Source organism: Copadichromis virginalis, linkage group LG16 (assembly GCF_057382275.1).
Source record: "Copadichromis virginalis isolate Kocher_CV1m ecotype Utaka linkage group LG16, C_Virginalis_male_GT1.1, whole genome shotgun sequence".
In the NCBI taxonomy this organism is placed as follows: Eukaryota; Metazoa; Chordata; class Actinopteri; order Cichliformes; family Cichlidae; genus Copadichromis; species Copadichromis virginalis.
This window is the reverse complement of record NC_140633.1, coordinates 16,441,334-16,513,422: the sequence shown is the minus strand read 5'-3', so window position 1 is coordinate 16,513,422 and position 72,089 is coordinate 16,441,334. Positions and strand designations below refer to the sequence as shown.

The following is a 72,089-nucleotide window of genomic DNA, read 5'->3' as shown; positions in this document are numbered from 1 at the left end:
AAGAGATATGAACAAACCTCTTCCTGTTTCTGTCACTTCTTTCTTACCCCTGTGATTTGTTGAAGATGTTCGGTTATCAGGTTTCAAATATATTTCCTCCATTGCATGCAGATACGAATTATCTCTGAGAGCTCTGCAGCAGAGGACATGTGAAAAGTCAAATTATCACTGGTTTCAGTGGAAGTTACATATTTCATGTGTAGTTTGTGCAGTTATGTCACCACTGAAACTGGACATATTCTCAAGCTGTGTATATATTGTGTATACCGGAAATGTTTACATAACATGCAGGGATTAATTAATTTATGGATTAATAAAGTATGCTGATTCTGATAAAAGCTGTATGCCAGACACTAGAAGTATGTATAGACATATTAATGTAATACTGGATCCCTTTCCAAAATAAATATTAATAATAATAAAGTCTCTTTTTTCTTTTTTTTTTCTTTTTTTTTGCCTTGTCTGCTTAATTGGCTTCTCAATATGATGGAATCTACATAAATACAGAAAATTCTCAGGATTTTGTTTTCAACTGTTATACTCTCAGTTATTTACCTCAGTTGAAGATTTGTCAGCCTTGTGTAATGGACATTTTTAAGACTGTTACTTCTGTGTCAAGCTAACTTTAGTGAGTGAAATGCTCCATATCGTCTTATTCTGGCTCCATGTAATCCTTCAGCTACACAAAAGCCTTTATTACACATTGTTCTGACTGTATTCTAGTTCCTGTTTGTCCTCTTTCCTCTAGAGATTTGTTGTAAATGCAACTTTTTAGAAGCACTATTATATAGATATGTGGCAATATTAGTCTTGCATCTGTTAATAATATGGGCACTCGATGATTTCGGAGCAAGTATGAATGATAGGATATAGTCACATCAGAGAGTTTCTGCAGCAAAGTGACAGACATGTCTGGGACACAAAAAAAATCGTCCCTGGTATTTCTCGTCAAGTACAATCAGTCCTTTGCTCTGTGCTCTCTCCCTATATGTTTCAAATTTTTTTGATTATTGATACTGAAGTTTCTTTTTTATCAGGTTAGTACAGCTATTGTTCAGTTAGGACATCTTAGTTTCACTCCAGCGCAGCATGTGATACTTAAAAGTTACACTTTCGCTATTAGAAGCTGCTCATGATTAAAATAGCCGTTCGTTTACTTGAATTGCTCCATTCTTAAATATGTCTCTTTATCTATTTTCCTACCACATTGATTCTATTTTCCTCTGTCTGTTTCTCATGCTGTTGTTGAAAATGTGATTCCTCTTCCTGCACTTTTTCTCAGCTAATCCTAATAACAGCAGTTTGCTGTCACTGCGAGGGCTTAGTAGTTTGCTGACATTACTGTCGACAGTGCAGCTGCTAACATGTTGCTTCATTTTTACACAGATAAGATAACCTTTATCTCTCTCACAGCTTTTCTAAGAGAAAACTAAAACTAGATGTGAAAAAACATTTTAGTTCCAAATTATTTTGTGACCTTGGAAAGAAAAGAAAAGAAAAAATATTGAGAAGTTCTCGTTAGTTTTAGTATCTGTTATTTTGGTAAAAAACCGTGCCTGATGAAGCATAGAGGGATGTGTTTGAGATTTTTGATATCTACTAGACTGAGTCAAGTACTTGCAAAAAATATGTACCTATGTTACAATTACAGTTACAACTAGAGTACAAATCGGAAACTCTAGAATGTTGTTGTACTCGCATATATTTACAATCCACAATGGATTGAATAAATGGGGCGTTTGCCCAGGTTTTAAGTATGAGATCACTTAGCTGTTTGTTTATTAAGGTGTAAACACATGTAACTTATTTTGTTTATGGGGGTTTTGTATGTAATATGTGAAAGGTAGTGCATGTCAAACAGACTGCGGTAACATACACTTGTGGTTTAAACTACAAAATTTGAAGTGACATTAAAAATGGTTATGGACCTTTCAAGTGTGCATAACCCGCTTCACACCCTGGAGGACGGGGCTGTGGCCCCCCCACACTCCCTAGCAGATCATTACATGGAGAAACCTTTGGAATGCAAGCATGCTGATCCACACAGGTATGCACACATGGGTATTCACAGACGCGGACTAAAGCTTTCTTGGCTGCTGCCTCAAAGCACACTGTGCGCTGTCTATCTTGCGTGCTGCACAATATCGTTTATTATTTAGTAAATATTGATATCTATGACTAGCTAGTTTATTGTGATGGTGCTTTGTTTTCTCTATTATTATGTTGCTCTTTGTTGTTTGCTGTCTCCTCTGTTTGTTTTTTTTGTTTGTTTGTTTTTTTTCTCCATACAGGTGACCCAGGAGTTCTTTTTTTTTTTTTCTCTCTCTTCCCCCCCCTTCTCACCGTCTCTTCTCCCCTTTGGTTTTCTTTCTTTCTCTCCCCCTCTTTCTCTCATTCATTCCCCCTGTCCTATTTATTTAAAAAAAAAAAAAAAAAAAAAAAAGACAAAGGATGAACTGAAGCTCTGCCATCACGTAATGTCGCATACTGCTGTTTCTGATGTCATTTAGAAAAAAAAAAAAAAGTGTGCATAACTTGAGCTCAAAAGAAGGCACGAATTCAATGATAATTTTATAAAGAAGGCCCTCCAGATGTTTTTTTAATTAGTTTTTCAGCACTAAAAAAATGCAAGGGCTCAAAAAGGCTGAAATAAAAACCTCTACATACCCCGTCTTCTGCCGTTTCGCTCAGATACTTCTGCGGTGGTTGAAGAGAGCAGACAAATGAAGAGGCTGGAGATGAACAGCAGATGTGAAGCAGAGACCGCCCACTTTCATCACCGGAAGATCGGTCCGAGGGAGGGCAGCAGCTGAGGAGATTAAGAGACGCTGAGGTCCCCAAGAGCCAAGTCCCATATTATGGGGGCGCATGGTCTGGGGCTTGCTGAGACCCCCACCCCTTATTTTCTTCTATAAAAGAAATTATTGATCACTGCCGGTCTCTCACCAACTCTGCTGGGACGATCTTACTGCTTACTATCTTCTCTCACAATAAGTTGGGTGTAACAGGCAGAGTGAGGACCCAGAGTGCAGGACTGTGAGACAAAACTGAATTAAGAGCACAGCTTTACTTCTCTAATTACAAAACACAAAGGCTTAACTCCTGTGTGGTGTTTAGTTTGATCCAGATACACAGAGACACACAGAAACATGTCCATGCACACACACACACACACACACACACACACACACAATGTTACATTGTTTTCATTCAAGCACAGAGGAGCTTTTTGCTCTCACTCTCCCACACTCTTTACCATCCATCGTGTGCTCAGGACAAGTTAGAAAATAATTTATTCTGATTCTGTGAATCTGAAGATTCACTTTGAATTCCCCAGTGAGAGATTTCCCCTGCTCAGCTACTGATATAATTTGGATGATAGCAGGGCCCACAGAATTTGCAGCAAGCCATGTTTAAGATATCAAGTCATCCTTTCTGCTGCTGATCCAACTCAATTCCGAAATTCATACTGGATATAACCAATCTTTAGGGGTGTAATGGAAAATTTACCTCAAAGTTTTTACCTCATTAAACCTTGTATGCATGCAATACTGCCACTAATGGTTCTTTTACAGCAGCACTCACTATTGCATTATTGTAAATGCAAAATGTGGTTTTATGACATCTGCAAATCACTGCATTCTGTTTTAATTACATTTTGGTTTAAATGGGATATGGATTCATATTTGTGTGAGGCAAGAGTAGTTGAGAATTGCCTTTTAGATGCTGACTGACTGTGTCCCATCTTCTCGCCCCTCTGGTGCTTGGTCCTAACCTCATTAAATGTTGCACAGCTCAAAGACTGCAGACTTGCACATCATTTTGCCATGTTTTTTGCCAATTTCAAAATAAAATAATATTTTCAAAAGTCCAGTTTTATTCCTTTATGGGGGAAAATCCCTTATTACAGGTGGCTAAGTGGAAAAGAAATGTCAAAGAGGCTGTGGTGCCAGGTTTAGGATTTTGTGAAATAAGCCAACATTACATAAAACAACATTGTCAAAGCAAATGCAAAATTCCCTTAAAATTATTTCAAATTATATACACTCTCGCTGCATTCTGTTATTTAGCCATGCTGTTATGGCCAAGACGGAGCATGAGGAGGTGGGTTCTAGTAACGAAGCTCCTGTGGGCCTGGGCTCGCTGAGGAGTGGCTGCCTCAGAGTGGCTGCCTCAGAGTGGCTGCCTCAGAGTGGCTGCCTCAGAGTGGCTGCCTCGGAGTTCAAGGCTAAGAAGAGAGCCAATGACATGAAGAATAAGGTTCAGTGCAGCTATATAAGGAGGAAAACGTGACAAGTGAGAGGGGACATCTTTGTGAGGCGCTGAGGCTCCCAGCCGGTTTTCTGTTGTATGTGTTTTATGATTGCCAATGTTAATAAAGCCCGAACCTCTTTTTTTTTTTTTTTGGCCTGTCCCGTTTGGCTCTTTTGCCATCAGAATTATTGTCTAAAGGCAAAGAAAGATGCCCAACGGATTTACTTTACCAAATTGACCATCCCAGCCTTGCCGTAATGGTCTATTTGATTCACCTTTTATTGTTTACTTTATTTTCACTTGCTGAATACGGGACAGACTTGACTGGGGGAAAGAAGGGGAGAAAGAAAGAGGGAAAGAGAAACAGCTGAGAAGAGGGACGGGGGAGAAGGGCAAAAAACAAAAACCAACAGAATGGGCAGAAAAAAAAATGCATCTATCGATCACCTGGATCACCTGTTGAGAAAGAAAAAAGAAAACAAGCAGAAGAGAACAAGAATAATAGAATAAACAACATCACAGTGATATATGGGAATATGACAGTAAATACTAAATATTAAACATTATTGTGCAGCACATAAGATCAACAGAACACAGTGTGCTTTGAGGTAGGAGCCAAAAAGGGTGTAGTTTGTGGGTGTGATCACCTGTGTGTACACCTGTGAGCATGGACGCGCTTGTTTTTTTTTTGTTTTTGTTTTTTTTTTAAAGGTTCCTTCATGTAATGATCTGCTAGAGGGTGTGGGGGGGCCACAGCCCCGTCCTCCAGGGCATGAAGCAGGTATGGAGGAGATCAAAACTCCAGACATCCAGAGGCCCCCAGAACACAAGAGACCAAGGAAGACCAACAGAGGGGCAGCCGCGCCACTGTCCCAGTAAGAGCTGAGGAGAGTCCCAGATGAGGGCTCACTCAGCAGCCGCGGAGCAGAAGCCAGGGGGCGTTGCAGTGACGCGCCCGTGAGCTCCGCCGGCAGCCAGCCGTGCCTGAGTGACCGAGCCCCAGGCCGAGAGGCCGGGGGCACCCCACCTCCGAAGTGGCCCGAGCGAGCCCCAGGCTCCAGGCCCCGATAAGCGGCCGCCAATGAGTGAGCCGGTGTGTACCTGGACGCCCACCCCCAGACACAAAGAACCACCAACACACCGATGTCTGAGGGAGTCCGCCACTGGCAGGGGAAGTGGTGGTGGGGAGAGATAGGCCTCCAAACCTTGGACGGCCTGAGATGTCCCCAGAGAGGTGGCGCCTGACACCCAACCTGACATATAGACACAGACATACAGGCACACACAGATACAAACATCCATTCCCACCCTCATGCTCTCATATGCACTTACTCCACACTCAACCAACGTGGAGACAGACATAAAGAGACGCTGTACACATGATCACACTCCCCAAGCGTACTCTACGAACCGGGTCTAGGTACCCTTGCCCCTGGAGGGGGGAACTGCACCCAGACCCAGGTGGTGTTACCCTTTTCCCTGCGGTGGGGGGAGGCAGACCGCCCCGACTCCGCAGCAGCAGGGAGGCCCCACACTCCAGACCGCAGTCGGACGGCCAACTCCTCCTCCTAGTCCTAGCCCCCCCGCTCCAGCAGGCCGCAGAGAACGGGGGTGAGAGAAGACTCCAAACCTCCCTCCACCCGCTCATTGTAATGTTGATGCTTGTGTGTTCTAAGGTACATTTAAAACCCAGGAGGGCATGGAGATACCTGCCAGAGAGCAGCAGGTAAGCGCATAGTCCCTCCTGCTAGCCCTCAATGTCTACGTGTATTTAAAATTGAGAGGTGGGCAACCACGCGAGGGGTGAGGTGTACACCCTGATGGTAATTTGGATTCCGTGTAGCGTGCCCACTCCCAAGATCCTATATGTATGTGTAATGAGAGTGTGAATAATGTGAATGTCTAAGTTGTGAGATAAATTGAGGCAGAGGCAGCCAGAAGGGGACAGAGGGGGGGGGGGGGTAGCCTCCTCTGCACCCTGGTGACATACCCCTACTCCAAGGCCCTGCATGTGTGGGTGGTTGTGGTGGAGCGGGAAGAGGGAGGCAGCTGGAGATGGAATCTCCCCCTCCTGCAGAGAGAGTTCCTGAAGAGCGAAAAGCTCCTGCAAGATGTGTCAATCTCTAAAGCCCGAACCTCTGGCACGGACTGGGGCAGTCTCTGGTGTTACTTCCTTACATTCCTTGCCGAACCGGGCGGTAACACATGTTTTAATACCCACTGAACCACACTGAGCTTGGACTAAACTCAATTCAATTCAGTGTTAACAATTATATAATTGATGCCTCTAGAAATCTGTTGAGCAGTTCTTTTGAACCTAAAAACAAGGCAGCAGCATCTTGAAGCCTTTGCTGTCTTTGTTTGGCTAAACACACTAATGGCTCAGCCCACCACTGTATTTATTTCTGGAGAAATGGAGCAGATATTATGTTCCCTGGGAGACTTCTTTATCGGCAGTGCAGACAGCAACCAATTTTTTTCTATTGAAATCTGTAACAAACCAGAAATGTCTAAATGCAGCTATTAATCTTGGCCAGGTCTCCCTTGAAAAAGAGGTTTTTAATCTCAATGGGATCTTCCTGGTTAAATAAAGGTTAATAATAAATAAATAAAATTAATGTGACTGTGTTAGTGTTTTACATTAATGCATACACTGTGCATCTGTCATTCTTCCTTGCAGAAACCTTGTGCAAACCTCCTCCTCCCCATCATCACTTCTACGTCGTCACTCAGGCTTCATTCAAGTCTCCATCTTCATCTCCACACTAGCATCTAGACACAGAGGGATCCTGCCCTAATCCCTGTCAAAGCTGGGATTCCATTCTGCTGTGATGGCCATCAGAGTCTAACCGCCAAAAACCTCAAACTCAACTGTACATCAATAAATCATGTTCACTTCCTTCTAATGACCTCCTTGTGGCATTCCAGCATGTTACAATTAAAAGTCACCCGTTAGCTATTAGTTGCTCATGATCAAAGTCACCATTAATTTTACCTGAATCCTTGAATATCTCCTTTCCTAATTATGTTCCTCCATCTATTTTCTTACTATGTTAATTTCAGCTTACTCTTTTTTCCTCATACTCTTGTTTGGACTGCTGTCCCTCCTCTTGCATTTATCCATGGCTAGTGCTAACAACAGCAGACTCCTGTGACTGCAAGGGCTTGTTACAAGTTGTTGCAGGTACTGCTTGTGATAGTGCAGCAGCAGTAGCCCCGACAGCTAACATGTTAGTTAATTTGACACATTTTGCTTCATTTTGTTTTAGTTGTAGCCCTGGTTTCAATACACAGCTGCCTTAACTGAAAAACAGCTTTCCCACATAGCATTGACTGAAGTTCAGGACAACAGTCCCCTCTAGTGGAAGTGCTTGTGGTTACGGTTTAAGAGGTGCCAGATTATACATGCAACAAACCAGCATGAGCTTTAAAGATTTTCAGTTTCAAAGCAAAGCAGCAGTTCACCAAAATTATTTAAAAGTATACTCTCTTATACTCTATTGTGTTGTGAGTAAATCTTTGCCAGTTAGCGATATACCTTTTACATTGCTTGATTTTATATGGTTAGACAATAGTTGGGCAATTAACAAAAACAGATATGGAGAAATGGGACAGCCTTGTCTTATCACTCTTTGTATGTTAAATCTGGGTGAAGTACCGTTTGTTAATTTAATACTGCTGTTACTGTTATGGTATAAAGTTTTAATCGCTGTAGAGAAGTAAGTGCCAAAACCTTACTTATCTAGAGCTTGAAATATAAATTCATGCTCCACCGCATCGAAGGCTTTGTAGAAGTCTAAAAATAAAATGAAACCATTGCTATTTATTAGGTCAGAATAATCCAGAATATCTAAAACCAATCTGATATTGTTAGTTATATGTCTTTTGGGCATAAAGCCAGATTGTGTTTCATCAATAACTGAGTCAAGAACCATCTTAAGTCTGTTAGCTACAATTAGAGCAAATACTTTATAATCATTATTTAGCAAGCTAATTGGTCTCCAATTATCCGTACCTGGAGTTTGGGCAATTTGGCTATTTTTAATAGCCAAATTGCATTTTTAACTTCTTCTAATGAAATGGGTTGATCACACAATATCGAATCTTCTTGGCTGATAGATTTAACATTCAGCGATTCTAAGAGGTGATCTGTAGCTTCCTGAGAAAATGCAGAGCTATAAAGTTCCTTATAGAAATGACTACAATGTTTAGAGATTAATCTGTAATCCTCTGTTATAACCCCATTTATCATTAATTTGCTAATATTATTTATGCTTGAGTGTTTCTTTTCTAAACTGAAGAAATAATGGGAATTACGCTCACCTTCTTCAAGCCGTTTCGATCTTGATCTGATAAAGGCTCCTTTTGCTTTGTCTGAGTATAAACGATCTAATTTATCTTGTAATTTAGCAAGGCTCAATTTATCCTCTTCAGTTAAAGTGCCAATTTGTTTATTAGATAACTGTTTAATTTGAGAGATTATATTTTCTTCCTCTAACCTTTTGGATTTCACATTAAGGCTGCCAACCTTCCTTAAATATTTGCCAATTTCAAATTTTAATAATTCCTAGTTATTTCCATACTTTCCATACTTTTGGTCTATAGCTCAATCTTCTTGAGCTATAGACCAAAGGTTTGAGATCAATTCTTTAAGATCCTTTTTCACATCATCTTTCTGTAATAATGAGCTGTTGAGTTTCCAATATGTAAATTTAACAACAGACGAATTAGAGAGAGAAGTTAGATTTATTTTAATATATATGGCTTTATGATCTGTTGCTGGAGAAGGCCATGCACCTACATCTATGCTATTGCTGTTAAAACTCTCCGAAACTAACCAAAAGTCTATCCTTTAATGTCTCGAGTTAGAATTGTTGCACCAAGTAAACATTTTGGACTGAGGATATTTGAATCTCCAAATGTCTGTGAGTTTAAGGCGTACCATAACAGCTTTCAATGTAGTATTAATTCTGTTCGAATGTCCTGGAGGAAATTTATCTAATTCAGCATCCATAATACAGTTAAAGTCTCCAAATTTATTTAATCAGCTAGATTTTTTTTTCAATCGTCAAAAATAAATGATAATTTTCTAGTTTCGTGTTAAACCCATATATATTAGTTACAATTAAAACTAAATCATTATATTTTGTGACTTGACATATGTAATGACCTGCAGAATCACATTCTGTATGTAAACCATCCCCATTATATCTGTTTTTTAGGATTGATACCCCTGCTGATCGTTCAGTTCCATGAGATAACCATATAGAATTTCCCCATTGAGATTGCCAAAAACTAACATCATTGATAGTAGAGTGAGATTCTTGTAAAAACAGATTTAAGTCAGATTTAAGTTGCTTTGCATAAAGAAAAGTGGCTTTTAAAGTGGGTTTTAAGTTGTGACGAAGACCCCTAGCATTAATAGAAACAAAGAACACAAAATGACAAAGAAAAGATAATATATGTATTGAAATGTAAATCGAAGTTAAACTTTTTAACCTAACACTGAGATCAGCCCTAGAATATGAAAATGTTCACAGTATACAGTGTATATATATAAATAAACTTTAGACGCCTAATAAAACCGTAACAAAAAAAAAAGTGTTTTATCTATTTAACCATAAGTTTGTTTTTTGCTAACATCAAAGAGCAATTTAGACAGCCAAACATGACATCTACAGATATCAGGCACATTAATATAAAGATCACCTTGTAAACAAACCTGAGAAATTAGGGTCAGGGAATATCAAAGCGTTTACAGTGGGGCAAAAAAGTATTTAGTCAGCCACCGATTGTGCAAGTTCCCCCACCTAAAATGATGACAGAGGTCAGTAATTTGCACCAGAGGTACACTTCAACTGTGAGAGACAGAATGTGAAAAAAAAATCCATGAATCCACATGGTAGGATTTGTAAAGAATTTATTCGTAAATCAGGGTGGAAAATAAGTATTTGGTCAATAACAAAAATACAACTCAATACTTTGTAACATAACCTTTGTTGGCAATAACAGAGGTCAAACGTTTACTATAGGTCTTTACCAGGTTTGCACACACAGTAGCTGGTATTTTGGCCCATTCCTCCATGCAGATCTTCTCGAGAGCAGTGATGTTTTGGGGCTGTCGCCGAGCAACACGGACTTTCAACTCCCGCCACAGATTTTCTATGGGGTTGAGGTCTGGAGACTGGCTAGGCCACTCCAGGACTTTCAAATGCTTCTTACGGAGCCACTCCTTTGTTGCCCAGGCGGTGTGTTTTGGATCATTGTCATGTTGGAAGACCCAGCCTCGTTTCATCTTCAAAGTTCTCACTGATGGAAGGAGGTTTTGGCTCAAAATCTCACGATACATGGCCCCATTCATTCTGTCCTTAACACTCCATCCTCAACCCGAAAAGGCCCCACAAGCTCATCTTTTATGATACCAGCCCAAACCAGTACTTCACCTCCACCTTGCTGGCGTCTGAGTCGGACTGGAGCTCTCTGCCCTTTACCAATCCAGCCACGGGCCCATCCATCTGGCCCATCAAGACTCACTCTCATTTCATCAGTCCATAAAACCTTAGAAAAATCAGTCTTGAGATATTTCTTGGCCCAGTCTTGACGCTTCAGCTTGTGTGTCTTGTTCAGTGGTGGTCGTCTTTCAGCCTTTCTTACCTTGGCCATGTCTCTGAGTATTGCACACCTTGTGCTTTTGGGCACTCCAGTGATGTTGCAGCTCTGAAATATGGCCAAACTGGTGGCAAGTGGCATCTTGGCAGCTGCACGCTTGACTTTTCTCAGTTCATGGGCAGTTATTTTGCGCCTTGGTTTTTCCACACGCTTCTTGCGACCCTGTTGACTATTTTGAATGAAACGCTTGATTGTTCGATGATCACGCTTCAGAAGCTTTGCAATTTTGAGACTGCTGCATCCCTCTGCAAGATATCTCACTATTTTTGACTTTTCTGAGCCTGTCAAGTCCTTCTTTTGACCCATTTTGCCAAAGGAAAGGACGTTGCCTAATAATTCTGCACACCTGATATAGGGTGTTGATGTCATTAGACCACACCCCTTCTCATTACAGAGATGCACATCACCTAATATGCTTAATTGGTAGTAGGCTTTCGAGCCTATACAGCTTGGAGTCAGACAACATGCATGAAGAGGATGATGTGGACAAAATACTCATTTGCCTAATAATTCTGTTGAGACCCCCACCCAAACATTCTCTGGGAAATTTCCACTCAGCTCTCTGTTTTACTTTCACAGTTCAAGTGGGGGAGGGGTCTCCTACCATCTACTCCTAAGTTCATGACACAGTGAGGCCTTTATTATATTAAGGGCAGTATCTCTACAATAGTTCTACATTCTATGTTAACACATTTCTAAACTCATAAAATAAGCTAAACACTCCTACACGAGCTACCCCTGATCGCCCCGTGCATGCTATCTGCGCTAACACACTAGTTCCCACCCATGTAATTGAGCATTGCGTGGCACATCCAACATACAGGGAGTGCAGAATTATTAGGCAAATGAGTATTTTGTCCACATCATCCTCTTCATGCATGTTGTCTTACTCCAAGCTGTATAGGCTCAAAAGCCTACTACCAATTAAGCATATTAGGTGATGTGCAACTCTGTAATGAGAAGGGGTGTGGTCTAATGACATCAACACCCTATATCAGGTGTGCAGAATTATTAGGCAACGTCCTTTCCTTTGGCAAAATGGGTCAAAAGAAGGACTTGACAGGCTCAGAAAAGTCAAAAATAGTGAGATATCTTGCAGAGGGATGCAGCAGTCTCAAAATTGCAAAGCTTCTGAAGCGTGATCATCGAACAATCAAGCGTTTCATTCAAAATAGTCAACAGGGTCGCAAGAAGCATGTGGAAAAACCAAGGCGCAAAATAACTGCCCATGAACTGAGAAAAGTCAAGCGTGCAGCTGCCAAGATGCCACTTGCCACCAGTTTGGCCATATTTCAGAGCTGCAACATCACTGGAGTGCCCAAAAGCACAAGGTGTGCAATACTCAGAGACATGGCCAAGGTAAGAAAGGCTGAAAGACGACCACCACTGAACAAGACACACAAGCTGAAGCGTCAAGACTGGGCCAAGAAATATCTCAAGACTGATTTTTCTAAGGTTTTATGGACTGATGAAATGAGAGTGAGTCTTGATGGGCCAGATGGATGGGCCCGTGGCTGGATTGGTAAAGGGCAGAGAGCTCCAGTCCGACTCAGACGCCAGCAAGGTGGAGGTGGAGTACTGGTTTGGGCTGGTATCATCAAAGATGAGTTTGTGGGGCCTTTTCGGGTTGAGGATGGAGTCAAGCTCAACTCCCAGTCCTACTGCCAGTTTCTGGAAGACACCTTCTTCAAGCAGTGGTACAGGAAGAAGTCTGCATCCTTCAAGAAAAACATGATTTTCATGCAGGACAATGCTCCATCACACGCGTCCAAGTACTCCACAGCGTGGCTGGCAAGAAAGGGTATAAAAGAAGAAAAACTAATGACATGGCCACCTTGTTCACCTGATCTGAACCCCATTGAGAGCCTGTGGTCCATCATCAAATGTGAGATTTACAAGGAGGGAAAACAGTACACCTCTCTGAACAGTGTCTGGGAGGCTGTGGTTGCTGCTGCACGCAATGTTGATGGTGAACAGATCAAAACACTGACAGAATCCATGGATGGCAGGCTTTTGAGTGTCCTTGCAAAGAAAGGTGGCTATATTGGTCGCTGATTTGTTTTTGTTTTGTTTTTGAATGTCAGAAATGTATATTTGTGAATGTGGAGATGTTATATTGGCTTCACTGGTAAAAATAAATAATTGAAATGGGTATATATTTGTTTTTTGTTAAGTTGCCTAATAATTATGCACAGTAATAGTCACCTGCACACACAGATATCCCCCTAAAATAGCTAAAACTAAAAACAAACTAAAAACTACTTCCAAAAACATTCAGCTTTGATATTAATGAGTTTTTTGGGTTCATTGAGAACATGGTTGTTGTTCAATAATAAAATTATTCCTCAAAAATACAACTTGCCTAATGATTCTCCACTCCCTGTAATGAACACAGACATGACTATAAACACTCAACTACAAAGAAATATGAATCAGGGAGGAACTGAGAAACCCTGCAGGAAGTAAAACCAGACTTGAGTCTTGAAACAAATATAAGGATCACAAACTGACAGTTACCACCAGAACAACCATAAAGTCAAAACAGAAACATTCAATAAAACTAATAATAATGATAATAAAAACAATATCACAAGAAAAAAGAACAAAAACAAAAATTCAAACAGTAGAATAAAAATCAAACAGAAACCCAAAACTTAACCACTTATATATGGACAAAAAAACAAAAAATTATATATAGGCCTTTTAGGATAAAACTGAAATACAGAAGTACAATTATTGTAATCAAAGAAAAAACTGCAAAACATTGATGAATAGATCATCTTTCTGAATCAGTTGTTTTCCGAAACTTTTTCACAGATCCATTGATGAGAAGATGAACATGGACGATCAAACCATGTGTTTTTTTCAATTTCGACAGAAACACAGTCCTCATGTCCACCATTATTAGGCTCACCTCTTGCCCAGTACCTACCAGGTCAACGACAGCAACATTATCTTATTATTATTAAGAATTATACAGTGTATATATATTATACACTGTACATTAAGATCACCAAATTTCAAATAACAATAACATTTTTCTTTTCAGGTGGTTTTTAAACAGGCTTGCATAAAGTGTGCAGATGGCAAAACACACCAGCTCTGAACACAAGAATTGTTGTTGTTTTGACTGATATAATAACTTCTTTTGCTCCCACTTGGCCAAAACAAGTCATTAGCACACATCTTTACGCTATTAGCAGTCAACCACCGACATGTAAGCCTTTGTGTTTATATCTGCATGCATCTGTGGGTTTAACAAATTTCCTATGTAAAGGAATAAACTGAACCAAAGTGAAGACTTACGTCAGAATCTGTGGAGTCCCATCTACCCATTTCCATGATCCCTCCTGCTCTTCGTCATTTAAACCAATCCAAACTTCTGCTGTGGTGACCGTAGAGAGGAATTTCTGTTTAATATGAAGAAAAATCTTTTTATTTTACTTTAAAACCACATTTTTAGCCTATGCCAGGGGTCGGCAACCTGCATGCGGCTCTTTAGTCCTTATAGTGCGGCTCCAGGTGGTTTGGAAAAATAAATTAAAAGTATTTAGGTGAAGTGTATTTTATTTATGTTAGTTCTTTTTTTAACTTGTAGTTCTAAATTGGAAATTACTGTGATATTGAAATATAAATATAAAAATATTCTATTATTTTTTTCATCGCTCAAAATAAGCGTCACACTAGCGGAAGCCAGTATACCCGCCGAAACGCTGTGCATTTATTGAGACTTTCAACCCCAGGTAGGCCAATTATGGATCTTTGGATCCACATTATGTCAGCAGCTGTTCTCCACCGTGAACTATGTTAAAAACAAACACCACTCACACCTCACAGATGACAGTTTACAGTCCTGCGTGAAGATGAAAGTGACTTCGTACAGCCCTGATTTGCAGACGCTGTGCACAGAGGTTCAGGAGCAGAAGTCCCATTGTAAACATACCAGGGCAGACCCGACGATGTTTGTACAAACACGCTTTTCAGCATGTCTTTATTGACCACTTTTTACACATGGTTGCTGTACGCATAAGCATAGCATAGCATGTGCTATCTATGCTGTAAGAATAGATAGCACAGACGTCAGTGCAGTGTTGCCAACTTAGCGACTTTGTCACTATATTTAGCGAGTTTTCAGACCCCATTAGCGACTTCTTTTCTAAAAAGCGACTAGCGACAAATCTGGCGACTTTTTCTGGTGTCATTGGAGACTTATTTATGACGACTTTTTGACGTGAAAGGGCACATCAAATGTGAAAGGGCACCTCACCCGTGCTAAAGCACTCACGGGCGGAGGATAGTGCCACCAGAGTGCCTATTTCGGGTCACTTTTGCCGGTCGAAGCCCGGATAAAGGAGCAGGGTTGGAATTGTGACATTAAAAAACAATAATTGCTAAAATAAATTTAATTTGTAGTTCTAAATAAATTCTAAATGGATTTAGGACGTTTTTTGCTCACTTTATGTCTCTTCCATGATGTTATTTCTCTCTCCAACAGCGTAGGTTACAATTATATTAGCATGACCAATTATGCAAATTAGGTGATGATGTCATTTAGCGACTTCTAGCAACTTTTAGGACAGCCAATACCGATTTTCCTTACTGAGGAGTTGGCAGTGGCGGAGCGCGGGGGGGGCTTACTGGGCTTAAGCCCGGGTTGTTTTTTCAGAAGCCCGGGGTCTTTCAGAGTGTAATTTTTTCATAGTTAGGATGCCTGTGGCTGACAACTGTATAAAACCAAAGCTACACACAATATTCGAAACACAATTCTGTGGGAATTTACGACTGTGTGTAAATCCCCCCTAATATTGGTATGATCAGAGCTCAGACACTAAGCGGGCGGGGCAGCTGCTGCCTGCGAGTGCGCCGTTAGAGAAACGCAGCCAGGCAGACAGAGGAGAACTGAAGTTCGACCAGGTACCAAAGCAAATCATTCGTACTGTACAAATAATGTAAATATAACGGTGTATCACGAAAGATTGATATCAAACTGATCACTTGACCAATATTACGTTACTTGCTCTTGGAGTGAATCAACAAATGGTGAAATGAAAAGCCGAACAACAACAATGCTGTTTCTTTAGAGAGTCTTAGCTTACATGTGTGTTTATTTCATATTTTCAGTTGTTACCCTCCACGGCTTAATAAATCGGTTTCAGTAATGTACTGATATACAAGAATGGACATAAGGGGCTTCTTTCAAAGAAAAAACTCAGGTAGTATTTTATATATTATGCTTTGTATGTTGTTCAGTATATTTCTATGCAAAACAAGAGGAACTTCAATACACAGCAATATATTCACAGTTGAAACCAGATATTTACATACACTTTATGGAAAACACAAGAACATTTTTTTACTGTACAAAATCAATTTAGAGTAAACTTGTTTTGTTTTGGATAAATAAATATTGAAATATCTTTTGAATCAGTTAAATGTCAGAATAAAGAGAGACAGAGCTCTCTATTTTTATCACTTTCATCAAATTTAGGAGTACATATACACTAAGTTTATTGTTAATTAATAAGAAAACTCCAGACGTTCCATTCTGAGCTGAAGAAGCTTCTGATAGGTTAGTAGAGTCCATGTGAGTAAATTGGTGGCACACCTGTGGATGATGTGTCTGTGAGCACAAGGAGGGAGAAAAAGGAGAGTGGAAAAGTACGCGTTGTAAGTTCCGTTGCAGCAGCCTTTCAACGCCTCTCTCTGTCTCTCGCAAGCAAAGTTGACCCAGACAACAAAGTAAAGCTAGTTTTTGGCTACGAGCCCGACACAAACCCGACGGATTAGCCAGAGGTCCCTTTACTATGGTTCGGAGCCGCGGACCTTCAGTAATAGTAATAAATCACACAGCAATAGTACATTCATGTAGTTGTAAAAAGCAAGATAATATATTAAGTAATCCAAAGTATTCAGAATACGTTACTCTCATTGAGTAACGTAACGGAATACGTTACAAAATACATTTTGGGGCATGTATTCTGTAATCTGTAGTGGAATATGTCAGGTTTATATTATTGGATTGTCATTTATGCTTAGAAGTATTTACTCATATATGCTTAGAGTTTTATAATCAATTGCATGTTGATAGAGGTCTGATCCTTAGCAGTCTGTAAAGACTCTGTGTGCCTTCCAGAGTGTTCTGGCATACACACTCACATCTTGGGGTCACGAGAAGAGGTCGTACCTTCTTTTATTGTTTTATGGTATAGCAAACACAAGTATATCTGTTTTAGTCTAAGTGCCTTTTGTTTAGATGAACTGCTGGACTACCAGACCAGCAGGTTTAGGGAAGTCGTTTATGGGGTCACATCTTGACCACACACACACACACATCACATGTTCACTGTTGCAGACACACACGACACATGTTCACATGTGAGTGTCTTATCTGTCGCATGATTAATGAGATGTTTGTGTAGCCACTGAATGGCTGCGAGGGAAGGCTGGAGTTTGGAGTTGGCTTAGATCAGATAAGGTGCTTCTCCCCTTGTAGCAAGTTAAAGACAGAAAGCACTGTGGTCTTGCTTTTGTACACAAGTGACTGGTCTGTGAGTCAGCGGGGTTTAATTGTTAGACCCAACATGCAGTTTATTTTATCTAAGTTTCTTTTAAAAATCCAAAGCCAGCAATAATTAAAACTTTGAATTTTCTTTAATGCTTTGACACATTTTTGTGCAACACTGAAGATGCATTTCCTGACAGCTCACACAGCAAAACACTCACTCAAATCTCAATAGCAGTCATTCAAATCTGTAATTGATTTGTCATATGTTTTTTCAACAATCAGTATGTCATTGCCACCAAAATCTATTCATGCTGTCTAAACAAATGTAGTCAAAATGTTAATATATTTTGTCAGTGGACTCATACTTTTACTTAAACATAATTTTTACTAAAACACATAGAATATCAGAACTGGAACTGTGGAAACCAAACATAGTACAATAGTATTCTGTAAGTTACTGGACTTCCTGTCACTCCTGCCCCTTGCCTTGCAAATGCTCTCTCCTGCAATGTATGCTGTATCCACTGCATTTGTTGGCATCATGATGATGAGCCTTTATTTGTCACTACAATGTTACACATACATGTTACCTGCAGTGAAACAGGACTGCAGGCATCTTTACCATATCCTGTTTTCCTTATCCTTGCTACACTGCCACATTTCCTTATTCTTCTTCCGCTTCTTCTATTGACAGGTTGTTTCCCCCTATACAATTTCTGTCTAAACAGATTTCTTTGATACACTCTAGAACATTAAACATGTTTTAAAATGCTCATACACATCATACATAATGATTTTCTTTACTTTATTTTTAATGTTTTAACACTTAAAAAAGGCTGAAATAAAAGGCTATTTACATTAAAAATGGTAGTTTGAATTTATTTACAGCTCAATAACACATACATACATAAACACTGTACCTGTTCTTCAGGGCTGTTAATAACCACCAGATCTGCTCCTCTGTCTCTGCAGTCCATTCTGGCTGCATCCCAGGGAGCAGAGTGTTTAGAGATGAGATAGCAGCTATGGCTGAAGCTCCATCCTACAGGACATGTTTTATCTGGAAGAAATTACAAACAAATAACATTTCAGTTTATGAATGATCTTTTATGAACTGTATAACAATGAATTCTATTTAATTAATTAAAATCCTCCAAAGACTTGATCACAAAGATCTAAACAGTCTATTTACTTGCGTGCCATTATTTATAATATAGTAAAAATAATAGAAAACTTTTAATAAATACAACAATTTAAACAATAAACAATAAAAAACTGTCAGAAACCCCAAACTTAACCACCTTCTGAAGTCTCCACTAAGGTAAAATGAAAAAGCAAATGCAAATTTTTAGCCACAACAAAACACATAATTATGAAATAAAACAGATTCAAATCTAGAATTATAATCATAGATAAAACTGCAAAACATTTATGAATAAATGATCTTAAAGAAACTGTACTGTGGTTTGGTGTATTTTCGCAGATCCATTGATGAGAATATGAACAAGAATAATCATTCCAAAACCTTCCCCATTTATTGATATAAGCACAGTTTTCTTCTCCACCATCATCAGGTTGTGTTGTTGCCCAGTACCTAGCAGGTCAGTGACAACAACATTATTTTATTATTATTGAGGAAAAAATGAGTCTTTGGTGTTTGTGTGAGGAGTTTTGTCAAACAAATTTTCCATCAGCAGCTTTGAGTTTTTATAAACACACTGCACATTAAGATCACCAAATTACAGATAACAATGGAAATAATATATATTTTATTTTACTTTTTTTAGTACATGGTGTTTGTTAGACAGGACTATACAAAGTATAAAGACAAACACATAAGCCCAGATTACACAGACATCTTGACTGATATAATAACTACTGCCTTGGCTCAGTGTGGCAAAAATCAAGTCATTTGCATGCATCTTTAAGCTTTGGGAAGCCGTTTGGCTCAACCAATATGCAAACTGAACAATCTGCATTCATCTGTGGGTTTAACAAATTTTGGAAATATTTTGGAAATTTAATAAAAGTAATGAACTGAACCAAGTGAAGGCTTACTTCAGAGTCAGTGGAGTCCCATCTACCCATTTCCATGTTCCCTCCTGTTCTTTGTCATTTAAACCAATCCAAACTTCTGTGGTGATCGTAGAGAGGAATTTCTGTTTAATATGAAGAAAAATCTTTTTATTTTACTTTAAAACCACAATTTTAGTCTATGCAGTGTTAGAGAATTGTGGATCAATATGGTTGTCATTGTGCAAGATGATTAGATAATTAGCAAGAATGCTCACCTCTGTTTTACACACACACACACACACACACACACACACACACGTTCACACAAAAGTTTCTTTTGTGGTGATCATAGAGAGGAAGGTCTGTTTAATATGAAGAGAAAACATTTCAGTTTTAAACCACAAGTTTTTATTTGCATATTTTACATATAAACTATGAAATTATTTTTATGTCATAGTTCGCATGCGAGAAAAAAACATAATGCGAGCAAATGATGTAATTTCACAGGCGCAGTTAAATTCATTGCTTCTAAATTTAAAGAAACCCATGCGCTTAGAATGTGCATAAAGAAGCCATCGCACACCAAGATTGTCTGCTTTGCATACACTGCTATTTGTTTGTAATTTGAAAAATTGTTTGCCAAATAGTTATCAACAGTTATTCATTTCCTTTGTAGCAGTGGAAATACACATAACTATCACTGGATTACTTTACTGCTGAACAAATCTTTTAAACTGTCCCCTTAATCTGGTGTACAACATAGCTCTTGTGATTTAGAAAAATCACTGTAATAAGAAGAATGCATCATTCCTAAAAGGAAAAAAAAGAACAACATTAAAAAAAGGAAAAAGTGCATAAACTTATTATTATAAAATGTAAATGAATGTAAACTGTGCCTATGATGCTGCCTTTGAGTGCACTTTGATCAGTCAAACACAGCTGTACACATCTGGCTGCAGAGCTTCACTGACTGTGGGTTCAGGCGCCACTGTAATTCATCTAAATAATATTAAAGATTCTCTGAACAGTCAGTCTGTGGACAGGAGAGGAGGATGTTACAGGCTGTCTTTAGTAAGTAGCTCATTTGTCTGATCTGAACTAGTGTCTAATAAAACTTTTATCACTGTTGCTATAATGTTGTGTAAATCTAAAGGGTCTTATCAGAATCAGAATCAGAATACTTTATTGATCCCAGGGGGAAATTATTTTTTGTTACAGTGCTCCATTATAAACCAACATTAAGACAAGACAGACAATACACTAACTAAGAATAGTACAATATATACATATATATATACATATATATATATATACATAAGTCACTCATAAATAAATAGCTGAACAAGAAACATGTGTAGTTGTAGCAGCAAACAGTGTGTTAAGTGGATGCGTTGTACAGGGAGATGGCCACAGGCAGGAATGATTTCCTGTGTCGTTCAGTGGTGCTTTTCGGTAATCTCAGTCTCTCACTGAACGAGCTCCTGTGACTGACCAACATGTCATGGAGTGGGTGGGAGGTGTTATCCAACATTGTCTTTATCTTGGACAGCATCCGCCTCTCCGACACCACCTTGAGGGAGTCCAGCTCCATCCCCACAACATTGCTGGCCTTACGGATTAGTTTATTGAGTCTGTTGGCATCTGCGACCCTCAGCCTGCTCCCCCAGCATGAAACAGCATAGAGGATCGCACTGGCCACAACAGACTCATAGAAAATCCTCAGCATTTTCTGGCAGATGTTGAAGGACCTCAGTCGCCTCAAAAAATAGAGACGACTCTGGCCCTTCCTGTAAAGTGCTGTGGTGTTTTTAGCCCAGTCCAGTTTATTGTCAATGTGTACTCCAAGGTATTTATAGTCCTCCACAATGTCAACACTGACCCCCTGGATTGAAACAGGGGTCAAGTGTTTCCTGGTCTTCCTGAAGTCCACGATCAGTTCCTTGGTCTTTGCCACGTTGAGCTGCAGATGATTCTGCTCACACCACGTGACAAAGGAGTTGACCACAGCCCGGTACTCTGTCTCATCATCCCTGCTGATGCATCCAACCACCGCAGAGTCATCAGAAAACTTCTGAAGATGGCAGGTCTCTGTGCAGTGGCTGAAGTCTGTGGTGTAGAGGGTGAAGAGGAAGGGGGAGAGGACAGTCCCCTGTGGTGCCCCTGTGTTGCTGATCACCTTGTCAGACACACACTGTGGGAGACGTACATATTGTGGTCTTCCTGTCAGGTAATCAACAATCCAGGACACCAGAGAAGCATCCACCTGCATCGCTGCTAGCTTATCACCCAGGAGGGTCGGCCTGATGGTGTTGAAAGCACTGGAAAGGTCAAAAAACATGACCCTCACAGTGCTCGCCGGCTGGTCCAGATGGGTGTAGACATGATTGAGCAGGTAGATGATGGCGTCCTCAGTTCCGAGACGAGGCTGATAAGTGAACTGAAGGGGATCCAGATGTGGTCTTACTATGGGTCGCAGCTGGTCCAGGATGAGCCTTTCCAGGGTCTTCATGATGTGAGAGGTCAGTGCCACGGGCCTGTAATCCTGGGGGCCACTGGGACGTGGCGTCTTTGGTACAGGGACGAGGCATGATGTCTTCCACATCACCGGGACCACATCACAACATATAGCTACTAACTAATCTCACAATTTCTGTTATTAATCAATATTAATTGTGATTAATCGTAATTACTTGATTAATAGCCTGGCTCCAATTACGTTTTTTCAGCTTTATATTTTAAGGTTGTAACAGACATTTATGCAATACAATGAAGTAAATGCAGAATAAACACAAAGAATATATGCTGACATTCAAAGTGAATTTTAATAGTTTTCATCAATCTTTAACACAGTGAAAACTTAAAAAACCTTCAAGGTCATCAACAGTTACTGAACCCAGGCCAAAAGGTTAAAGTGAATACCATAACAGAATACCATAACAATAAAGGGTGCACAAAACTCAGTATTTAAAACAGAAAAAGACACAGCTGAAAACCCAGAATGTTGAACATTTTCACTTAAAAAGGAGCGATTTGGCTTAGTCCTTCTTTGCACTAAGCCAGTTACTGAGGCAGACTATTCTGTTTACATTATCTGATGACAAAGAAGCACGCTTCTTTTGAATGATGTGACCTGAGAGTGAGAATAAGCTCTCACAAGGCACTGTGGTTGCAGGGGTTGACAGGTACTTGTGTGCAATAGGTGCCAGCCTGGAATGTGCTCCTTCTCTCTTTAACCACCACTGTAGTGGACACTCTCCTACGTCAATTTTGGGCTCTGCTTTGTACAGATTCAGACAGCGGTCATTAGCGTCTTCCTCTGTATCTGAATCAGAAGAACCAAGCACACATGCTGGCAAGGTTCAAGTAGTTCTTCCAGCTTTTGCAGTCTGTGAAGCTCCTGGTCAGTCAACATGGTCACCTTGCTGTTTTGCTGAGCCAGGACGGTGGTCAGCACAGATTTGTTTCTCTGGATCCGCTTGATCATCTCTAGGGTGAAGTTCCATCTTGTTGGAACGTCCTGAACAAGCGGTTCTGTTTGATGTCCATGTGCAGCTTGCTGTGCCTTTAATTCCTGAGCGTTTGCTGGACTATGCTTAAAATGTCCAACAATCTTGTGAAATTTGGCCAGAGCCCTTTCAAATGTGCTGTCATTAAGAGAAACTGTAACCATTCTTTTGCAGAATGTGGGCCATGCAGGGCTGTGTTCAAATGGAAGTAGTCTGGCGGCTGCAACCATGTTACGAGCACTGTCGGTGCCAAGCGTGGTTAGTCCTGATTGTCCCTGATTTTCCAACACTCAGAAAATGGTCAGCACACACCTCAGCATAATGCCTCTCTTCAGTTTTACTCACTGTTAGTGCAAACGATTGTAAAGTCCAATCGTAATCAATAAAATGTGCTGTGAGCCCCAAGTAATTATTGTTGTTCACCGAAGTCCAGTGGTCTCCAGTGCGAGCGACATTCCTTACTTGCACAAGCTTACTGGACTGCTGAGCCCTCTGGTCCTCATACAAAGCATGCAGTCTCGACACAGTGGTTCCTCTCAAGAGCGGATTGTAACATACATCTCCTGATGCAGCGCGAATGACTTCTCTCAGTCCATCATCTTCTACTATGCTAACTGGTCGGGAGTTTTTAGCTATCCAAATTTCCAAGGAATTGGTTAATTTTTCTCTACCATTTTTTGTTTTTCGTCCACGAGCACCATACTCCTGAAGCGTAGATTGGCGAGGTCCCGTAGAGGCGGATTCAGTTGGGTGTTTTGCTCTCAGGTGATACGCCAGTGATGAACTGCTTCTGTGGTACTTGAATTTAGCTTTGCAAACTGTCCACCTTACTCTCATTTTGTCCAACAAGCCATCAGGAAACTTCTTAAAGAGAAACTTTCCACCCAAAAGTCCGTCTTCCTCCATGCTCGCATGTGTTAGCTATAGTAGCATGGTATCACTTCTTTTTCTTCTAATCATTTCTATCAGGCCAAATGCCAGCATAGAACAATGCTGCCCCCTCCTCCAGAGCTGCTCATGAGTTTAAAGATCTTAGATTACAGGAAATAAAAAAAACCCCCAAAACTGTGCTTTAGGGATGGGTATCGAAACCCGGTTCTTGTCGAGAACCAGTTCCCACTGTTTCAATTCCTTGGAATTGTTTGCCATTTTTGCAAAGGATTCCCCTATTGATTCCAGTCGCCCCAAATGACGTCACCATGTTGCGGGACGTCATTTACCTGGCAGGAAACATGACGGCTCAAACGCTCAAAAGTTTGGTTACATTTTCCAAGAACGGATGACAACAGGACAACTTGCAATACTTGAAAAGTAGATATTTCATTTAGAGAGGAAACACTACGAATATGCAAAAACATTTGCTCACAAAACACGCGATGACCTTAAATGAATGTCGTGTTTTTAATTCTTCTCCGGACTCGTGAATCTCAACCCAGCAGCAGTGGTAACGTTTGCACGTCCTCTCCCGTTAATGCAACTAACAGTGCATATTATGTTAGCGCGAGCTGCCTTATTACAAAACCTGCTATTATTGTGCATTTAGGTGACCATGATGAGACAGACAGAGTCTGGCTGGCAGTTCTCGCTGCAGTCTACCGGTATCGTCTCCTTTCAGGCCAGGATAGACAAATGTCACCGAGCAGTGACTAAGTTTGTGGTAAAAGGCTTGCACCCATTTGCCACAGCAGATGCCCCCGATTTTCGGTAAGTGAATGTGTTTAATTGTAGGCAGGGCCATTACTGGATATTCTTGTGTAATTGCTACAGAATAATTTATGTTATACTTTGTTATTGCTACAGAAGAATATTTATTTTATTGTTTTACATTTACAAATTTTTTTCCTGGGGACTCTGTGACACCCCATTGAAGAGCCGTAGGCTGTGGATCTCTTAAGGTCTCACTGTTGGGTCTGTAAGGCCATGTTAAGATATAAAACAAAGTTCAAAACTAATCGACCTTAGTGTTCTCCTTTTTAAAAAAGAATCGATAAAGAATCGAATCATTAAAAAGAATCGAAAATGCAATCGGAATCGTGAAAATCTTATCAATAGCCATCCCTACTGCGCTAATTGCATTAAAATTTTTAACGCATTAAATATTTCACGTTGATCTCAACAATTAACGTGTTAATTTTGACAGCACTAGTTTTTATGCTTTGTGGTTTTACTGTATCTGTGCAGCTAACCAGCAGATTTACTTTAGTCATGTCTACTGTAGATTCATCACTGTGGTCTCGGGTCTTGGACCAGCACACATCTGTCTGCTGTCTGTTGTCACTGCTCAAATATTTGCTGTACAATTTTCTTTAAATTACTTAAATTTTGGTTTGATCAATGTTTTTATTCAGTAAAAAATACATTTTTATTACAGTAAAATGTATAAATATTCTGCATTAAAACAGTCTTCAAACTCTAAATAATTGTTTAGTCTTTAAATTGTACACCACAACTGAAGCTAATTCACTGTAGCTAAATCATACCACAATTTGTTAGTTGATTCATTCCTCTGTTGCCCCTCTCTGTTGTGGTGTGCCCCAGGGGTTTGTATTGAGCCCCTTATTATTCTCTTTGTATATGCTACCCTTGGGCTCCATATTTCAAAAATACAATATTTCTTATCACTTTTACGCTGATGACATTCAAATCTATTGTCAACTGACTGATGATTTGTCAGCATCACTGAACTCCCTGTACGATTGCCTGAGAGAGGTTAAAGATTGGCTGTCAGAAAATTCTCTCGTTTTAAATGAGAAAAAAACTGAAGTTATGGTGTTCAACAGCCATATTCCTCGAGACCAGCTTGTTGCCCTGCTGGGGCCCCTAGCTAACTCTCTCTGTGATTCTATGCGTAACCTGGGTGTCTATTTGTATAGCTCCTTTAAGCTCGATAAGCAAGTATCATCTGTAGTTAAATCTGTTTTTTTTCTACTGCGCCATATTTCTAAAGGTAAGCATTATATACCGCACAAGGACCTGGAAAAACCTATCCACGCTTTTGTGACCTCCAGGTTAGATTATTGTAATTCTCTCTACTGTGGTCTCCAAGCCTTCTCTCTTCGAAGGCTGCAACTCGTTCAGAATGCTGCGGCCTTCTTACTGGAACTAGAAAATTTGACCCTATTACTCCGGCTCTTGTTGATCTACACTGGTTAACAATCAAATATCGCATTGAGTTTAAAATCTTGCTACTCACTTTTAAAATCCTGAATAACATTGCGCCCAGCTACCTCACTGACCTCCTCAATCTGTACACTCCTTGTTGTGCATTAAGATCATCAGGTCAATTACTCCTGGCCCAACCTAAGTTTAGACTGAAGACCAGAGGCGATCGTGCCTTTGCTTCAGCTGCACCCAACCTTTGGAATAGCCTCCCTGCTTCTATTCGAGCCTTGGACTCTATCCAATCCCTTAAATCAAGATTAAAAGCATATCTATTTGACTTGGCTTTCCTGACCAGTTAATACCCTTTTAAATCTTTTAAATTTTAAACTTTTAAATATTTTATTAGATTTTATTAAATTTATTATTTTATTATTAATTTTACTGCTGTTTTTGTCTTCTTAGCAGATTTTGTATTTATCTAATTCTCCTGGTCTGTTACTGCCTCTATCCTGTCTGTGCTAGTGCCCGATTTGTACCCTGTTATTGACTTATGTTGACTCTCCATATTACTGTGAAGCACTTTGGTGTGCCTTCGGGTTTTTAAATGTGCTATATAAATAAAACTGTATTGTATTGTATTGTATTGTATTCATATGAATCTAATTGTGCTACATGGGATGTTCTGTGCACCAGTGAATGTACTGATTTATCACTGGCTTCACTTTAATACTGAAAAACATATAATTCTAGGACACGTTTTGAAGCACTCCTGTCCAGTTATGGTATGTGCAGTTACATGTGTTTGATGCAGACTGAGCAACTTTTTGTTCAAAGGTTTAAATGTCTGCATTTTGGCGAAAGTAAAAATTTGGCCCTTAGAGGTTCTGATGCACACTTCTTTTCCTGATCCTCGTTATGTGTTTTTTCAGTCATAAAAGCTTTGTAATACTGTACAATAGATTAATGGGACAGCTGTGACATGGCTTCACAACTTCAGAACTTAACTTAGATTGCTCTGGTTTGTAGGATTTGTTCAGCAGTAAAGTAATACAGTGATGGTTGTTTGCATTTCCACTGCTACGCATCAAACATTAACTGTTGATAATTTGGTAAGCTTTGTCTTTCAAAATGTAAACAAATACGGACACAAGCAGCGCCTATGTCACTTTCACTGTGTAACTGAATTTAACGCAGTAACCTGAAGTGTCCATCAAGGTGACCAATCACATTAGGACCACCCTTCTCCTTTATACTACTGCACCCCATCAGTCAAAAATGAGTTGATTTGCACAAGCAGGATTTCTCTCCAAGCACAAAGAGCTAAACACAAGGGCATGAAACAGCAGCACTGTTTTACTGAAGATAAATTTCACAACAACAAATATAGTAAATCACTCTCGTTAACCTGCAGCATGCTGTAAATCTTTTTCAACAATCAATAAATCATTGTCACCAAAAACTTGTTGATGCTGTCTAAACAAGGTGATCAAGATGTTAATATATTCTCTCAGTGGTGTTACAGCCCTGGACATATACAGAATCAGGGCGTGTCAGTATGTCTGTATTGTTTTTTATATGTGTGTACTGTGCCTTTAAGAGTCTCGGCAGGCCCCTCCTTGGGTGAGCTGTTTTGGGTTGGTTTTGACCTGGCAGCTCCTAATTGGCCCCACTATCAACAGGCTGTTTTTTTTTTATTTTATGAAAAACCTTTACCCTTCATTTAAAAAAGTTAATAAAAAATTTAAAGAGATTTTGCTGATACACTTTAATTCAGAAAATGTAATGTAAAATTACCATATTCATCATGGTTTTTTAACTTTATTCTAATTGTGTTAACGTTAAGAAAAATGTTCATTTTTTTATAGTAAAACTATTCACCAAATAAGAAAAGAAAAACAGAAAATGTATTTTAGTAATAGGATAAGATGGCCCCAACTGACAGCGTGTAGAGTGAATACCTCAGGCAGCAGAAACCCAAGGAAGAGAAGGAAGGCGAGGAACCATTATGGAAGGACAGGCCCCCCCATGGCATGTACCACTGGCAGATAGAGGAGGTGGCTGATATCCAGAAATGCTGCCATTGGCTGGACAAAGCTGGACTGAAAAACAGCACGGAGGCTCTAATCATGGCAGCACAGGAACAAGCTCTGAGCACAAGATCCACAGAGATTGGGGTCTATCACACCAGGCAAGGCCTCAGGTGCCGGCTATGTAAAGATGCCCCAGAGACAATCCAGCACATAACAGCAGGGTGCAAGATGCTAGCAGGCAAGGCATACATGGAACGCCATAACCAAGTGGCCAGCTTAGTGTACAGGAACATCTGTGCCGAGTATAACCTGGAAGTCCTGAGGTCAAAATGGGAGATGCCCCCAAGGGTGGTGGAGAATGACCGAGCTGAGATCCTGTGGGACTTCCAGATAGAGACGGACAAAATGGTGGTGGCTAACCAACCGGACATAGTGGTGGTAGACAAACGGAAGAAGACAGCCGTAGCGATCGATGTAGCGGTTCCAAATGACAGCAATATCAGGAAGAAGGAACACGAGAAGCTCGAGAAATAGCTCGGGAAGATGATGGAGGGTGAGGGTAACAGTGGTCCCAGTTGTAAGCGAAATCCTTATTTATTATTTATATATAATTACGGGTGAGGATCAGGAGTCCCAAAATGAATTAAAAAAATACATCATTAAATAATTTATTAAATGTTTTAAATAGATGAATAGGCATGTAATTAATTACTTAAATATTTATTTATTAATTAATTCAAATTTTAATTAATTATTTAATGGTGTGTTTAATTAATTCATTTTGTCACTCCTGGCCTTTCATATACATAAACACTGTACCTGTTCTTCAGAGCTGTCAATAACCACCAGATCTCCTCCTCTGGCTCTGCAGTCCATTCTGGCTGCATTCCAGGAATCAGATCTTTCAGAGAGGAGATAGCAGCTATGGTTGAACTTACTCCATCCTAAAGGACATGTTTTTTCTGGAAGACATTACCAACAAATACCAGTTCAGCAAGTTACTGAATTATATTTAAAGAACTCTATAACAATGCTCATTTGATCTGTTCAATTAATTGGAATTTTAGTACTTCAATAGTTTTGCTTTTATCAATCACACCAACAAGAACAGTAAAGCCAGAAGGACACATTTCCTGCGGGGAAATTAAAACAGAGTGGACTGTCTGAAAAAATAAGACAATGAAAACACTCTAGACAAATTTGTGTAACCACCTTCTTGGTGGAAGTTGGACCCAGATCCAGTTTATCAATGGTGTGCTTTTTTATTTGTTGTGATCAGTTTCATTTCTGATACTAAACTATAATTGTCTTGGCTGGAATGACCATGTTGCTGATGAGACTGCCCACAAATATTATGACTGCATCGTGGTCAGAACTGTTGTATTAGCACCGTGACAGACTGGTGACCTGACCAGGCTGTACGCTCACTCTCACTCCACAGCAGCTGGGATAGGCACAAAACCTTCCAAGACCCTGAACTGGATAAGTGGAAGACAATGGGTAGATGTGTCTGTTAACCCACTTTCAGGCCTTTTGTTCACACATTGATATCTCAGGCAGTTTTTGAACATCTGAAAACATTTTAGAGATAAAAGACTGAAATTTTCACAGACCTTTATTACCATCAAAATAAATCAGAATCTGTAATACATCAAAAAAGTCTTGACTAGTTAAAATATGAAAAAAGTCCAGCACTCCTGCAAAGAAAAGTGCTTGTATGAATGTTCGACTAGGTCAGGGGTAGGGATGGGTATCAAAACCCGGTTCTTGTTGAGAATTTTTGCAAATGATTCCCTTATCGATTCCAGTCGCCCGAATGACGTCACCACGTTGCGGAGCGTCATTTACCTGGCAGGAAACACGGCGCCTAAGCGGCTCAAACGCTCAAAAGTTTGGTCATACTTTACAAGAACGGATGACAACAGGGCAGCTTGCAATACTTGCAAAGTAGATATTTTGGCGCTTTGGGTGCCTTGAAAAGCGCTATATAAATCCAATCCATTATTATTATTATTTAAGGGAGGAAACACTACGAATATGCAAAAGCATTTGCTCACAAAACACGCGATGACCTTAAATGAATGTCGTGTTTTTAATTCCGCTCCGGACTCGTGAATCTCAACCCAGCAGCAGCGGTAACGTTTGCACGTCCTCTCCCGTTAATGCGGCAGGTAAATAATCACCTAACAGCGCATATTATGTTAGCGCGATCTGCCTTATTACAAAACCTGCCATTATTGTGCATTTAGGTGACCATGATGAGAGAGACAGAGTCTGGCTGGCAGTTCTCGCTGCAGTCTACCGGTAGCATCTCCTTTCAGGCCAGGATAGACAAATGTCACCGAGCAGTGACTAAGTTTGAGGTAAAAGGCTTGCACCCATTTGCCACAGCAGATGCCCCCGATTTTCGGTAAGTGAATGTGTTTAATTGTAGGCAGGGACATTACTGGATATTCTTGTGTAATTGCTACAGAATAATTTATGTTATACTTTGTTATTGCTACAGAAGAATATTTATTTTATTGTTTTACATTTAAAAAATTTTTTTCCTGGGGACTCTGTGACACCCCATTAAAGAGCCGTAGGCTGTGGATCTCTTAAGATCTCACTGTTAGGTTTGTAAGGCCATGTTACTCCTAAATTTCTATCTTGTTCAAAGATAAGATATAAAACAAAGTTCTAAGCTAATCGACCTTAGGGTTCTCCTTTTTAAAAAGAATCGATAAAGAATCGAATCGTTAAACAGAATCGAAAATGGAATCGGAATCGTGAAAATCTTATCAATACCCATCCCTAGTCAGGGGTCAGCAACCTTTAACACCCAAAGAGCCACTTGGACCCGGTTTCCACGCAAAAGAAAACACTGGGAGCCGCAAATACTTTTTGACATCTAAAATGAAGATAACACTGTATATATATTTTTTTTACCTTTATGCTTTGTGTGAACAACTAAAGTAAGTAAGTAAGTAAAGTTTATTTATTAACAGACAGGCAGTCACAAAGCGCTGTACACAAATATTAAAATAAACAATACAATCAATAGACATTATACACAATGTAAAAGATCAAATGTAAAGAATGTAAAGAATATAAAATACGTAGATCAACAAAAGGCTTGTTTGAACAGAAAACTTTTTAACTGCTTTTTAAAAGAATCCACAGAGCAACTAAGGTGTGTGAAATCCATTAAGTTTTACAGAGAAAATCACATTTTGAACTCTTAAAGAAATATAACAAAAGGAAAGACACCCAGCTGAACTAAAATTATCCAGCAAACAAAAACTGTTGTGAGCCGCCACCCTCATATCGCCTTTGGAGCCTTGACCTGACAGTTGAAAGTCTCGATAAATGCACCCCGTTTCTACGGGTATACTGGCTTCTGCGAGTGTGACGCTTATTTTGAGCGATGAAAAATAATAAAATATAATTTTATTTTTATATTTCAATACCACAATAATCTTCCAATTTAGAACTACAAGTTAAAAAAAAGAACTAAACACAAATAAAATACACTTCAGCTAAATACTTCTAATTTATTTTCCCAAACCACCTGGAGCCGCAGGTTGCCGACCCCTGGACTAGATGAATGAGGCATGTTAAAAAAAGTGCTTTGACTGCTCAAGCAGAGTAGAAAAGTGCTATATATAGATATATATCTTGAAATATATGAAGATAAATTATCACAAAACCCATTAGATGTGTTCAAACTCTGAACCATGAAATTTGTATGTAAATGTGTGATGGTCAAGCAGAATGTTCTAAAGAAAAAAAATGTCTGACTTTAGATGGAATGACTGTAACTACCTATATTAAGGTCTATTTGTTGTAGACTCATTAATTTATAAATGTAACTACAATTTCTATAAAGGAATCAATTTCAGCATTTTTGTACTGGTTTGATTTTGTGATGCAGTCGGCAATGTTGCTACTACTGGGGTTAGGTTAATTGGTGAATCTAAATTGTTCATAGGTGAGAATGTGAGTGTGAATGGTTGTGTGTTTGTGTGTTTCTATGTGTTGGCCCAGCAATAGACTGGCCACTTGTCCAGGTTGTACCTTGCCTCTTGCACTATGGTAGCTGGGATAGGCTCCAGTGACCCTGAATTGGATAAGCGCAAGAGAATGGCTGGATGGAAATAAATTAAATGAAATATCATCCAGCAACTTTCTTGGGTTGACTTTATGAATTTCGAATAATTTCAGTGAGTGCAAAGTCTTGAAGAGCCACAATCCCAAATGACAATGCATATTTGGTCTCTTAAGCATTTAAGTTTAATTAATTTAAGTTAATTAAGTTTCTTCTCAGTGAGAGAAAAGGAGAACAGTATTTGCTAGAGAATTGAATCACTGTAAAGACAACGGTAAATAAAAGGACTCACTCAGAGAACTCAGAAGCACTTCAAGCTCTTTGAGATTTTCAGAGAAGTTGGCACGCAGCAGGTCTCTTTCCTCAGTCATGACGGCAAGTTTTTTACTCACAGTGGAGAGATTTGCATTCAGGCTGTCTCTTTCCTCAATCATAATAAAGTCTGAAATAAATAAATTAGGGCAGGCTTTTGAGACACAAAACATCTTGTGCATTCATACTTAGACTGCTTCTGATTTATTTTAAACCATAAAAACTTTGAACATTGCTTAGCTTGTCAAATATTAATTCAGCACTCAGTGGCAGTTTGAACAATTATTTATGAAGAATCAGACTCACAGTGGACACCATGAGTGACAAATCCAATAAGAAGCAAAACACCCAGCAGACTCCACAGCACAATAACACCTAAATAACGATTCTCCTTACGGCTCTTTGGACCTGAAAAGAGAAGAAAAAAAAGACTGAATTATACAACAGTAACAACAGCTGTTAAAATAAATCTATCACTTCCTACCTGTGTGATGTGTTGACAGTTTTGGGTTGTCTTGTTCAGCAGATTCAGCACTGGCAGAAATTTCCTCCATTGCTCACAAGCAGGCAAACTATTTCCTAAATGGTGAGATCTGTAGCTCAGCACTTGTAACCTCAAATTATCAGTAGTTTCAAGTTCTTCTTTTTTTGAACTTTCGAGGATGTCACACATTTCAGATGTTGATATGATTTTCACAGCACTAATTTACCAGTAAAAGTGGATCTGATCCTTTCTAAAGATAATTTTGTATATGATAGTCATATGAAAACTAATAAAAGTTAAATTTCTTTACGCAGTTTTTTTAAGAACTTTAAAGTTTCAGATTTCAGATTCATATAAAGAAAATAATCAGAAAGTTAGCAATTAAAACTTTAGGCTCCTGCCTAAGACCTTTAAGTTCTTATTTAGAAACTATATAGAAACATGCTAGATAGTATTTTTAATCAGTTTTTAAAGATTGATTATTTACTGTCATTGCTGCAGAGACATTTGTGTGATATGTGATTAAAAATAACCTCAACACAAGAATGAGATAATAACGTTACACATGAAAGTGCTAAAAGGGGAGAATTTCTCTCCCTCTCTCTCTTGCTTTTTAAAACATCCAGAAGCTTGTATAAACATTATAATTTCTTGGAAACAGCACAAAAACAACAGGTCAGCTCCTAAAAATGTTAGATTAGCACAAGTGGAGAGTGGCAATTAGGAGATCTTCATCTGATTTTGCCTTTTATTGATAAACAGGTTGTGAGAATCCTATTTTACTTAGTTTTTTATCAGACTTTGGATGATTATTTTTTTCGCATGACTATATGTTGTAACTCATCCAGTACAGAGCTGCTGTTGCATAATGTGCCTGTACTGTGGGTGTCCTTGTTATCAAATTATGACTGGCTTTTGCCAGGAAACCATCTTTTATCACTAACATCTTGCTGTTTCCTGTAAGTCTATGTTCATCCTCCATATCTGTGAGCAGTGTTTATTTTGTTCTGATCTTCTTAGATTCATGGAGAAACATAATATTTTATGAAAGCATTTAAGATATTTAAGGACACTTTAATGAATATGCATAGGTTCATTAACATAGGTACACATGTGAACAAAGAGTACCGTGTGTGTGTGTGTGGTCAAGATGTGACCCCATAAACGACTTCCCTAAACCTGCTGGTCTGGTAGTCCAGCAGTTCATCTAAACAAAAGGCACTTAGACTAAAACAGATATACTTGTGTTTGCTATACCATAAAACAATAAAAGAAGGTACGACCTCTTCTTGTGACCCCAGGATGTGAGTGTGTATGCCAGAACACTCTGGAAGGCACACAGAGTCTTTACAGACTGCTAAGGATCAGACCTCTATCAACATGCAATTGATTATAAAACTCTAAGCATATATGAGTAAATACTTCTAAGCATAAATGACAATCCAATAATATAAACCTGACATATTCCACTACAGATTACAGAATACATGCCCCAAAATGTATTTTGTAACGTATTCAGAATACGTTACTCAATGAGAGTAACGTATTCTGAATACTTTGGATTACTTAATATATTATCTTGCTTTTTACAACTACATGAATGTACTATTGCTGTGTGATTTATTACTATTACTGAAGGTCCGCGGCTCCGAACCGTAGTAAAGGGACCTCTGGCTAATACGTCGGGTTTGTGTCGGGCTCGTAGCCAAAAACTAGCTTTACTTTGTTGTCTGGGTCAACTTTGCTTGCGAGAGACAGAGAGAGGCGTTGAAAGGCTGCTGCAACGGAACTTATTGTTTCGGAGGAAAACACGAACATGGTGTACAGTCTAGTCTTAATAGCTTACTTACAACTGGGCTCGTCAGGCACTCTTCTTGGCTGCAGTGGTTATTATTATACTTACATGCTTCCAGCTCCCGTTTCTGCTCGATGACAACTCGTACTTTTCCACTCTCCTTTAATCTCAGCCAAATCGATTTACTCACGAACAAAGAAAACACTGAAAAAAGCCCAACAATAGCATTTTTAGGTTGTCTAAGTGACTTATGTTTAACCCGAGTAGTGAAACTCCGCGGTGATCTGAAAATGATGTGCCGGGAGTTGTGCCGTTCTCGGCGGCTTCACTGACCCTCGAGCTCCCAACTAGCTATCGAGCTGGTGGGTAGCAGACGTCTCCGAAAACGTCGAAGCACTTTTGAAAATATGCGATATCTTGATAAACCGAGCAGATATTTGATGTTTACACAGCTACTTTATCGCCTGAAAATATGTTAAAAGTTTATTTTGTGACCCAGAAAGATTAGTATGAGTAATTTTAAAACTTAGTAGCGGCCGCCATTGTTGGAAACTGGAGTTTGGCTGGGCCACGCTATGAATTCTGGGATATGGTAGGCCACGAAGGACACACCCGACCCATCCTTCAAATTCGGGGAAAAGGAGGACGCATTTGTCGGCTGCATTCAGAGGAGTCTACGAATCTGGACAGCCTTCGGCGCGTCGCTGTGACGTAATCAGTCTACAAATGCGTCCTCAGGAGGATGCAGCCCATGAATTTGGACACGACCTATGACTGTAGCATTCTGCTTATTAGCTTAGCACAACAACAACAACAAAAAGGCGCTCTGTCGCTACCCGATCTGTACCGGAAACTCGATCGGTACCCCGCATGCACAAATCTTACATCACTTCCTCTCTTTGCCAGCATTGCGACATTCAATATATTTGAATGATACGGTTAGCGCCCAGTTAGCTCCTAGCATTTCTCAACAGCTCTGCCTCCTTTTTCGACTACCGGGACATTTAAACTATGGATAATCTGTATACAAACAAATTCATGCTTTTCTCCTCAACAGAGAGTGTTCCCCGATTGAACAACAGCGCCGTAAAATAAGAAGAATGGCGCCTAATTACAGAGTTAATATTACAGACTTTGTAATATGTCACGTGAAGATTCATCAGCCAGATGAAGTGTTTACTGACAATTGACAGTGATAGCGGACATCATCATCACTATTCCAATCAATCCTCTCCACACAGACAAGCATAAAGACACTCGACTATCACTAAATCAAATTTAACACATGTTTGTAATGACGCTAATTCAGTTTACAATAGGGTTCATTCGCTCGGTCAGCAGGTGGCAGAAAACCCCTGCACATGCGCAGTAAGGATCGGGGAGTACTGATCCGTCACTATCTTTTTATTTTTTTGTTTTTGTCTACATTATATTAAATGTTTCATTATCGGAAATATTTTAAGAGATACTTATTATTCTTAACATCTTAACAGATACTCTGACCCGTAACTATCGTAAAACGCTTTGACCGGAAGTAGACACCTTTCGCGCATGCCGCGAATCACTTCTGGCGGCACTTCATAAAAGACTATCTACCATCCCTCCAAAGAAGACCCAAATGGCAGAAGGAGAACCCAGATCTCACATTGAACTCTGTTGTCATGATTATGGATTCACACCTTCCACGTGCCCTTTGGCCTGTAGGAAGAGTGACACGCCTGCTGAAAAGCCCAGATGACCGCATCAGAACTGTGGAGGTCTTAGTACAGGATAAAATCTATATCCGCCCTGTCTCCTGTCTGATCCCCCTGCCTCCGCTTCCTGACGAAGATCGATCCTGACCATATCAACATATTTCTCTCTAGAAAATATGGGGGCGGCTGTTGTAGAGACCCACCCTTTGGCACATCCCAGCACACCCACTCACTTCACCAGATGCACCTTGTTTAGTTCTCTCACCTTTGATTGGGTGTGGTGCTTGTCCTCGATTGCAATCACCTGTCACACATTATATAAGGACTGCATTCACTTTTGGCTCACTCTTTCTTCACTTCCACACGGGGCGGCAGCTGAGCTGTAGCAGTCCATGTGTGTCTTTGTTTCCTTCCTTCTTTGCCTTATTTATTTGAGAATAAAAGGAGAACCCTGAGAATAATTCTGAATTAGATGGCTGCTTTTTCTTATTCTAACCGGATGAGCCCATGATGCTGATTGCTTCAGCCCTGAACCTTCCTTCCTTCAAAACATGGGTTTCCGGTTGGGTTTCCGGTACGGATCGGGTAGTGACATGCTCTCTCACCCAGGAAACACACAGTAGCAGAGAGAGCGAGTCATCCTGTAACCATGGCAACCGTAACGCTGCCGTCTGGAACAACAGAACAAACAAAACCCAAACAGTCCTGACCAGCGACAATATGAAACAGGAAAATACCGCCGTGTAATCCATTTATTTCAACAAAGTAACTGTATTCTAATTACCACCTTTTTAAATGGTAACTGTAATGGAATACAGATGGCCCAGGATGTGAGTGGGCGTTAAGGCGTCTGGGGAGGGAACTCAAAACTGGATTATAGATGGCAGAGAGTTGGAGTCATAAACCACCGCCTCTGTTCAAAGATGGTCACTCACAGTGGACATAGATGGCTTCTTTCACTCCTCTTTCAAACCATCTGTCCTCTCTGTCCAAAATGTGAACATTGGCATCCTCGAAAGAGTGTCCTTTATCCTTAAGATGCAGATGGACTGCTGAGTCTTGTCCTGTGGAGGTGGCTCTTCTGTGTTGTGCCATGCGCTTGTGAAGTGGCTGTTTGGTCTCTCCGATGTAGAGGTCTGGGCATTCCTCGCTGCACTGTACAGCATACACCACATTGTTAAGTTTGTGTTTTGGCGTTTTGTCTTTCGGGTGAACCAGTTTTTGTCTGAGCGTGTTGCTGGGTCTGAAATGCTGGATGTCATGCTTGGAGAAAACTCTCCTGAGTTTTTCTGATACACCGGCTACATAAGGGATGACAATGTTGTTGCGTCTGTCCTTCTTATCCTCCCTCGCTGGTGTCTGATCTTCTTTTCTGTGCCTCTTTGCTGACTTTAAGAACGCCCATTTAGGATAGCTGCACATTTTGAGTGCTTCCTTTACATGCGTGTGTTCCTTCTTTTTTCCTTCAGGCTTATATCTATAATCCAGTTTTGAGATCCCTTCCCAGACGCCTTAACGCCCACTCACATCCTGGGCCATCTGACCTCAGGAATTCGCATGATAAGGTGGGGCCAGGTTTCACAATGAGCTCACCCGAAACTCTGGCTGATTGGGACCCACACCCAGTTTCACACCTTGGCTCAGGCGATTAGAGGATCATCAGGGGGTCCTTTTGTCCCTCTGTGGGGGGTCACTCCCACTAGGTTTAAATCTGGGACTCCACACCATTTGACCTTAGAACTGAAGAAGCTTCTCGGATGAGAGGTGAAACGTCTTCAAGCAACTTAAAGAAGTCCAGACGCTTTTCTTTGCAAGCTCCTTTGACTGCTACATTAACATTAAATCAAATCAGGAGTACTTAACTCCCTGGTATAATTCTCAAACGTGCACCTTAAAGCAGATAACTCGTAAGCTGGAGAGGAAATAGTGTAACACAAATTTAGAGGAACATCATTTATCCTGGAGAAATAGTTTGCTGCTTTGTAAGAAAGCACTCTGAAAATTGAGAACATCTTACTATTCATCATTGATTGAACAAAATAAGAACAATCCTAGGTTTCTCTTCAGCAGTGTATCCAGGCTCACAACAAGTCAGAGCTCTGTTGAGCCAACCATTCCTTAAATGTTAACTAGTAATGAATTCATGAACTTCTTCACAAATAAAATTTTAACCATTAAGGAAAAAATTACCAATAATCATCCCACAGATGTAATATTATCTACAGCTACTTTTAGTACCACTGATATCCATTTAAAGTCTTTTTCTCCAATTGATCTTTCTGAGTTAACTTCAGTAATTACTTAGTCCAAACCATCAACGTGTCTTTTAGACCCCATTCCTACAAGACAGCTCAAAAAAGTTCTACCATTAATTAATGCTTCAATCTTAAATATGATCAACCTATCTCTAATAACTGGCTATGTACCACAGGCCTTCAAGCTGTGGCCTAAAAAGCCATCACTTGACCCAGGGGTCTTTGTTAATTATAGGCCAATCTCCAACCTTCCTTTCATATCAAAAATCCTTGAAAGAGCAGTTGTCAAACAGCTAACAGATCATCTGCAGAGGAATGGCTTATTTGAAGAGTTTTAGTCAGGTTTCAGAGCTCATCACAGCACAGAAACAGCTTTAGTGAAGGTTACAAATGATCTTCTTATGGCCTCTGACAGTGGACTCATCTCTGTGCTTGTCCTGCTAGACCTCAGTGCAGCGTTCGATACTGTTAATCATAATATCCTATTAGAGCGATTAGAACATGCTGTAGATATTACAGGTACTGCACTGCAGTGGTTTGTATCATATCTATCTAGCAGACTGCAATTTGTGCATGTAAATGGAGAGTCCTCTTCACACACTGAGGTTAATTAAGGAGTTCCACAGAGTTCAGACCTCAATTCTGTTTGCATTATACATGCTTCCCTTAGGCAGTATCATTAGTAGACATAGTATACATTTTCAGTGCTATGCAGATGACACCCAGCTCCATGAAGCCAGATAACACACACCAATTAGTTAAACTGCAGGAATGTCTTAAAGACATAAAGACCTGGATGGCCGCTAACTTTCTGCTTCGTAATTCAGATAAAATGAGGTTATTTTACTCGGCCCTGAAAATCTTAGAAATATGGTACCTAACCAGATACGTACTCTGGATGGCATTACCTTGGACTCCAGTAACACTGTGAGCAATGTTCCCTCTAATTTTTCATGTGTCTGAGTGAACACATAAACTCCCTGAGCGATCCCTTGGACCACTGTGAGCAACATTAGACGTGTGCACTGTGGTCACGCCAGCATCGAATCCATCCAGGTTACAAGGTTTATTAAAATAATCAAATTGCAGCATTTATGTTAGACTACTTTTAATTAACTGCTTTAGCCCACTTACAATGAAGATGAAAAAAAAAATCTTGTTCATGACCTGTGTAGTATGTCAACACTATTGGAAGTAAAAATAACTTGAACTCCAATTTTGAAAACACAACTTTCTTTTTTTTCTGACTTGTATTATAAGTATGAGTCTGTGGTCTGGGAGAGAGTCCTGTAACTCTCTGTCTGCAAAATACAGTATATTATATATATTGTAAATTTTTTATGCCACCCCCAAAAATAATTTCTGTCCACTATGAGATAAAGGAGAACAACAGCCTGATACCTGCAGGCCTGACAACAGGAGATGTATCACTCCTGTAACACCTGTAACGTTCAGTAGCCGCCTCGTTGTTCTGACGCACACAAGAAAACTATTGACTACACTACACACTAACTACACAAGATTTGCGCTAAACGTCGCAAATCTCTCACATCTCAAAACACCACCGTCACTCCTAAACCTTCCCCCCTTCCTAAAAAACTAAATGCCATGTTGCCATATCATTTTTTGATTGGTTGGCATGGTATATTTTTCCACCAATGGGAAAGGGTGGGGTTTTTTTTTGGTTTTGTTTTTGCTCACAGGCGGAGAGTGCTTTCGAGCGTTTTCCTTATAAAACGCCGTTTTTACCGTTTCTTCCCGCAGTAAATATAAACAACGATAGTATTCAGCAAGGAAACCAAACATTGCAGATATTTTTATCATAACTCTGGTTTTACGTGGCCTATCAACACAATTTAAAAACTGGTATAAAGTCCACACTTTTTCCATCAATTGTTCCGTCTGTCCTGCTCACATCTCAAATTCAAATTCAAATTCAAATTTTATTTGTCACGTACACAGTCATACACAGTACGATATGTAGTGAAATGCTTGGACAACTGCTCGTGACCTAAAGAAAACAAAAAAGGAAAAGGCTATGAATAAGATAGGAAATAAATATGAAAAATTAAAAAGGGTAAATTTAACTAGGAAGGAATAGAATATAAATTAAGGTTAAAAATGAAATAACTGTACAACACAAATTAGAATGAAGGGTAAATTTAACTGGGAAGAATAAGATAAAGATAAATATATAAATTATAGTTGAAAATAAAATAACTGTACAACAAAATACACAATACACAATATAGAACTATATAAGAATGTATGAAGAAATCTAAATATAAATAAATATATACACAATAACAGCAGCTGTACAAGTATTAACCGGAAATGAAGAATATAGTGACCAGTGTTGTGCAAAACCAAAGTCCAGAAAGTCCAGTGTGTGTGTAAGAACTGTATGTGTGGGTCAGTACTGTGTGGTGGTGTGATTGAGAGACCGTATCGCCTGCGGGAAGAAGCTCCTCCTCAGTCTCTCTGTGTTGGTCTTCAGGGAGCGGAATCGCTTTCCTGACCTCAACAGAGAGAACAGTCTGTTGTTGGGATGGCTGAGGTCCTTCACGATCTTCCTGGCCTTGGTCCGGCACCGCCTGCTGTAGATTGAGTGCAGGTCAGGGAGCTCGGAGCGGATGGTGCGCTCAGCTGACCGCACAACCCTCTGTAGAGCTCGTCTGTCCTGCATGGTGCTGTTCCCGAACCAGGTTAAGATGTTTCCTGCCAGGATGCTCTCTATGGTGCACGAGTAAAAGTTCCTGAGCACCTTGGAGGGCAGTTGGAAGTCTCTCAAGCGTCTGAGGTGGTAGAGACGCTGTCGGGCCTTTTTCACCACGGTGTTGATGTGACAGGACCATGACAGGTCCTGCGTGATGTGAACTCCGAGGTATTTGAAGCTGTCCACTCTCTCCACTGGGCACTCGTTGATGACGGGGGTCTGGTAGTTCCTCTCCTGCTTAGTGCTGAAGTCCACTATCAGCTCCTTTGTCTTACTGACGTTTAGAAGGAGGTTGTTCCTCTGGCACCAGTTCTCCAGATTCCTAATCTCCTTCAGGTAGGCCGTCTCGTTGTTATCAGAGATCAGGCCCACCACGACGGTGTCGTCAGCAAACTTGATGATGGTGGTGGAGCTGGTAGTGGCCACACAGTCATATGTGTACAAAGAGTACAGCAGGGGGCTCAGAACACACCCCTGGGGGGCTCCAGTGCTGAGAGTGGTGGAGGCTGAGACATGTCCGCCCATCCTTACTGCCTGTGGTCTGCCAGTTAGGAAGTTGGAGATCCACTGACACATAGATGAGCTGAGTCCCAGATGCTCCAGCTTGGTGGTGAGTGTGGAGGGAATTATGGTGTTAAATGCAGAGCTGTAGTCTATGAAGAGCATTTTAACATAATTCCCCCTTCTAGTGTCCAAGTGAGTGAGTGATGTGTGGAGGAGATGAGAGATGGCATCGTCTGTGGAACGATTTGGACGGTAAGCGAACTGTAGTGGGTCCAGTGTGTCTGGTAGTGAAGAAATGATGAAGTCTCTGACCAGGCGTTCAAAGCACTTCATCACTACTGAGGTGAGGGCTACAGGGCGATAGTCATTGAGAGAAGCAGGGTGGGGTTTCTTCGGGACAGGAACAATGATGGACTCTTTGAAGCATGTGGGGATCACCGACTGAGATAAAGAGATGTTGAATATCTCAGTGAACACAGGAGCTAGCTGGTATGCGCAGTCTCTTAGGATACGACCTGGGATGCCGTCTGGTCCTGCTGCTTTCCTGGTGTTCACTCTCTTGAAGGCTCTCCTTACTTCATGCTCGGAGATGACGAGCACGTTTCCGGTGCTGGCAGTATCTTCCTGTCTGCAGCCGTTAGCGCCGCTAACACTAGCATTGTTGGAGACCTTAGCTGCAGCCTCGAAGCGAGCATAGAAAGTGTTCAGCTCGTCTGCCAGAGTCACGGCCGCGTTCGTCATACTTGGTGCTTTATAGTCCGTTATTGTCCTTAGTCCCCGCCACAGGCTCCTAGAGTCACTCTGTTGGAGTTGTGACTCTAGTTTCCTCCCGTAGCGCTGCTTCGCCTCTTTCACCGCCCTCCGCACGTTATATGACGCGGCTTTGTACGGGTCCATGTCCCCCGTCATGAGTCCCGTGTTGTAGGCAGCGGTGCGGGATCTCAGAGCGTCGCGGATGGTTTTATCCACCCACGGCTTCTGGTTGGGAAACGTTGTGATAGTCTTTGTCTCCACGGTATCATCCGCTAGTTTCCCGATGAATCCCACAACCGCTTCCGTAAACACGTTGACGTCATCGTCGGAGCTGTTTCTGAACATGCCCCAGTCTGCGTCATCGAGTGCGTCCTGTAACGCGGCCACCGATTGATCCGTCCAGCGCGCGACCTTCCTCTGAACCGGAACTTCCTGTTTCAGCCTTTGTTTGTATTTTGGCATGAGGAAGATGGCGGCGTGATCAGATTTGCCAAACGGGGGGCGGGATTGTGCCTTGTAGCCGTCCTTGACCGTAGTGTAGCAGTGGTCCAGTGTCCTTTCACCCCTGGTGGGGCAGGTGATGTGTTGATAAAAGTTCGGCGCTGCGCGTTTGAGGTTGGCGCTATTAAAGTCCCCCGTCACAATAAGCGCAGCGTCCCGGTGTTGTGTCTGGTGCTGTGTGAGTGCCTCATGCAGCTCGCATAAGGCGGTGACCGTGTCCGCTTGTGGTGGAATATAAACGGCACTTACAATGACCGATGTAAATTCCCGAGGTAGATAAAAAGGACGACACATGATGGACAGTAGTTCCAGATTTGGTGTGCAGGAGCGTGTGAGAGGAACAACGTTCGCACTGTTGCACCAGTTGTTGTTCACCATTAAACACACGCCGCCTCCCCTTGACTTCCCCGAGTCCCGTGTCCTGTCCATGCGGTGAACCGAGAAGAACTCGGCCGGCTGGATGGCGTGGTCCGGCACCGCTGGGTTCAGCCATGTCTCGGTGAAGCAGAGGAGATTGCAGTCCCGAATGTCTCTCTGGAACTTTATCCTGGCCCTGAGGTCGTCAAGCTTGTTCTCCAGTGACTGGACGTTGGCGAGCAGGATGCTAGGCAGAGGTGTGCGGTGTGCACGAGCTCTCAGCCTGTTCCTGACGCCGGCTCGCTTCCCTCTAGGCCGCCGCCGCTTCCCTTTGTTCTCCCTCGAGATCTCACTCGGCCAGCTCGGATCCGGAGTTAAAAACTTCGAATTGTGAGTACATTGTAAACCAGTAGAAACAAGAGTGTCACTGTCATACCTAATGTACCCAATGGTGATGATTTTGCCGATTTAGAAACGCTGAAAACTAACTTAAAAAACAAAGACAATGGTTGTACACGTTGTCATTAACGTGGCTTCACTTAACATCAGCCACGTTGCTTTGCTAGCTAAAACACCGGTGTCTGCACATAAGGACGCTGTCATAGCCTGTCAACGATGTTGATTAGTTGCGTATATACGAATGTGAAACGCATCATTGGCTGGACTGTGGGATAAGGTGGCATTGTTCTAATCCCATACTGGAGCAGCCAGTCACTTACTGACTAACACTGCAAAACATATATACACATATACATAACAACGTATTAATTTTAATTTCAATTCAGGTTAGATTTTTTTTTCTGTGCGCAGAGACCGTGCCAGCAGTGCGCAATTGCGCATACGCGCAGCTTAGAGGGAACATTGACTGTGAGGAACCTTGGAGTCATTTTTGACTAAGACATGCCCTTCAATGCACATATTAAACAAATATGTAAGACTGCTTTCTTCCATTTGCACAGCATCTCTAAAATTAGAAATATCCTGTCTCAGAGTGACGCTGAAAAACTAGTTCATGCATTTATTACTTCGAGGCTGGACTACTGTAATTCATTATTATCAGGATGTCCAAACAACTCCCTGAAAAGCCTTCTGTCAATGGAAAATTGTACTAAATAGTCAGTATAGTCTTTTAATGATATAAGTTTGCATATGGTAGAATACTGCATGTAATCATTTGTGTTTAGAAGTATATAGTTGGTGGAATATTGAAAGAATGTCTCATCCTAGGAGGTCTGTAACATTCCAGGGTGTTCTGGCGTTCACCCCCACATCCTAGGAGTATGGGAGAGGTCGTACCTTGTCTTATTTTTTTACGGTAGGATTAACGTAGCTATATCTGTTCTAGTCTAAGTGCTTTTTGAAAAGATGAACTGGTTTAGGGAAGTAGTTTATGGGGTCACACACACACACACACACACACACACACACTGAAGTATAAATAAAGACCGGGGCAGTTTCTCAGAGTCTCAGTTCTGGAGGCTGCCCTTGCTAGCAAGAAGTTCTGTGTGTTTCTCTTCTCTGAGTCTCTACTGAAGAAGTGTTTTAGAGTATATCTCTTAACACCTTCAGTTAATCCAAAATGCTGCAACAACAGTAATAACAGGGACTAGAAAGAGAGAGCATATTTCTCCTGTTTTGGCTTCCCTTCATTGGCTTCCTGTTAAATCCAGAAAAATTCAAAATCTTTCTCCTCGCATACAAGGTCTTAAATAATCAGGCCCCATCTTATCTTAATGAAGTTGTAGTACCATATCACCCTATTAGAGCACTTCACTCTAATAGGGTGATATTTGCACTGCAGGCTTATTTGTTGTTCCTAGAGTATTTAAAAGTAGAATGGGAGGCAGAGCCTTCAGTTTTCAGGCCCCTCTTCTGTGGAACCAGCTTCCAGTTTGGATTCGGGAGACAGACACTATCTGTCGCGGTTTGCCGGGGCAAGCCGTGTGGAATATGAAATAGGATCCAAAATGCAGACTGCTTAAGTGGAGGATGAGCTTTATTTACAACCGGATAAGAACAACAAAAGGGGTGGCGAGAAACAGAACGGTAATAACTCTAAACTGGGAAAAGTAAACTAAACACGAAACCAGAACACTAACGAGGGTACCTTGCAGGGAGAATGACCAGGAAGCTGGAGGAATAAACACAGAATGGCGGCGAGGAAAATAACGCAGACGAACCAGCAACTACCATGACAGAAGACACAACTTAAATACACCCAGAGAACACAGGGAGATTACACGCAGGTGGGGAACACAGCTGGGAGTGATTATCATGACGAGACTAGGGAGGCAAACTGAAAACACTCACATAAGACGCAGACCTTCACAATAAAACAGGAAACACATACACGCAATGACATAACACACCAACTTAACACAGACTGGGGGACACAGAACATAGGAACATGAACAAAAGAATACAAACACCCAAGGTAACCATTGAGTTTTTCCTTTCCAGTCACTTTTCTCACTCACCATGTGTTAATAGAACTCTGTGCATTGAATCATACCTGTTGTTAATCTCTGTCTCTCTTCCACAGCATGTCTTTATCCTGTCTTCCTTCTCTCACCCCAACCGGTCGCAGCAGATGGCCGCCCCTCCCTGAGCCTGGTTCTGCAGGAGGTTTCTTCCTGTTAAAAGGGAGTTTTTCCTTCCCACTGTCGCCAAAGTGCTTGCTTATAGGGGGTCATATGATAGTTGGGTTTTTCTCTGTATCTATTATTGTACGATCTAGTGTACAATATAAAGTGCCTTGAGGCGACTTTTGTAATTTGGCGCTATATACTGTAAGTAAAATTGAATTGAATTGAATTAATAATGTCATAAATCCCCTTCACATGTCACTAAATAACTGCAGAACCAGATTTATTTTTCTATGGATATTTATTGTCATGCATGTTGTTGTCTCCATGTTAATATTCACAAGCTGATTTTGAGAGCAGAAGGTTTTAAATTCTAGTAAAAGACAGAATGAGTTAAGAAAAGAGTTTTTGTCTGCAATGAACAAACTTACAAAAATACAAAATATAGTGTAAGGTCTATAGGCCTGGAGAATCCCACAGACTGACCTGTAAATACTCAGGGTTTAGTGAAAAATATTATCAAAACACTTGGATTAGACAGGAAAAGGATGGAGGATGGACAGGATGGGATTGCCTTTATCTGGGGTGAGAGTAGTGGCAGCTAGTGCTCTCAGGCAGTCGCCAACACATCCTCAATAAGAGAAATGCTGATAAGTGTACTAAGGGTTAAACACAGAATCATAATTCATATGTGATTTTGCTGCAAGGTAATTATGTTTAATGGCTTAACACTGATCAGAATCCAACCAGGTATAAGTTTAACACACAAGAGTGAGATTTGTTGTACAAAATGTCAGCACATCAAAAGACATTAACACTCTTTTCAGCTGTTTTTTTTTTAACACCATTGGTACAGGAATTAACTGTGACTCAGCAACACAGTTAAAAAATACAATAAAGCTGCTTAACAGGAAATGATTTAGTGATGCTTAGACGTTCCTCTTTTTTTTAACTTTACATTTTTTATTGGTGTATATGTACATGTTCAAGGAATGAAAAATACATAAAAGACTATAGCGGAGACCAATGGCCTCCATGAAGAATCATTCTGACTTAATGGTTGTTTTCCTTATTCTTAGTTTACTGGAGTGGTAAGGACAATGCAGTCATTTTGCAAACATTATGACCCCATAACGAATGATATGCTTGAAATACAGAAGCCATTTATTTCTTTATTTGTAGGTACTAATACTCAAACACTGATTCTGTCTGAAATAGTGATTAAAAGGTCTGGAGAATCCCACGGACTGGTCTGTATATATTTAGGGTTTAGTATTCACATGTATGCTGCTTGGCTGAGCCACGATGCTACAATAGGATTGCAGTGGATTTACTTCAATAGTAGTAGCACCTCTTACTCTCAGTCAGTCCAGTGCTGATTTATCATCTCCTGAAACGACAGCAGTGACTGTAGCTGGATAAATTGTGCACCCTGAAGACACTACTGTGTATTACTGAACCAGAGACTCACAGTAATCAGCCATCATCCATCCATCTATCCGTTCATTTCCTCTTATCCTTCTCAGGGTCGTGGCGGGCACTGGAGCCTATGTCAGCTATCTTAGGTACACCCTGGACAGGTCGCCAGTCTGTCACAGGGCCTAATAAGCCATCGGTACAGCTGAATTGGAACCCCTCGGTGCCTAAACAATTATAACATGCAGCAGAGGAGGAGCCCTAATACCACTGATGAATTCAAGAGAATTTAACTATGAAAAAAACAGCTTTGTGAAACTTTTTTTTCCTGAAAAGAATGAGTCAATGCAAAACTAATGACTTTAGTAACTTGGGGTAAAGGTTTTTATTGAATAAAAGAAAACACTCTGGATTTTGTTTTTACTTTTTTTTTTTCATTAAAAACAAATCAAACTTTACCCAATGACTGGCACTTTAATCCATATTTCTGTGCATTCTGTCAGTGTCCATCTGTAATCAAACTAAACTTCCTCCCAGACTAATATGAAGACTTGATATATTGCAGTTGGCTGCAGCAGAAGAAGAGAAGTAGATTTTTAGTAGCAACATGTTCTCAGTGGCTCTGCTGCTGCTGGGTGACTGTCCCTGAACAGAAACACTGACAACATGTTTTCTCTACATGTATAAAGTGTGACCAGCTCACACAGCCAGCCTCTGTGATTCTGCAGCCACTTTTGATCTGGACTGTATGTGCAGGAAGTGAATGAACGTCCATTACCATTTCGCCCCCTGGTGGCTGCATTCCCACTGGTTTTCATGAAAGCTGCTTGGCGGTGTTAACGTTCCTGCTCTTGTACATATCACAGGCCGGGTATATCATTGTTCTATGGGTTTGCATAATCATGTGAAAAGACACAGAAGTCAAACTCTTTTTCTGTCCACTTTTCTGAAGATGAATCACAATGTTATATCTGTCAAACACATGCTGAGGAAACTACATTTCAATAATAATGCATCATGAAAATGTATGTTTTTAATGATTAAAAAAGCTGAAATAACAATGGCAAGACTTCATCATTTTCTGCTTCAGATTTTTAGCAAGTAGAATGCAAAATAAATGCGTTATGTATGTAAAAGCATTTTTTTCTGTAATCTGTACAGTAGATTAAAAAAAATAAGAAAAACACATAAGTACAGTAAAATGCCCCACACACACACACACATACACACACACACACAAACACACACACAGCAAGAGAAAATAATCTCAGTTTTTCTACTAGAATAATAACAATAAAGTGAAGATAACATTAGTTTAAATGCTTTCAGCAGTAACAATAGCAAGTGAGCACATTTGCAATATGAAATGCAAATGCAGTGCAAATTTCAACCAGTACAATCCACTGTGTGCTGTTTCATGTCTGCACATTTTAGCTATGTTTCAAACTAAAAACACTCTAATATTGTATGGCAAATTACTCGATATGCCCAAATGTTGCAGACTGAAATGTAACAATTTTAACAGTCCTCCCTAGATAAAGCTCTTAGGTCTAATCTTTGAGATGCCAAAACACTGTTACAACCACTGAAAGAATCTAAACAGAACTCGTGCAACAAACCAACATTATCAATAAAAATATCACAGAATTATTCAAAACATGGTGACACCATTTCCCCAGTGACGGTAATTATTGACTGAAACCACATTGAGCACACTGAAGCAGGCCACAGTCGTTTTCTGTTTTGTTTTTTTTATGACAGGTACTACAGTCTTTATCTTCTTCCTAATAAGGAGCTGTATTTGATTCTCTAAAGTAAAACTTTGTGCTGCGACTGTATGTTTATAGAAGTGTTATCCAAATAAAATGGGTCAGTTACTCGTTACTATAGGCATAGTTATATTTCAAGGGTTGTTTTTCACTAAATCTTAATACTTATTCAGAAAAGGATATATAAAAATGCTAATGAAATAACTATCATAGCCTAATTTGAAAAATATGTACAAATCTAATTTTCAAACAAATTCAGCTGTTACAGTAGTTTTTCACAGACCCATTGGAGAGAATTTTCACATCTTTCATCATTCCAGGAAGTTCCTTGATATCTGATATGAGCACAGTCCTCTCTAAACAACAGGTTGTCAGGCTGAAGAGATGCCCAGTATCTGGTGAGTCAATAAAAAACAACATTAATATCTTTGAATTAGATATAAAACAATATGGGAAAAATGACTACTGATAGGATGTTTAACCCATTGTGAATTATGGATACATGCACAACCCTCTGTCTCTAATAATAAATTGTTAAGTTGTTAAGAAAATGGATGGACGGATGATAGGATTGACTGTTTTCTCCTGGGTCTGTTTTTTTTTTTCTTCCATTATTCATCAAAAAATGTTTAGTTAATAACAAGTCATGTCCGCATAAGGCCAAAACAGTCTCTAAGATCTTCAGTTCCTGGTGTCTAGGTTTGTCAATGAAGTTATTTTCTTGATGAAATAACTTCACCAAGGAAGTACATAAATTAAAAAACATTACTTCTTTATTTATATAAAAAATATATATTTACTTAGTAAATAAATATTATTTATAAAAATATTTGTTTATTACAAATATATTTAATATATTGGTTGAACTCAAAGACTTACTGCAGAGTCAGAGGCGTTCCGTCTACCCATTTCCACGTGCCCTCTTGTTCTATGTCACTTAAACCAATCCAAGTCTCTTTCTGGGTGAATGAAGCGATGAAGTTCTGTCCAACAAGCACACAAACATTTGTGTTATGAATCACTAGACTCTTTTTATTTCTGTCTCTTTGGCTACAGATTCTCATCAGCTTTATACCCAATGCTATTTCAGTGTAATGGGGGAATTTCCATGTTTTGTGTTTTTGAATTATTAATAGTCGTTGACTTCATTGTAATTTATAGTTTCTAGTCTCTTGGTTTCTGTGTCTGTGCCTTCCCTGTGTTCCTTGTGTCACATCTAGCCATGTTATGCTTTCATGTCTGTTCTTCAAGTGTCAAGTCCATGTCTCAGTCTGAGTCTCATGTTTGCTGTTTTATTTTGATAGTTCCTTGTTAAACTAGTCAAATGATGAAATTTTTATGGAAACATTTTTATTCAAATTGGGGAAAGTCATGTTCATAACAACGTGGGGTTTGAAAGTCAACATTCATTAAAAAACAATGAACTTTGTACCTGTTCTTCAGGGCTGTCTATCACCACCAAATCTGCTCCTTGGTCTGTGCAGTGTTTTCTAGCTGAATGCCAGGAACCAGAGTTTTCAGAGAGGAGATAACAGCTACAACTGAACTTTCTCCATCCTGTAGGGCAGGTTTTCTCTGGAAGAAACATCAAATAAGAAATATTAAAGATCAACATGGAACATTCAGCAATACTTTATTTGGTCTCTGTTAATTAACAGGAATCTATATTTTATAACATCTATATATAAAAGGCCTTGTGATCCTGACACTGCAATGCAGAGGAGATGCAACAATGATGACAATGATTATGTGAAACATATCCATGAAGATTAAAGTTTGCTTTCTTAAATTTCTGTCAGTTCAGATATAATGAGAAAATATTTCCATCTATCACTGGAAAACGGAATCACTGAATTTCAGTGTAAATTTTTTACAAAGACACACAACAGCTCAGACAAGGACTCACTCTGGTTGAACAAACTCTGCAGTCTCTCCAGCTCTTTGGTCATTTCAGCGAGGTTGGCCTTCAGCAGGTCTCTCTCCTCAGTCATAGAAGAAAGTTGGTTATGAACTGCAGAGACATTTGCATTTAGAAGGTCTCTCTCCTCGGTTATTGAGGAAAGTTTGTTATTCATTGAGAGATATTCAGCTGAATCTTGTGAGGAGTTTTTGTCTGAAATACAGATAAATAAGTAAAGATGTTTTTGAGAGCCAAAAGAACACTGTTGCTGATTTATAATCGAGCTAATCAAAAATAATTTGGAATTTTGCCATTATGGAATGAAACATGTTATATATATAACAGAAGAAAACAACAACAACAAAGCAACACAACACAACTCACAGTAGAAAGCAAGAGTGAGAAGTCCAGCCAGCAGCCCCAACGAGAGAATAACAACTAAATAAAAGCTTCTCTTGTAGCTTCTTGGAGCTGAAAAGTTAAAAAAAAAAAAGTGGTTGTGGTGAAGGGGGGTGATAATAGTAATAACAGATTGAACAATGTAAACTTTAAATATTTGTAATTTCTTTCTTACCTGTGGGTTTTTTTATAGATGGCTTGTTGGCAGGTTTGACATAGCGTTCATTGACATAAATTTCCTCCATTGCATGAAAGGATGTGGATTATTTCTGAGCTCAGCTCTGTGGCACAGGACATGTGAAGTGTGAGAATCTCACTGGTTTCGGTTGATTCTAAAGTTTTAAGTTCAGAGGAAGTCCCCTAGTCAATATGTGGTTTATGCAGCTATGCTACCACTGAAACTAGACCTGTTCTTGAGCTGTGTATATATCCATATGAAAAGACACAGTAATGAATAGTGTAGATTTCTGACTAAGACATTTAAATCTTAAACCTTTAAATACTGCATAGTGCTGTGAAAATGTATTTATTAATGGGGCAGAGTAAGGCTCCTAACTCTTCCACCAACATTCAACAGAAAAAATATCAAAAATGTGAAAAAAGACACTAGAGCTCATGATAGTTTGATGCAGTATATTTTATTTTTCAGCCAACCCAGGTCTGCACTCATAAAAGACTGATTATGATCACTTTTTATTGTAATGCAATGTCTCTGTTTTTATCTGTTTTTCGATCAAAGGAAAACTATCTTATACAGCACATCACAAACATACACTCAACAAAAATATAAACGCAACACCTTTGTTACTGCTCCCATTCCCCATGGGATGGACGTAGAGACCTAAAATTCATTCCAGATACACAATATAACCATCCCTCCCAAACAGTGGTCACAAATCAGTCCAAATGTGTGGTAGTGGGCACATCTGCTATATTGAGATAATCCATCCCACCTCACAGGTGTGCCACATCAGGATGCTGATCTGACATCATGAGTAGTGCACAGGTGTACCTCAGACTGCCCACAACAAAAGGCCACCCTGGAATGTGCAGTTTTTTGCGCTATTGGGGGTCTGGGGACCCAGAACCGGTCAGTATCTGGTGTGACCACCATTTGCCTCATGCAGTGCAACACATCGTCGCATGGAGTCTATCAGATTGTCAATTGTGGCCTGTGGAATGTTGGTCCACTCCACTTCAATGGCTGTGCGAGGTTGTTGGATATTCGTGGGAACTGGTACACGCTGTCGTATACGTCGGTCAAGCACATCCCGAACATGCTCAATGGGTGACATGTCCGGTGAGTATGCTGGCCATGCAAGAACTGGGACATTCTCAGCTGCCATCTGCCCTGAACAGTGTGAACCATGATTCATCTGTGAAGCGCACACCTCTCCAACGTGCCAGACGCCATCGAATGTGAGCATTTGCCCACACAAGTCTGTTACGGCGACGAGCTGGAGTCAGGTCAAGACCCCGATGAGGACGACGGGCATGCAGTTGAGCGTCCCTGAGACGGTTTCTGACAGTTTTTGCAGAAATTGTTTGGTTGTGCAAACCAATTGTTCCAGCAGCTGTCTGGGTGGCTGGTCTCAGACGATCTTGGAGGTGAACCTGCTGGATGTGGAGGTCCTGGGCTGGTGTGGTTACACGAGGTCTGCGGTTGTGAGGCCGGTTGGATGTGCTGCCATATTCTCTGAAACGCCTGTGGAGACGGCTTATGGTTGAGAAATGAACATTCAATGCACGGGCGACAGATCTGGTTGACATTCCTGCTGTCAGCATGCCAGTTGCACGCTCCCTCATTGCTTGTGGCATCTGTGGCATTTTGCTGTGAGACAAAACTGCACATTCCAGGGTGGCCTTTTGTTGTGGGCAGTCTGAGGTACACCTGTGCACTACTCATGATGTCAGATCAGCATCCTGATGTGGCACACCTGTGAGGTGGGATGGATTATATGAATATAGCAGATGTGCCCACTACCACACATTTGGGCTGATTTGTGACCACTGTTTGGGAGGGATGGTTATATTGTGTATCTGGAATGAATTTTAGGTCTCTACGTCCATCCCATGGGGAATGGGAGCAGTAACAAAGGTGTTGCATTTATATTTTTGTTGAGTGTACATCATACTGAGTTTCCCCGGGAACATTACCCCAACTCATATAACCTTTACAGCATGACCACAACATACCAATGACAACACAGTTTGGTGTAACAGATAAGGAAAGAGGAACAATAGATCAGTAATTTAAAACAAAAAGAAAGAAAATACACGTATAAACTCACACTTCTGAGTAGTCTTTTAGTCTAATTCAGTTCCCAGTTTTGGACTGTTGAGGGGTTTGCATAATTATCTCTAGCTGAGGATAGTTCTAGGTACAGGATATCTAACAAAGTGTTCAGCCAGTGTTTCACCAAGAGTTCATGTGGTGGGAGCCACCTCTGAACCACTAGTTTTTTTGCCGCAGTTATGCCTGCCAACCATATTTTGCTCACTTTCGTTGTCATTGAAAACCTGGAGTTGTCAAGTATAAGATGTAGTAGTGGGTCAACAGCATCTTTATTACCTTGCCCCAGAATAAGAACACTGCAGGACATTCCCATAGAGAATGATGCAAGGCGCTGCTGCTTTGCTGTTTTCTGTTTTAATTTGTTTCTGTTGTCGATCTTGTGTGCCTTTGAACTGAAATGTTTAGGCTTAGATATGCTCAAAAACTCATGAAATTTTGCACACGCATCAGGTCTGGAGAAAAATTACTCATTTTAATGGTTTCAGACATGGACAGGGCAAAATGGCTCAGTAGCGTGGACGGAATGATCCACAGTACCTCCTAAAAATTTCAAAAGAGCAGCCCCTGCACTATGTTTAATCTATGAGTCTGAAATTTGGCAGCCTGATGTAAGATATTAAGATGTGCAAAAAGTCTGATAGAGCCATATGCTAAACCCAGGAAGTTGGCCACTTTGAATTTAATATGTAATTTTAGGGACATTTTTCATCCTTTTCTGGCCTCGTACTTTAACAAAGTCCTCCTAAGGTTTTAATCAGATCAACATGATCTTCGGTCAGTGGAAACTAAAGGCCTTGGTGTAGTTAAATTGCAAAGCTTTTGGGGTTTTGTGTAACAGCATAGTCACAGCGACACGTAGAGTTTTAGTCATTCGCCAACTAGCACAAAACTGCTGTAACTCTAGGACACTTTATCCAATTTCTCCCAAACTTCACAGGCACGATTAGAGCCGAGCCCCGAACAGATTGATATGCCAATAGTATAGTCATACCTGCCAATAGTTAGAGCGCTGAGTAGTGGGAAGAGGAAATGCACACTAGATTATAATCAACATTGATCTAGATGAAATCTTAACTGGCCATTCAACACACAACGCGCATCTGTGTGACATTTGCTCAGATGGCATTCTCCATTGCCACCAAGTGGAAATAGGTGTTCAGCATGGCTCGACACACTGGGCTCCGAGGGCCCTCTCAACACTGCTTGCAGCTTTAATTGTGATTGAATTTTTAGTATGCATTGTTAGAAATGCATACTCCCAATTGAAGAAGCCAGTTAAGCCCAACAAAAAGCGGCTTCTGTGGGTTTTTTGTGCTTTGCATGCCTTGCATGTAGGCCAAATTGTGGTTTTATGTATTCACTTTTATTGGTAGAACACTATTTTTGACATGTTGCGTGGTTGCCTTACAAGCTATACTGTGTCATCTCAATGAGCATTTAACCTCATCTTTGTTTTAGTATTTGCTGTGTTTAAGTCATTATTTTGTTTTTGTTGTTTTTGTTTAGTTTTTATTACCCTACAGTTGTGGAAAAATAATTTGAGCATTGAAACCAAACCAAAGGCTCAGCCATCATGTGGACACAACCTTTGTCTATTCAGTGGTTGGGAGTGAAATTCTTAAGCCGAAGCTACAAATGTGAAGTAAAAAAGCTGGATAAAAACCTTAAGAGTGGAGCTGACAAGTTATGATTCACCTGTCATAAAAAAAAAGTAAAAAATGAAATCTTAGTTTCTAACAATTACATTGAGATATGTTTACTGCACTGCATAATTTAAAAAAAAAAAAGAAGCAGGGCAACAAGACATCACCAGAGATGTGTTTTATAAGAAGTGAATGTTTTCCTCGTCTATACTGTAATAGTTCAAAAGCACAAAGGCCAAAAAAATGCAAATAGCTGCAATATGAGAAATCCTGTCATCTTTCCCATCACTCTCAGGGGAATGTTTATTTTTCTTCACCTTCTTCATCCTCACTCACTTCTTCCCCACTATCCATTAGACAGACAGATCTGTAAGACACCAGATTATCTTGATAATTGTGAAAACCCATTTGTGTTCATGACATGACTGCTACAGTTACAGTATCTTGGTTGAATAGGGGTAACAGCAGTATGTTAAAATGTAGTAGATTAAGTTAGGATTATACAGCATATATACATATGCTATGTCCCAATTCAGGGGCTGCATCCTTCGGAGGCCGTATTTAAAGGCCGATTGGATCACAGACAGGCAACGAAGGCTGCTCCAAATGCATCCGACAAATGTGTCCTCCTTTTCCCCAGATTTCTGGGATGGGTCGGGTGTATCCTTTGTGGCCCAACCTATCCCAGAAATCATAGCGTGGCCCAGCCAATTCCAGTTTCCGACAATGGCAGCAGCTACTTAGTTTTAATATTACTCTTTCTGGAAAAGTGCTCTGAAGTTTTTTGAGATATCCGTTACTCACCAGCTCAATAGCTGACTGGGTGGTCAAGGCTCACTAGAGCCGGCGACAACACCGGACTCCCGGCACGTCGTTTTCAGACCCCACACGGTCTTTCGCTCTGAGGTTAAACATGATATATAAGTCACTTAGATAACTTAAAAATGTTATTGTTTGGCTTTTTTCAGTGTTTTATTTGTTCCTGAGTAAATCAGTTTGGCTGAGATTAAAATGATAGTTTTCGCACAGCTGAATAAACGTCAAACAGAAAACTGATTAAGCAGAAGTGTGACATGGTAGAGAATTTACTCCAATGTCCTGTTATATTTAAGATAGCAACAAGACAGCGGTGACGCAAATCTGAAAGCTAGAGTGTCCCATTTCCAACCTTCCTGGTCTTCGGAGAACCCGGCCCACGTAGACTGCAAAGGCCGGGTCTTTCGAAGGATGCAGCCCGTGAATTGGGACATAGCTATAGAGAGGTCTAATAGTTTTGTGGATGTGCTGGTTGATTTAGTAATAAGTGAAAACATTTGTATGAGTGTTCAGTTAGGTGTGCTACCTACTTCAGGATACTTAAATTAGAACCAGCAAAAGCAAAATAAACTTGAAACTCGTGCTGCTAAGTTTGGACTGAGTGATTGGAATAACTAACAGATATATCTCTGTTCCCTGTATTCAGTCTGTCCACGTCTTTGTGTGCTTCTCAGGTTTCCTGTTTTATTTTGATAGTCCCTAGTCCTGTTTTTAGTGTGTTCAGTTTTGCTTTCCCCCAGTTGTGTTATGTTTGATTAGTTCCAGCTGTGTTTCCCTCCGGTTTCCCATTCCTTCACTAACCTCTGTACATTTAAGTCCTATGTCTTCTTGTTGTTGCATCATCCATCTTGTGTGTTCCGTGTTCTTTCATTTATGCCAAGTCATCAGTTCCTTGTTTGTCATCTTAGTTTCTAGTTTATATTTTGTTTGTTTCTAGTTTTTCTAGCTTTCTGAAGAACTGCAGCTTGTGTTGAAAAGCTTCGAGTAATGAACCTTTTTTCAACGCAAGAGTCCTCTCTGTGACATCTGGTGGCCAAAAATATAAAGAGCAGCTTGAATCTACAAAATAAAATGAACTGCTTCATTATGACTGCCCACTCTACAGAGCGGAGTTCACAATTCTGTCTGATATTGGGCCACCGTTGTGTTGCTTGAGTAAAAAAATTGTTATGTTTATTTGTTTAATAAATAATTCTCATCAATGAACTTTCCTAGTGCTCCGATTACCACTGGGACCACCGTCACCTTCACCCTCCACATCTTCTCGAGCTCTTCTCTGAGCCCTTGGTATTTCTCGAGCTTCTCGTGTTCCTTCTTCCTGATGTTGCTGTCATTCGGAACTGCTACATTGATCACTACGGCCGTCTTCTTCTGTTTGTCTACCACCACTATGTCCGGTTGGTTAGCCACCACCATTTTGTCCGTTTGTATCTGGAAGTCCCACAGGATCTTAGCTTGGTCATTCTCCACCACCCTTGGGGGCATCTCCCATTTTGACCTCGGGACTTCCAGGTTATACTCGGCACAGATGTTCCTGTACACTATGCCGGCCACTTGGTTATGGCGTTCCATGTATGCCTTGCCTGCTAGCATCTTTCACCCTGCTGTTATGTGCTGGATTGTCTCAGGGGCATCTTTACACAGCCTGCACCTGAGGCCTTGCCTGGTGTGATAGACCCCAGCCTCTATGGATCTTGTGCTTAGTGCTTGTTCCTGTGCTGCCATGATTAGTGCCTCTGTGCTGTCTTTCAGTCCAGCTTTGTCCAGCCACTGGTAGGATTTCTGGGTATCAGCCACCTCCGCTATCTGCCGGTGGTACATACCGTGCAGGGGCCTGTCCTCCCATGATGGTTCCTCGCCTTCCTCCTCTTTCTTGGGTTTCTGCTGCCTGAGGTATTCACTGAGCACGCTGTCAGTTTGGGCCATCTTCGTGATGTATTCGTGGATGTTCCTTGTCTCATCCTGGACTGTGGTGCTGACACTCACCAGTCCCCGGCCTCCTTCCTTCCGCTTAGCGTACAGCCTCAGGATGCTGAACTCCATGCATGGTAAGGAGCTTTCTTGTCTTTATGTCAGTGGCTTCTATCTCCTCCTTTGGCCAGCCTATTACCCCAGCAGGGTACCTGATCACGGGCAGGGCGTAGGTGTTGATGGCCTGGATCTTGTTCTTACCATTCAGCTGACTCCTCAGGACTTGCCTGATCCTCTGCAGGTACTTGGTGGTTGCAGCTTTCTTAGCGGCCTCTTCATGGTTCCCATTTGCCTGCGGGATCCCCAGGTACTTGTAACTGTCCTCTATGTCTGCAATGTTGCCTTCTGGTAGTTCGATCCCCTCCGTTCTGACTACCTTCCCTCTCTTTGTTACCATTCGACTACACTTCTCCAGTCCGAACAACATTCCGATGTCATTGCTGTATGTCCTGGTGGTGTGGATCAGTGAATTGATGTCTCATTCACTCTAAGGTTAGAATTATTATTTTATTAATGTACAGTGGGAGTTAGCGGTTGTTATGACACCACTGGCTACTACCTGGGGCTGCAGGCCCGTTCTCTCTGTTGTTAATTGGCTGTGCGAACCAGTGTCTCAGATTAACTGGTGATTGTGAATACATGGATAGACTTCGTTTCAGGAGACACTGCCAACAAAAGTGAAATAAGCGTGGTGAATAATTCGTCTTTAAAAATTACTATTTGGGCTCGTTTGTTTGCATAACTAAAAACAAAGTCTGCTGCACCGCTACGTTTTTGAGAAAAAAAGAGCATGTGAGTTAAAGTGGTAATTAATATGATGTCACTAACATTAAACTGTTCTATAGCTATTCTACCAGTAGTTTGATATGATTTGGTCGGCCTTGCCACGACAGTATTTACTGTAGTTCACAGAGGCTTTTTAGTCTGATTTTGCTACACTGTCATTATGACCATCTAATCAGATTAACCTGACACAGCTGCACCTGGATTCAGTCTGCTAAACAGTCATCTTAGGTGCATGTCTTTTTTTGGTGGTGGGGGTGGTCAGTTTTCCTTTAGGTGATGCAGCAAGACTAAACCAGTGGCTGGCTAACATGAGAAGGAAGGACTGGACACCTGGGCCATCATCTCGTCTTTGCGGTGCTCATTTTGAAGAAAATGACATCATCACAGACTCAAAGGTTAATAAAATCTATAACTATTCCTATGTAATATTATAAGAAAAAAACATTAAATATAAAGTTTCTCATTCTTTTTTTTGTGCTGCTTTAGGGAATCTGTTGCCTCAGCAGCACAGCAGTTCCAACAATTTTCAGTTTTCCATGTATTCAGGTGAGGTCAACTGGGAGAGGAGCAAGACGTAACATTTTGATAGGTACTGGCACAGAGGTAAGTGGCTCTCCAGGTTTATCAAGCGATGTGTCAGGGAACAGTAATGTTGGTCAAACACATACAAAATTCGACCACAACATGACACCAGGAGACCATAGTTACGCGTTATTACCAACCACATTAACAGAACCAGGCTGTATTCAAGAGGATCACTGCTACAACCTTGAGTCTCCAAAGTCGTTAAAGCGTAAAAATCCGGCTTCAGAAGAGATGCTAACAAAATACAGGAAAAAGCTGAGATTGCAATGCCAAAAGTCTAGGCGTTTAAAGACAAAAGTTTGTATCTTAAAGGATGTCACCAAAGTACTCAAGAACAAGCTCTTGATCTCAAATCAGTGTGCATCTTTGCTTGAGTCAATCAATGAAGTTCCAAAACACATCTTGCGTAAAATCCTTGATGGGAAAAAGTCAGCTAAATATTCTGAGGAACTGAAACAGTTTGTCACCACACTTCATTTTTACTCCCCAAAAGCACATGAGTATGTGCGTGAGAATTTTAATAAAGCGTTGCCACACAGTCACACCATTCGCACTTGGTACAGTAGTGTCTCAGCTGATTCTGGATTTACCGTAGCATCTTTCAGAGCACTAACAAGTCACGTGGAGGCAAACAGAGAACAGGGAAAGGAGACGGTGTGTGCACTAATGATGGATGAAATGTACATCCACAAAATGACTGAGTTTGCAGGTGACCGGTTCCATGGCTATGTAGATATAGGCACTGGTGAAATTGACAACACACTTGCCACCCAGGCCTTTGTCCTCATGGTTGTGGCTGTCAATGAGTCATGGAAAATTCCCATTGCGTACTTCCTCATCGATGGTATGGATGGATCAGAGAAGAGCCAATGTCATTCGGGAAAGCCTTAGCAGGCTTCATGAAGTTGGTGTTAAAGTTGTCTCCCTTACGTGTGATGCCCCTACGAGTAACTTTGCCATGATAAGGGAACTTGGCGCAGAGGTAAATATTGACAACATGAAGCCCTACTTCTTTCATCCAGAGAATCCCACACAAAAAGTGCATGTGATCCTGGATGCATGCCAGATGCTAAAGCTTCTTCGTAATGCCTTTGTATCTTCAATGGAATTTGAGACAGAAGATGGGAGGAAGATTAAGTGGAAGTACTTTGAAGCCCTTAATAAACTCCAAGATGAAGAGGGTCTACGACTAGGTAACAGACTAAAAATGGCTCATTTACAGTGGAGAAAACAAAAAATGAAAGTCCACCTAGCAGCACAGCTCTTCAGCAGAAGTGTAGCGGATGCAATGGAGTTCTGTGAACAAGGCTTGAAATTGGAGGAGTTTAAAGGTTGTTCTGCAACTGTGGAGTTTGTGCGCACTGTAGATGCAGCCTTTGATGTGCTCAACAGCCGTAATCATCTTGGAAAAGGTTACAAAGCTCCAATTAAGCCATCAACTAAACACAGGGCTGAGACAATCTTGAAGGATGCGGAAACCTTGCTTCGTGGGTTGAAGGTCCAGCAGTATGACAAGATGGTGCCACTTCACACCACAAAAAGGAAGACTGCCATATATGGCTTCATTGCTAATGGCATAAGTGCACTTAACATTTATAATGAACTTGTTGAGAAGACCGATGCCCCATGCAGGTATCTTCTGACCTACAAACTGAGTCAGGACTAGGGCTGGGTATCATCACTGATTTCTAGAATCGATTCAATTCCGATTCACAAGGTCCCGAATCGATTCGATCCACGATTTGATTTAATTCGATTTAATTCAATTTAATTCGATTTAAATCTGGGAAATTTTGACATTCAGAAATATTATAATTCAGATCAGTACATTTACATATTTTTGTATCAATAAAAAGGAAGCTGACACACGCAAGACTTTATCACAGGTGTAAGCGTCACAGCAGATGTCTTTGTGTCAAAGTAGCTGAAGATAAAACACAGAAAAACATGAAGGTGATTTTTCCTGGGATTTTATAAAAATATTCTGCAGTACATCAAAAACGAAAGAAAACCATTAATCAACATATGAACATTACCTCTGAAGTTACAGCGGTTTTATTAGAGACACGGTTAAGCGTTTTGCATTTTGAATAATTCTAAAAAGTTTAAATTTGTTCAGCATTGAACAGCAGAAATTAGGTTTTCTTTTCGGAAGAATGTAAAAGGGAAAAAAACAGCGGCTGACAGCGCTGTAAACAACAGTAGACTTGTGCGTAACAAGCAAGCGAATAATGAAGAAAGGGAAACTGTTCTTGAAGTACAGAGAGGGAGGGAGAGAGAGAGAGCTGTGCATCGCGGTGGAAGCAAAACAGTAAAAGTCAGAGTGAATTCATGACGATGTTTATGTGAAGCGTTTGGATCTTCTTTTGCTGCTGGTTCGGTCAATATTGTTTGGAGAGAGATCAAACTAACAGCTTTAGAATCGGCTCATAAAGGGCGTGAACACAAAGCGCGGACCCGCCGACAGATCAGAATCAGCGAGCTGTCGGCTTTCAGCCCCGACTGTGAGAAAGGCAACATCTAACTGATTCTGATCCGCGGGTCGCGCTGTGTGTTTAAGTCTATGTGCAGAATCCGTGTACCTGCTCTCATTTACTGTCTTAACTGTTTGGTGGTTGTTGAAATTTTGTGAGATGTCACCAGAGATTCTGGCATTTCGGGCAAAATAAATTTATATAAAAAAAATCGATTCAGGATTTTAATGAATCGATTTTACGTTATCCAAGCCAGAATCGATTTTAATCGATGAATCGATTATAAAAACCCACCCCTAGTCAGAACCACTTAAAGCTCTTCTTCTCTACCATAAGAGCAAGAGGTGGGCACAATGACAATCCTAATGCCAGACAGTTCAGGGGAGCCTACAAACGTTTACTTGTTAGACACCAAGTTAAAACGGGTACAGGCAATTGTTTACTTCGAGACAACACATACATTCTTGATTCAACATCTGCAGCTGTAAATGTTGCTCGCAGAATGGAAGTGCACCTTGTGCAAGTAAATGACCCTGATGATCACTCGATTCCTGACCTCCCAGATGTATGCAACCTGTCTGAATACAAGGAGGCGGTGATCAGCTACATCGCAGGTTTTGTAGTAAAGAAGATCAAAGAGAAAATCACCTGCTTGCCTTGTTCACAGGCCTTGACAACTGAAGGTGCTGTGCATACTTTTATTAAGCAGAAAGACAGAGGTGGTCTCCAAAAACCTTCACCAGACATGGTTACTGTGTGTATCACAACAGAAAAATGCATTCAGAGGAAAATCAAAACCAATGGAGGTCAGCTACCCAGTGGACGTGGAGTCACAGCAACCATTGTCACCCAGGTCCTGGAAGAATGTGGTGAAAAAAACCTTTTCCCTCATCTTGAAAGCCATATGCTTGACACATGTGTTGAAGTAAACCACATTCATGTACTTGTGAAAATGGCCTCCACGTCAAATCAAATCAAATCAAATCACTTTTATTGTCACATCACATGTGCAGGTACATTGGTACAGCACATGTTAGTGAAATTCTTGTGTGCGAGCTTCACAAGCAACAGAGTTGTGCAAAATACAATCATGTAAACAAGCAAAATACAAGAATGGCTCAATCTGAAACTAATAAATATATGTACAATATATAATAGTATATGCATTTCTGGATGTGTATACTAAATATTTTTCTACGTGTGTGTGTGTGTGTGTGTACACATATTTTACAAATTAAATAGAGTAAACAATAAATAAAATATATAAAATAAATGAAATATACAGAGTGAGACATGTGCAAAACAGTGGCATTACTGTACAGTATGGGTACTGTAGTACACATGGTACTGCAAAGTCAGATTTAGTCACTTAGCAAGAAGAAAAAATTAAATAGCAAAAACGGGCAAGTTGGTTCGCAGACAGATGACCAAACTGATCCATTTTTATGGAGAGTAATGTGCGATACCTGATGCCTTTTAGGGCTGAATGATTTATTGACATTATTTCAGATTGTTCGAACATATATTGTATTTTAGATTAGAATTGAAATACATATAATATATACTTACTAACTAAACATATGGTCAAAGAATATAACAAATTTTGATTTGCTGTCATAATCAGTTACTGCCAGTTATTCCTCTGCTGCCCATGGTTTACAGTCCGCATAAACAGGACTGAATCATCATCAGCAGGAGAAACATGGACTCCACTGGTCTCCATTATGTTCTGTTGCTGCTGCCCATGGTTTACAGTCCGCATAAACAGGACTGAAGCATCAGCAGAAGAAACAGAAAAAATTTCTCTTGCCACTGTTTGCTACTTTTGTAATTGCTGATGTGAATTTGTGACAGGTTGGAGGCACAACATGACCACGACTCACCATTCAGAATCAGAATACTTTATTCATCCCGAGGGAAATTAGGGTTACAGCAGGCAGCACGCTAATGACGCATGCGCACTTACAAAGGAACCTTCTGACCAACTTTACACAAACATCACATTGGGCAGACATGTCAGAAAGGTAGGCTGATAGGAAAAAACAACGAAAATACACTACATGAGGTAAGAGGAGGAGAAAAAAAACTCCACTCAGACTGAGCTCCTAGTGGGAGAACAGTTTGATAACAGAAAAAACACCTCAGCACAAAAGCACATGACTATCAATACACCATAGAAACACAAGACAAGCAACAGGGGCGGGTAAAGGGTAAGAGAGAGCCGGTGTAGACAGCGCATCCGGTCCTGCAGCATCTGTGCTGGTCCAGTTGACTGCTATCTTTCCTGGTAGGGCACAAGCATCGAAGGCGTTGGAAAGGGAGGGGGGATGAGTGAGTGCTTATCAGTGTAAGTGTGTGTGTGTGCATGTCCATAGTTTAGCTGAGACAGTGTCCTCCAGCCAATCCAGGTGTCCTTGCATGGGATGGGAAGAATAGCCGTAACACAGTCATTATCAGGGAGTGATTGTTCGGCTCCAGCCTTGGGCCTGCAGCTGGCGCCGTGATGGGGATCCGCAATGTTTATGTTGGTTTTGTTAATTTCCATGCGAGCAGCCCAGGAGAATTTTTCAGGCTGCTCTTTAACACTCCGACACTGGCCTCTCGATCTCCCGTTGGAGAGTCGCGAGCCTCCCCATGATGGTATCAAACTTCTGTTCCATGGTGTTATCGTTCTTTTGATTCTGAGACCTCACAACTGCAGTGATCCGTTCCGCGATGTTTTCCAACTGTCGCTCAAGGGTCTCATTTTGAGCAGGCCTCTCTCTGATGTTTCCCCTCATACGCTCAATGGTGTTGTTTTGAGCCTTCACAGCAGCTGCAAGCGTCTCCAAGGTGTTGACCATATTACGTTCATTGTGAGAGGTTGCGCCTCGTTCCATTTCGATTCCAGCGGGCAGCCTTGGGGGGGTTTGAACAGCCGGTTCCGCTCTCTTATTTCTCTGATAAACCAGGGCTAAGCCATTCAGTGGCATATCCCTTTTATTCGCATTTGCTGTACACACACTCACAGCACAGCTTTCCAGCCAAACACATACCACCACCAACAACAAACACACAACACGCCCTAGTTCATTTATATGGAGTGGAGGAGTGATGCACTGATTGACCTCAGGTGCGCCAGCCTCCCCCACAGCCACGGCACGGATTACGCCCCACAACAGGATCGTTTTATTGCACTTTTCTATAAATAACAGCACTGCTTTTTCAATTTGAGATTTCACATAGTTCCTTAGAAGTGTTATTGTTTATTTCCTTGTCGGAATTAAAACTGAGAGTACGTTTTGCTCTAATGATTTTGCATTCAGTATTTAAAATTCAAAAAGTTACATTTAATGATATTGTTAATAAATTGTTATTGTTTAAATTTTTTTATTGTATTGCTGATGTGTATGAAGTATATGTATATCTGTATCTTGTCCTGTCTTAGTTTGTCTTGTTTGCCAAGTATGTCTTGTCCCGTGTTCCCACTCATGGCCCGCACCTTGTTGTGGTGAGTGGGCTTTCAACTAAGATGGCCTGTCATTCTGTTGTCATATGTTGAAAAGAAAGCAAAATGCTACTTTTTACTACTGAGATTAAATGTATTCATGTTTAAATACTGTGGATAATGTAATCTAAAGAAGTAGTCAGGGAGTGGTCCTTCTCACATTTCCTTCATCCAAGTTTTTGCGCTTGTCTGTCTGCCTCTGTTCTAGGTTCAGTGGACATGCAGATGAGATGCTTCTGGGACGAGATGTGAAACATCTTCAAGACACTTAAAGAAGTCCAGATGCTTTTCTTTCCAAGTTCCTTAGACTACAATGACCTGGTGGACTGAGAAACTTCACAGACACACTAATTAATCCTTGCCAAATATCAGCTTAGTAGAATTGTATAACAAAATATGCTAAACGTCATACATACAATTTAATTATTCTCTCCTCTGTCTGTGTTTTGTTTTTTTTTTCATTTTCTTTAGGAGCCGTCTTCAGATTGAGACCTCAGTGGCAGTTAATGATGATGGACATGCCATCTATTTGAAATACTGACTTTTAAAACATGTTTTTTTATTATATTTGTCATGCAGACTGGGGGGAGCCAGGATCAAACCACCAACCTTCCAATCAGAAGATGACCAGCTGTACTTCCTAAACTACAGCCACCCCAAACTAACAATATAAGTCTTTCTTTAGTAATTAATAGAATAACAATGAATTTGAAAAATACAAAGGCTAATACACCACATTATGTTTCTTAAGAGAAACATGCAACCTCATGGAACAATAATATGTTGAGGACAACAGTCACTGTCTTAATATACATTTAATTGGCTTCTCTTAAAATTGTTATCCTGCTAGTGATAGAACTTACATGCAGCTTTTACTGTTATTTCACTGTCCTAGCATAAGTGCTATGTATTTAAGTTCTAAAGTTGTTAATCGTAGACTGCAGCTTCTCTTTTATTTTATGAAAGGTTTAGATGGAATTTTCTTGCATGTTGTCTTTAACAGGATTCAATAAAACAGTGTCATGAAAAGCAATGGTGTTTCTAAGCAGTCTGAAAATTTGCTGAATGTAAAATGCAATATTAAATCGAAATCATGCATGTCAGAGATGATTTAAAAAATATTTATTACAAGAACATTCAGCAGTAACAAATTTAGAAGGGAATGACAGCAAAAGAAAGAACAGGGGGAATAATTGTGAAATCACTGAAAAGTGTGATGGCTCCTCTGGCATTTAAAGAAAAATTATCAAATGAGTTTAAAGCAGAAAAAAAAACAGCATAAAGAATAAAATTCCTGATTCAGATTTTGCTGCCAAAATGTTAGTGGAAAGTCCAAAGCCAGCATCGCCCTACTGGATTTGGTCTTTCAGACACAAGGCAATATTATTTAAAAATACATCATTTCCCAAAGGGGTGAAATGAACTCCATCATGCAAAAACTGGTCAGGATTTCTATGCTTTATCTGTGGATGATGTACAATACAACCACAAACCGACAGAATAAAGTAGTCATCACACTGTTTACAAAGCGTCGAGCCTTGTCCACCTTCTTTGGATTAACACGCCTCCACTGGCATCGCTGGGTGATGGCAGAGAAAATGATTTTCATCTGCGGGAACTGCTGGTGGAGATCATGCAAGTCCTGCTTGATTGCTGCCACAAGCCTGACGCTTTTGACATTGCCAAGGTCATTTCCACCACAGTGGATCAACAGGACATCAGGTATCACTCTTCCTCGAAGACATTGGAAGAGAAAAGGGATCAGGTTTTGCCAAACCATCACACCCCTGCCAAACCACTGGACCTGCGCATCCAGACCTAGGTTGGTCCCGATGGTCTCCCTCGCTCGTGCTTCCCCTCGGCGGATGTAGCTGTCCCCAATGATGAAGATCATAGTTTCTGTTGATTGTGAAATTAATAAACAATTTTGTATAAAATGAGTTGCTGATTTTTTTTACATTTCTTTTTGGTAAAAGTAATATTCACTGTTTTTGAATTAACAAAGCTGTAGTGTCACTTTATTATAGATTTTTTTTAAAATTTAAACACACTTAGATCTTTAAGAAGTTGAAATAACAACCCATAATATTGCACTTACTCTTTGCTTGGGCAGAAGACGCTGACGTTGTAGTCTCCATTTTTGATTCCAGGTCTAACAGCAGAATAAAATAATTCAATATACATTTGAAAAAGCAGCGGTGTATTGACCCTGTGCACGAGAAAATGCTAACTTCCTGGTTTGAGACCGGATGTGGGGTTGTACATTTCCGGTAGCTTTACTTTGCGGTCAATTGCTACTGCGAAGATATACTCCAAAATCATGTCCAAAACTCGAAAACGGAAAGATCGCGTTAAGTTACAAAGAGCAGAAGGTGGGAACACTCACAACTGTTGTGTCACAAAAAATCTAATGATCAATTTTGACGTTTAAAGAGTTTAGATCGATCACTTGTTTACATCACTCAACACAAGCAGAACTGCATCACTGCATGCAGAAGACACATCGTCCACATTTAGAAGCACATCTCTGTATAGTGACTGGTCTTATGATTTAAACAGGCAAATGTTCAGCATTCAAACTACAGGTGAAGAATAGTCAAACCAGATGTTTCCCGTTATATCGATATCAGCTAGTCAAGTACACACCTACACAGCATGTTAACAAACCGTGAAAAAAGCCACACAAAAAATGAATGATTGCTGGTAACGGTTTCTATACATTAGTATTTACGAAGGGTATGTTGTGACTTACCTTCAAAATTACAGTGGTCCCTCACTAATAACGCGGTTCACCTTTCACCTCGTTGTTTCGCAGATTTTTTAGTGCAAGTTTGCATGCTTTTTATTTACATCCCATTGTGTCCTGCGTCCTAATCGCTGCAGACGATCTCCTCCGTGACGTCTCTCCTGTACAGTACAGAATTGCAGCATTGATCGCTAGCAGTGTGACTCTGAAGTGCAGTACTGTATGTCCACGATGTCCACGAAACATTTTGCACCGTCAAAAAATAAAATTGGCTACTTGATTTCACCTATCGCTGGTTATTTTTAGAACATAACACCCACGATAAACGAGGGACAGCTGAGAAATATAACATTTGAAATCCCTGTAGAACCTGAACCGTGTAAGCTAGCGCAATAATTTGTTTTGCATATGAAACAGGATGAGTTGTACTTGCATCTTATGCCATCAGCTTGTCACGGTTTCCTTCCACATATAGCTTTGCAAAAATTGCATAAAAAGTGCTTGCAGGAACAAAAACGTAATATTCCAGAAACACACTTTGCCGATCCGATCAGCTGTTCGTAACACTTCCTACATTGAAATAGACTTCAGCGAGAACGATCGCATGTCCGCCATTACCTGCCCGAAACCGGAAGTGACGTCATTTTGCGGAAATGTAGTTTTCTACCATCAGGGCCTCATGAGCCCATACTGGTGTTTTTAAAAGTTATGTTTGACTTTATGACTTTCTGTGTCGTTTCTGGGATGCTGAGGACTCATATTGCACTGCTGGAAATAGTTTATTTTGATGCATATGCTGTTTTTTCCCAAATTTGCATTATAATGTTTATTTTCGTTTTTCCTGCAGTATATAAAAATTGGTGTATTTCAAAAATAAAACTATGAAGACACCCAAAATAAATTTCCTGTGGTGGGAAACTATTTTGTGCAACTTTTTTGTATTTACAGTTCTGAGGGATAAGCCTCTTAAATTAAAAAACTAGAAATATATGTTAAAAAAACAAAAACGATTTTCAATTTTTTTGTAGTTTATTGCACTTTTTTGCAATTTATGTAATTACTATGCACTTAATGCAGACATATTATTAAAATTTGGGCTATAATGGTTGTATTGATGTATATCAACTTGAAATGCTCCCAAAAATGGCACTACAACATGTAAAAATATAATATAAGCTCTGGCAGACTTGGTTCTATGGTAGGTCTTAAAGGGTTAAACGCTATTTTTCATTCCACATTCATTATACCATAAATTACTGCATTGCTCTACATTTCAATGTGGACTCATGGCCTTAAAATTGCATCCTTTTTTTATTTGTCCACGAGGTGGCGCCGTTTTTTCCAATTTTGGAGCATAGAATGAAATGGAGAAAAATTCCATATTTATTCCATAGACTTTTTGTTCAAATAAATGATAATTCTGTGTCACTATCAATGTTGGATCATGTGTGTGGTTTAAAAAAAATAAAATAAAAAAGTTCTTTATGTCCCCCCAAAAAAGAAAGAAAACAAAAGTGTGTCTATGTCTCACTTAAAAAGTATTTTCTCTTAGAAGCGCACACTGCAATAGAAACAAAATAAATATAAAAGCAGGGGCCAAAACCAAATTAGACTTTATTTTGTCTGCAAGCTCAGGTTGTTTATGCAGGTGCACTGCAGCAGAGGTTATAAGAATGAGCAGTAGCGCGGGAGTAGTCATTTTCAGGATGGCAAGATACTATCGCACCGAGCAAGTATTGGAAATGGTCCTGGACTCTGAGTGCCAGGATAGCTCCTCGTCATCCTCCTCCGAAGATTCTGGAGATGACACGGATTATTCTGTGGAAACAGAGCAGCCGGAGTCCAGTTCCTCTGAAGAAACCTCTGAAAATGAGAGCGAAGAGGAGATGGAGATGGAGGAAGCAGCATTGGGGTGGACTTTAAAAAATGGGAAAATCGTTTGGTCGCCCATAAATACGGAGACGCTCCGGTATGTTCCAGCAGCCACAGGTGTCACCCCAGGACCGACACACTATGCCGCCGCACGGATCAGGGACCTGATATAGATAGTTTTGCGCTCTTCCTCACTGATGAAATTGTGCAGCACACCGTGCCAATAACAAATCTGCACGGGAGACGCACAATTGCCACCTGGCGAGAAATGGATTCTGATGAATTTCGCACTTATGTGGGGCTGCTCATTTTGGCCGGCGTTTACCGGTCAAGAAACGAATCCACTCGCAGCCTCTGGGCTGAAAAATCCGGACGGGACATTTTCCGAGCCACCATGTCCCACAAGCGATTCCAACAAATCAGCAGGGCGCTGCGTTTCGACGACAAGCTTTCCCGACCACGACGCCGTCGTGACAAGCTGTCTGCCATCCGCAAGGTGTGGGATTTGTGGACGCATCGTCTGGAGCTGCTGTTCAGCCCAGACAGGGACATTTGTGTCGATGAACAGCTGGTCCTATTCCGAGGAAGGTGCAACTTCAAACAGTACATACCAACAAAGCCTGCGAAGTATGGTCTAAAAATATGGACTGTGTGTGATGTGAAAACTTCCTATGCCTGGAGACTGCAGGTTTACACCGGCAAAGCTGGCGATCGTGCAGAGGTTAACCAGGGGATGAGGGTGGTACTGGAACTAACTGAGGGGCTCCAGGGAAACATCATCACGTGTGACAATTTTTTTTACTTCATTTGCCCTGGCAGAAGAGCTACTGAGGAGGAAACTGGCCCTGGTTGGCACAATCCGAAAAAACAAGCCCAAGCTTCCGCCTCAGTTGCTCCAGACAAGAGAGGTTTTCTCCTCCGCCTTCACCTTCACTCTCACCCACACTGTCGTCTCTTACGTCCCCGACGCGGCAAGAATGTGCTATTACTTAGCACAAAACACCGCACTCCTGATGTAAGCGAGGAAGAGAAACGAAAGCCCGTGATAATACAGGATTACAATAGGTGCAAAGGAGGTGTCGACAACCTTGACAAGGTAGGTGTCATTACGCATCAGTTACGCACAGATTTATTAATTCTTGCTCATATATTCTTGTGTAATATTTATATAGGTTTTATGATTTCGGGTTTTTTGTGTTTTTTCGTTAGGTTGTTGGCACCTATTCCTGCAGGAGGAAAGCAAACCGCTGGCCAGTGGCCCTCTTTCACAACCTGCTGGACGTCTCACTGTACAATTCCTACGTGCTGTGGACAGCAATTGACCCATCCTGGAAACAACAGAAAGCATACAGGAGGAGGCTGTATGTTGAAGAGGTGGGTGAAGCTTTGGTAAACCCACACATATTGAAGCGACGGTGCCTTCCCCACTCATCAGGTGCTTCAGACTAGTGATGTGTCGGTTGCAAACGAAATGGCTCTTAGAGCCGACTCCTTATTGCAAACCGTGTTTTTTTTTTTTTTCTTTCTCTCACCCTCTCTCTCTCGCACTTTTTTTCCGCTTCATTCCGCACGTGAGCCTTGTGCTTTGCGCTGCAAATGGGGGGAGGGGCGATAGTTACACTCGCAGTAGCACAGGAACAGAGCGGGAGGGAAAGACAGAGAAAGAAAGCCAGGGACAACATCAAATTAGAAAGGTATAGGTATAGTAATCATTAGTGATGTGCTGATTTCCCTTCCGATCCGATACCAAGTAAAATCCAGGGTGGTATCAACGATACTGATCCGATACCGATACTCTGTTCAA

The 72,089-nt window shown here is 40.6% G+C and overlaps 3 protein-coding genes across 5 annotated transcripts in view; all 3 read right to left on the bottom strand.

Annotated features, from left to right (window-relative positions):
- Positions 1 to 2,747, bottom strand: part of LOC146690492 (C-type mannose receptor 2-like) — a 10,716-nt gene extending 7,969 nt beyond the window's left edge. The window contains exons 1-2 of one of the 3 annotated variants that reach the window (XM_085435592.1): positions 2,668 to 2,747; positions 18 to 133 (exon numbers count right to left, since the gene is read on the bottom strand). In XM_085435592.1, coding sequence (XP_085291718.1) covers positions 18 to 102 — 85 coding nt within the window. In that variant the 5' untranslated portion in view covers positions 103 to 133; positions 2,668 to 2,747. The remainder of the gene's footprint in view (positions 1 to 17; positions 134 to 2,667) is intronic. The other 2 variants (XM_085435593.1, XM_085435594.1) reach the window with 2 other exon arrangements.
- Positions 2,748 to 13,332: 10,585 nt separating this feature from the next.
- Positions 13,333 to 32,605, bottom strand: LOC146690491 (C-type mannose receptor 2-like). Its single transcript, XM_085435595.1, has 7 exons — positions 32,462 to 32,605; positions 28,902 to 29,044; positions 19,487 to 19,587; positions 18,889 to 19,022; positions 18,349 to 18,488; positions 14,230 to 14,333; positions 13,333 to 13,851 (listed from the first exon to the last, which is right to left on the bottom strand). The coding sequence occupies exons 1-7, from the start codon at positions 32,601 to 32,603 to the stop codon at positions 13,713 to 13,715; spliced, it is 903 nt and encodes a 300-aa protein (XP_085291721.1). The 5' UTR covers positions 32,604 to 32,605; the 3' UTR covers positions 13,333 to 13,712.
- Positions 32,606 to 48,954: 16,349 nt separating this feature from the next.
- LOC146690490 (C-type lectin domain family 4 member E-like) lies at positions 48,955 to 51,854 on the bottom strand. The gene is made up of 6 exons (XM_085435086.1): positions 51,785 to 51,854; positions 51,595 to 51,681; positions 51,217 to 51,423; positions 50,743 to 50,885; positions 50,190 to 50,293; positions 48,955 to 49,705 (listed from the first exon to the last, which is right to left on the bottom strand). Exons 1-6 carry the CDS (start codon positions 51,852 to 51,854, stop codon positions 49,573 to 49,575), a joined length of 744 nt encoding a protein of 247 aa, XP_085291212.1. The 3' UTR covers positions 48,955 to 49,572.
- Positions 51,855 to 72,089: the final 20,235 nt, after the last annotated feature.

What these genes read in the sequence shown, in the direction of transcription:
- LOC146690491 (XM_085435595.1), bottom strand. Translation starts at nt 32,603, where the DNA reads ATGATTGAGGAAAGAGACAGCCTGAATGCAAATCTCTCCACTGTGAGT. An exon ending in AGTGCTTCTGAGTTCTCTGA is followed by an intron (nt 29,045 to 32,461) that starts GTGAGTCCTTTT and finishes AATGTCTTCCAG; the next exon opens with AAAAAACATGTCCTTTAGGA. An exon ending in TTAACAGCCCTGAAGAACAG is followed by an intron (nt 14,334 to 18,348) that starts GTACAGTGTTTA and finishes CATATTAAACAG; the next exon opens with AAATTCCTCTCTACGGTCAC.
- LOC146690490 (XM_085435086.1), bottom strand. Translation starts at nt 51,854, where the DNA reads ATGGAGGAAATTTATGTCAATGAACGCTATGTCAAACCTGCCAACAAG. An exon ending in TAGACAGCCCTGAAGAACAG is followed by an intron (nt 50,294 to 50,742) that starts GTACAAAGTTCA and finishes CTTGTTGGACAG; the next exon opens with AACTTCATCGCTTCATTCAC. An exon ending in GGAACGCCTCTGACTCTGCA is followed by an intron (nt 49,706 to 50,189) that starts GTAAGTCTTTGA and finishes TTGACTCACCAG; the next exon opens with ATACTGGGCATCTCTTCAGC.